This window comes from Lontra canadensis, unplaced genomic scaffold, assembly GCF_010015895.1.
Source record: "Lontra canadensis isolate GAN:19392208 unplaced genomic scaffold, GSC_riverotter_1.0 scaffold2, whole genome shotgun sequence".
In the NCBI taxonomy this organism is placed as follows: Eukaryota; Metazoa; Chordata; class Mammalia; order Carnivora; family Mustelidae; genus Lontra; species Lontra canadensis.
In genome coordinates, this window is record NW_022630996.1 from 63,454,062 (window position 1) to 63,505,723 (window position 51,662).

Below are 51,662 nucleotides of genomic sequence, written 5' to 3' on the forward strand. Positions count from 1 at the left end.
CTGCCTTAAAGTTTAATGAGGGACACAATAAATACTCATGGAAATATATATTTTTTAAAGTCCAATAAGTGATGAAAGAGAAATAAGTGTATTATGTAAGCATAAAGTGGGAAACTTGATCTAGCTTTAGAGATCAAGAGAGGCATCCCCGAGCAAGTGATGCCTGAGCTGGCATCTGAGGAGTGAGAAGGAAGGATATAAAGACATTTGAGGGAGAAGGGAAATGGAGTGAGGTGTTTTGAACCAAAGAATGGTTCTGGAGAATTGAAAAAATTTTCTCATTTTTAGCTAAAAAGTAAATTCAAACAATTGTTTATCCAAATCACAACAAATGAGTTTCCATTTTAAAAATAAAACCAACAATGAATGCTGGAACACTGAAAAGAAATAAAATAAAATGAAAACAAAACAAAACCCAGAACAGCTAACGCTACACATGATAAATGTATTAGAAAAAACCTGCTGAAGAACATATCTCATAAGATTAAAAGTTGCCAAAATTGACCACTCCCACCAACATTAGACTTGATGGAAATATTTAACAAAGTAAAACTGGCCACAGTTCTTGACCAAATTTAATAGATGAATTGGATCAATAAAATTTAGAATTTAATTTGGTCCTGAGGAACTCAATAGCAGAAACGAATTGGAACTCTTAAAAATATGCCAAAAAAGCTGGCTGATGAATCAATTCCTTGCTTTATAATTTGTACAGAAAAATACTCCCAATGAAAATAATTTCAGTAAAATGAAATGAAAAAGATAAAAATTGTTTTTGCTGTGCTAATAGAAAACTGATGAAGGAATTAAGGTGGCTTGAATTCAAGCAAAAAATACTTTCTTAACAAAAATCCATCTGTGATGGTGTGATTCTCTTTTGAAGTTTGTATTCATAAGGTCAGAATGCCTCTAAAGTATTTGGAAAGGCAGAGGTAGGCAGACTGAAAAGGCCCTAAGGCAAAAGAAGGTAAGCCCTGGGAGTTCTTAGAGGCAAGCAGCATGCTTGAGGTGAAGGAAATATCTTTCAGACATAGTACGGTGTAAGTGAGAAGGGCAATTTTATACATTGTACTACTTTCTATGATAGAAGGAAGCACTGGGGGCACTGAGGTGGTTCAATCGGTTAAGTTTCCAACTCCTTTTCAACTCAGGTCATGATCTCAGGGTTCTGAGATTGAGCCCTTTTTGGGCTCCATGCTCAACAAGGAGTCTACTTGAGATTCCTTTCCCTCTGCCTCCCTCCAGCCCTGCTCACTCTCTCTAAAATAAACAAATCTTTAGAAAAAAAGAAAAAGAAGGAAGCACTGGTTGTTCGAGATTTATTGGAAGGACACCAACAACGGATGGGAAATTAGGGACTGACTTACCCATTAGTTGAATAATGACAATAGCTAGTACTTAAAATGGTGCTTATTACGTGCCTTGGCATTGTTTTAGATATATTAATTCATTTAGCCCTTATAATAATCACGACGAACAAATACTATTATTCCCACTTTACAGATGAAGAAACAGAAAGTTAAGTAGCTTGCCAAAGAGATTATAATTTAAGTGGTGGAGCTGAGGTTCCTATCAAGGCAGTCTGGCTCCAGAGAATGAATCAGAAACATGACTGTGATTGTAATAAAAATGTAACAAGATATTTGTTTTCTTCTCAGAAGGTTAGAAGTCAAACTTTCTAACAGTGTTGTAAATATTTTCATTGTCATACACTATAACTTTGAATACAATTGTATATGAGATGTTGTTAACTTATCTAAGGTCAAAAACTAGTACATGGTAGAGTCACAGTTTAAAATCTGGCAAGCTGGCTTCTGTATTCAGACATTTGTCAGGTAAAGGGAAAGCTGGGGAGGCTTTAAAAAAAAAAGGACATATTTTAAAGGATTTTGTGTTCTCTGCTAATGAGGAGCCATTGGAGCCTTTGGGACTTGACTAGCTCAGATTTGTATGTTGAAAGATCACCCTGGGCCAGGGCTCAAAGGGATCTGAGCAAGAAAGTATAAGACGATGGGGAGAAGTGGGTTCATGTTTTGACAAAGCCCACTGACCTTTTAGATACGGGAACTAAGGAAGAGACAGGTATCATAATCCTCTTTCTGTTCTGGGCAACTGGGAATATAGTATATACTGCCTAAGATAAGGAATGGAGGATCATTTGAAGAAATGTGTTGAATTCCATTGAGAAATGGGCAAAGGTAGAGCAGCCCCAAAGCATCTCATTAGGCAAATGGTATCAGTATGCAAAAGAAATAGCTTGGTACATCCTGGATATATATATTCAATACATTTCATATGGCCAAAAATTAAATATTAAAAAAATATTTACTATCACTAGAGAAAAACAGACTAGTATTTTTAGTGATAGAGAGCACATTTATGGATATCATGAAAGATAACAATGGTGTTTAAAATGCCTTTTAAATGTACACCATCTAAAGGAAGACAAAAGAATCAAGGAATTTAGAGCAACTAACAGGAATGCAAAATGGCTCAGATGAACGCAAGTTGGCACGACCATTTTGGAAGAGTTTGGTAGTTTTTAATTTTTCTTTTTTTATTAGAGGGATGGACAGAGGGAGAGGGAGAGAATCTTAAGCAGGCTCCATGCCCAGTGTGGAGCTCAACCCCACAACCCTGAGATCATGCCCCACAACTCTGAATCAAGAGTCAGATTCTTAACCAACTGAGCCATTCAGATGCCCCTGGAAGAGTTCGGTATCTTCTAGGTTAGATAGAAACCTACTGTGGAAGCCAGTTATACCATCCCTGGGAATTCATCAAAGAAAAAAAAAACCTTACATACACATAAAAATCTGTATCCCAACTTTTATAGGATATACTTTTTTTTCACTATTCATATGAAATATAATTATTGATAACTGCCCCAAACTGGACAACCCATACATCATTTGACAGGTGAGTGAAACAAACTCAGATACATCCATATGAAATACTACTCAACAACAAAAAAGAATAAAGAATTAGTGAACAATATGGATGAATTTCAAATACATTATGCAAACTAAAAGAAGCCAGACTCAATGGTTTATAAACTCTAACATTCCAATTAGATGACATTCTGGGAAAGGTAAAACTATAGGATCAGAAAGCAAATAGTGCTTATTAGAGGGTAAGGATGGGAGTGAGGGGATGTGGGAATCTAAAGGGGAAGCATGAGGGAATTTGGGGAAGTGAAAACTGTATCTCAGGATGCCTGGGTGGCTCAGTTGGTCAAGTATCTGCCTTCAGCTCAGGTCATGATCCCAGGGTCCTGGGATCGAATCCTGTAATGGTCTCCTTGCTCAGCAAGGAGCCTGCTTCTCCCTCTGCCTGCCACTCCCCCTGCTTGTTCTCTCTCTTGGGCAAATATATAACTAAGTAAATCTTTTAAAAAAATGTATCTTTACTGTGATTGACAAATACTCAGTGTCTTTGTCAAATCTCATGAAATTGTACATCAAAGAAGGAAATTTTATTATATGTAAATTTTAAAAGCATATTTAAGAAAAGATAACTTGCTATACAAGTATTGGCAATTCACCAAAAATATATAAAAATTTCATAGAAATTTAAGTCAGTACCCAAATTCCAATAGGGAGTGGTCAAAGGTTAACAGAGAGTCTATGCTCAGAAATGCAGACAACTTTAAAATATGGGGAGGTATACAAAGATACAAATGTAGTGATCCAAAGAGGTACCCTGCACCCCAATGTTTATAGCAGCAATGTCCACAATAGGCAAACTGTGGAAAGAGCCCAGATGTTCATTGACAGATGAATGGATAAAGAATACAAACACACAATGGAATACTACTCAGCCATCAAAAAAAGAAATACTGCCATTTGTAATGATGTGATTGGAACTAAAGAGTGTTACACTAAGCAAAATAAGTCAGAGAAAGACAATTGTCATATGATTTCACTCACATGTAGAATTTAAGAAATAAAACAGAGGAGCATAGGGTAAGGGAGGGAAAAATAAAAGAAGATGAAATCAGAGAGGGAGACAAACCATAAGAGACTTAACCACAGGAAATAAACAGGGTTGCTGGAAGGGAGAAGGGTCAGGAGTTGGGGTAGTTATATGATGGACATTAAGGAGCGATTATGATGTAATAAACACTGGGTATCGTATGCAACTGATGAATCACTGAACTCTACTTCTGAAACTAATTAATATACTGTATGTTAATTAATTGAATTTAAATAAAATTTAAAAAAATAAAAGATATGGGGAAATATAAAATTTTGCTTACAAAATCCAAGCCCTTATTGTTAGTTTAAATATATGAAATAAAACTCAACTAATTACATTAATAAAAATGAATGTTGGCACAAAACTGAGAGAACATATGAGAATAATTTTGGTTGCAACTGAAAATCGATTTAATCTTTTGGTACAACAGTCTAGAAAATATGTGCTCCCTTTGAATTGATGATCCCACACTGAGGACAGAAAGGATGAGCCTGCTGCCCCCACTTTCTCATCTGCAGTGCTTTGCTGGCAGTGGACTACATGTACAGGGTGAAAAATAATAGCTTTCTAACATTACTGTAAAAATGGAGCAAAATTGTACATTTAAAAATAATACACATCCATGGGCGCCTGGGTAGCTCAGCTGGTTAAGCATCTGCCTTCAGCTCAGGTTGTGATCCCGGAGTTCTGGGATCGAGCCCCATATTTGGGGGTACAGGGAGCCTGCTTCTCTCCCTGCCTCTCACCCTGCTCATGCTCGCTCTCTCTCACTCTGTCTCAAATAAATAAAATCTTAAAAAAAAAAGAATACATATCTAAAGCTATTGTTTTTAAAAGAAGTCTCCCTCAGAGCATACTAAATGCTTTAGTTATTATAGAATCATGTAATTATGTCATCAACTCAATTATATGAGCAAATAACACAAGTACAATCCCACACCAGTAATTAGCAAATCATTTGTTGACTTTTGAATGTGCCATGTGATGTTTTAATAACACTCCTTCCCAGTTACATTTTATAGGTGCTGATGATATTTTTTGTCTGTATTTTTTGAATATATACCAGTAGGGCAGTGAAAGGCAAAGACTCTAAAATAAGTCATCTGCAGACAAAAATGGATAAGCAATTTTCACTTAAGTTGAATGTACGCTATTTTTCCTTTCTAGATTGTCTGCTTGCAACTAATACTGGAATAGTTTTGTACACATAACCCTAGGAGGAAGAAAAGCCAGTTTGGGTTTTTAATTTATTTCAACCATTTCACTCACAAGTAACTAACTGTATATAGTTAAAAGTGGGATTTTAGGGGCACCTGGGTGGTTCAGTTGGTTAAATTGCCTTGGGCTCAGGTCATGATCTTCAGGGCCCTGGATCAAGCTGCATGGCAGATTCCCTAGTGCCCCTCCCCCTGCTCTTGCGTTCTTGCTCACACTCTCTCTCATAAATAAATAAAATCTTAAAAATAGAGAATCCTCTTTTTTTTTTAAATTGAATTTTAATTAACTTTATCTGAACTTTGGCTTACTTGATATTTGCTACTTTAAAATAGATGTGCACACACCACATATTATGTTGCAACAGTATAAAAAGTAGGGCTTTACTAAGTGTTATAAAGTTAATAAGTTTCCCATCTTTCTTGATCATAATCAATCATTGAAATGAATGGTAAAATATATCATTTACACTTAAAATTCCAAGACAGATTCAATAAATGCTATGATGAGGGCATGACAAAGTGGTTTTCAAACTTATTTCCCAGGTATGAATGAACTTTGAGATAGTTCTTAGGTAAAGATAAAGATAATCCAATTTGCTTTTTAATGTGGAGTTTAAATCACAAGTCAGAAACTTTGTAAACTCCCTATAAACAAACAAACAAAAAAAAGATAAGAAAACTACCTGCATTCCAAAGACCAAAGGTAATATAAATTGCTATATTAAAATTAAGAAACTTTTCATTTCTACCTTATGCTGAATAAAGAAAGTAAGTATACTAAACAGCAGCTTTTAATGCCTTAAGAAAACAACAAAAAGTATGGACTTCTGGAACATCAGTAAATAATATATATGTCCAACAGTATAGTAGTGGTATAAAAACAGACATATATGTTAGTGGAATAGAATAGAGAGCCCAGAAATAAACCCACCCATATTTGGCCAACCAATTTACAACAGAGAAGCCAATCATATACAATGGGAAAAGGATAGTCTCTTCAATAAATGGTGCGGAGGAAACGACCATTGTCTTACACTATGCACAGAAATTTAACACAGGGGTGCCTGGGTGGCTCAGTCAATTAAGTGTCTGACTCTTTTTTTTTTTAATAAAGATTTTATTTATTTGACAGAGATCACAAGTAGGCAGAGAGGCAGACAGAGGCAGGGGGAAAGCAGGCTCCCCGCTGAGCAGAGTGCCTGATACGGGGCTTGATCCCAGGACCCCAGGATCACGACCTGAACCGAAGGCAGAGGCTTTAACCCACTGAGCCACCCAGGCACCCTAAGTGTCTGACTCTTGATCTCAGCTCAGGTCTTGATCTCAGGGTTGTGAGTTCAAGCTCTGCATTGGGCTCTACACTGGGCATGGCACTCTACACTCTACACTTAAAAAAAAATTAACAAAGTGGATTAAAAACTTGAACATAAGACCTGAACTGATAAAACTCTAAATAAAAAACATAGGGGGCAAGCTCCTTGCCATTGGCTTTGGGTGACTTTTTGGATTTGACACCAAAACCAAAGGCAGCAAAAACCAAAAATAAACATGGGACTGTATCAAACTAAAAACTGCACAGCAAAGGAAACCATAAACAAAATGTACAGGCAACCCATGGAACAGGAGAAAATATCTGCAAGTTATATATCTGAAAAGGGGTTAATATCCCAAGTATATAAAGGACTCCTACAATTCAATTCAATAGCAAAAAAAAAAAAAAAAAAAAAAGATTTAAAAATGGGCGGAGAATCTGAATAGACATTTTTCCAAAAACATACAAATGGCTAACAGGCACATGAAAAAGTGCTCAACATCATTAATCATCAGGGAAATGCAAATCAAAACCACAATAGATCTCACCCCACACCTGTTAGAATGGCTAGTGTCAAAAAGAAAAGAAATTAGAAGTGTAGGCAAATGTATGGAGAAAAGGGAACCCTTGTGCACTATTGGTAGAAATGTAAACTGGTGCAACCACTATGGAAAACAGAATGGATGTTCCTCAAAAAATTACAAATAAGGACTACCATATGATGCAGCAATAACTTCTGGGTATTTACCCGAAAGAAATGAAAACATTAACTTAAAAAAAAAAAGACACATATCCCCATATTCACTGCAGCATTATTTACAATATCCAAGACACAGCAACAACCTAAGTGGCCATGAATGGATGAATGGACAAAAAAAAGTACCATATTTTTACAATGGAATAGTATTCAGCCATGAAAAAGAAATCTTGCCATTTGCTACAACATGGATGAACCTTGAGGGCATTATGCTAAGTGAAGTAAATCAGACAGAGAAACAAAAATTCAATATGCTCTCCCTTACATGTGGAATCTAAAAAACAACAATAAAAACAAGCTCATAGATAGGGAGAATAGATTGGTGGTCATGAGAGGCAGGGGGTGGGGGTGGGTGAAATGGGTGAAGGCAGTCTAAAAGGTACAGACTTCCAGTTATAAATAAGTCAAGGGAATATAATGTACAGCATGGTGACTATAGTTAATAATACTATTGTATATTTGAAATTTGCTAAAAGATCTTAAAAGTTCTCTTCACAGGAAGAAGATTTTTGTAACTATGGTGATGGATGTTAACTAGACTTAGTGTGGTAATCATTTTGCAACATATGGAAATATCAAATCATTATTTTTGTACACCAGAAACTAATGTTATATATCAATTATATCTCAGTTTACAAAAAAAGACAAAACACAGACTTCTGTAACACCAGCAAACTACATGTATTTTCAATAAGTTGCAAAGTTCGTAACTAGGCAGATGATATCTTGCAAATTGAATCCACAGAATGGGATATGAAAAGGCTACACATGTAGAATTACAGAAGAGGGACTCTCACTGCTTTTCATAAATTCTGAGAAGTTAATTGCATTCATTATTCAACTTTATTTATTTATTTATTTATTTTGGTGCAAATGGTGATTTTATTAAAGCACAGAAACAGGGCAGAAAGAGCTGCTGCCCATTATTCAACTTTAAATTTCAAATTGTAATTTGGTAGTAATGCGAGGGTTTGGGAGGTCCATATACTAAAACAATTTGATAACAGTTGCAGGCTATGGAAAAGGGCTGGAGAACATGGTGGGCCAACCACCCTGATAACCAAAAGGTCTGTGACTCCTCACCAAGTTCAAGTGGCCTACTCTGTAGACAGGGTCCTCTGCAGATGAAAGGAGAGCCTTTCACATGAATCTATGGATAATACGTTTGGAGGTTTTCTGTTAATTTAGTACTCTAAGAATATTTTAAACATCACCTGCTAACAGGATGCAATAGTGTTCATCAAAAGATATGAATGAATTCAAGTGGCATTTTTAGAATGTATTTTTTTCAATCATGGTAAAACACATTTTTTCAATTTTATTATATTTTAGGTATTTGTATTAGTAAATCAAGCAAGGTCATTTTTAAGTTTTCCATTTCTTTTTTCTAAAAGCTCTGTACCAACACTGAATCTTGGAACACTACATCAAAAACTAATGACATGGGGCACCTGGGTGGCTCAGTGGGTTAAAGCCTCTGCCTTCAGCTCAGGTCAGGATCCCAGGGTCCTGGGATCAAGGCCCCACCCCCACCCCCATTGGGCTTTCTGCTCAGCAGGGAGCCCGCTTTCCCCTCTGCCTGCCTCTCTGCCTACTTGTGATCTCTGTCAAATAAATAACTAAAATCTTAAAAAAAAAAAAAAAAACTAATGACATACTGTATGGTGACTAACATAACATCATAAAAATTAATAATAAAAATAAATAAAACCCTATATTTGGTTTTCAATTACAAAGACTTCCTGTTTGTTTGTTTTTCTGATAAATGCCACGTTTTTGGTTATATTAGGCTAGGGCTAAACAGTCTTGGAACTTCAGTTTGTCCTGTTTAGATGACGGGAGAAGGCAAGTCACAGTGATCTCAGGAGCTTTCTCAAAGCATAGCCACCACCTCTCCTGTCCCTAGACTCACTTACCGGTTTTCTTCCTGGTAACTGCAAAGGCAGACACGCCTCCAAATCTCCAAAGCCTCGGTATCTGGGCGGTCCCAATCGTCCCCTCCCGGAGAGATGAGCAGGCTCGGTTTTCCGGGGTCCCAGGCAGCTTGCCTGCAGTCACTGACCAGTGGGGTGGGGGCCCAGCAGGAGCTGAAGAATGGCCCCCGTGGGAAATGAGACAGAAAAGTTCGGGCTCTATGAGGCGGTTTGGTCGAACAGTGACAAAATGTGTCCTCCACGTCACTAGATGCCATTTCCACCATGCCTCTACAGCCTGCTGTTAGCCCCGCAGGCAAAAAACCCAAGTTCTCTGCCCCATAGGTGGCCACCGACACCCGTCCTGCCTGGGAAGCTGAATGGAGGCCCCCAACCTACCCGCAGGTGTCCTAGTGTGACCCGGGCCAGCTCACAAACGCGCAGGGGCGTGGCCAGTCCGAGGCGCTCGGCCACTGTCGCCCGACACAGGATCGGGGGTCAGTGCGGGGTGGAAGGCCACCGCTATCTCCTGAGTTGCTGAATGCTCCCCTGCGCGCGTCCCCGCCCTGCCCACCACCCGAGTTACTGCCCCTGCGAAAGGCTCCAGGTGAAGCGAAGCGCTGTTACTTGGGCCACCCGACAAGCCAAAGCCAGGTTTTCTTTTCCCATCTCCCCTCAATATCTACAGCTCTTTACGACGTCCTCTTCATACCGCAGCGATACCCACCTCTGGCGTGTGTGCGCGCTATCCCACGTTGCTTTAGCCTCTGTTGAGTGGCCTTTATTCCACACTCTGGGAAGCAATTTGTTGATACTGCAGGACATAAAAACGTCTTGTGGTTAACATCTATGTCTTTCAAATACGTAACAAATTACAGAGGGTTGCTCAACTTAACTAATATTTATAAAAACAGAGTTGGGATCTGTTTTTGCCTATTAGATTGGCAATATTTACTTTTAAATGAATCTCTCGGTGCTTGTGAGGAGGAGGGGGAAAAATACTTTTTCCTATACATTTTTAGAATGCTATTTATCAGCCTTTAAAATGTTCACATGATAATGGTCATATAAATGATAACACAGACTTCAACAGAATATTTTGCAGGCATAAATGGTAAACTTTTCAAATATTTCATTTCAAATCACGGTATGTTAACTACAATGTATATATTCTGTGACGCTGGAAATGTTCAATAAGGTAGTCACTAGACACATTTAGCTATTAAGCATCTGAAGTATGGCTAGTGTGACTGAGAGGCTAAACTGTAATTTTATTTAATCTAAATTGAAATGGCCACATATAGCTACTGTTATCATATTAGACAATGATACTGCATAGTAAGACCTCAATTTTGTAAAAAAAAAAAAAAGTAATATGTATGATACTTGTCACTGGTTATCCCTAAAAAGTGGTTATAAGGGACATCAAGTTGCTTCTCCAGCATCTGTTCTTTGGGTTTGGGTTGCTCTCTCAGATGTGTGTATATAAATACATAAATGCATATATGTATTTCTCCTGTGATATCTGGGGTGAGCAAATGCCACCCCTGGCTGTAGGGGTGAGCCATGTAGTACCATCTAAAATAGTATTACTCTGACATCTAGCCACAGTCACTCATTCAACATTGGACATTTGACCTAACTCAGGCCAACAGAATAGGAGATGTCATCTCTGACTCTTGTTTCTCCTCTATTACCAGTCCCAACTGAATGCAGCATTCACAGTCAATCTGTAGGTACCCAGACATGGAGACCAGAGCAGCCCTTGTTTAGTAAGTTTTTCATCTTATACTCTTTTTACACAAGAGTGTGAATGTACCTAATGCTACTAACTATACATTTGAAATAATTAAAGTGATAAATTTTACATATATTTTACCACAATAAAAAAAAAAAAGTACGCTTTTACCAAACACCTGGGGAACAACACTACTATGAACTGTCATAGACCATCAAGATCACACAATTCCATGTATGCCATGCTTACTAAAGAAAGCCCAAGGGCTAAAGCCACCTGAAAAAGTCATCCCCACAAAAGCCAAAAGCACAATCTGGGCTGCTACAAAATGTTGGGGTTAAAACTCTAGAGCCAGGGGCGCCTGGGTGGCTCAGTGGGTTAAAGCCTCTGCCTTTGGGTCAGGTCATGGTCTCAGGGTCCTAGGATCAAGGCCTGCATCGGGCTCTCTGCTCAGCAGGGAGCCTGCTCCCCCTCTTCTCTCTGCCTGCCTCTCTGCCTATTTGTGATCTCTGTCAAATAAATAAATAAAATCTTAAAAAAAAAAAAAAACTCTACAGCCATAAACCATGAACCCTTACCATCCTAGAGACTTAATTTCTCCAGTTGTATTTATTTTTCAAAGTATTCAGCCAAGGCACCACCAGATGTTGTCATTTGAGGAGCAAAGAATAACACCGCTTCTTCTCCTTCCAAGTTCCTTATAATTAAATAAAATCAAGCAGATGGGGGTCAAAATATCACATGTATTACTGATAAAACAGTTTACAGAAAGTGGCTTTGGTCTGTAGCTAAGTGGACTTGCAATAGTTCCCTCTTGAATTCAAGGCAATTACTTTGTCATCAAACAGACGGACAACCTTGGCTCCCCAAACACACAGTCAACCCTCTTATTCTATGGAAGACAGCTCACTAGAACACAAATCTGGCAGGCAGAAAGACCTAGAGGGAACCCAGAAGGAGATGAGCTTATCAGTTATTCAAGTCTTCCCTGAAGAGAAGATACTGTTGAGATAGGGCTCAAGGCCTAGGGCATTGCGTGGATAGTTTCTACTATATAGAAATATGAAGCCAGGAGAAAGTAGTTACTTCACCACACGTTTTGAAAAGAAAAAGAAAACTTGGACAAACCAGCAACCATCAAATCTAATGAGTAAGAGATCAAAAAGAAAATTTTACAGAACCTTTAGGGAACAGATTATCCCTGTAACATGTAAAAGACATCAACAAACACATAATTAGGGTAAGTTACCCAGTTCAATTTATGAGGTTAACCTTGACCACAAAACTGGATAAGAACATTACAGAAAAGGAAATTATCAACAAAATTACTAATAACACAGGTATTAAAATTATCAATAAATGTTACATTTAATTCAAAAGTGAGTTAAAAAGCAATATATCATGACCAAGTTTGACTTATCCTCAAATGCCAGATGTTCAATAAAGAAAATCTATTAATGTAATATACCACATTAGCAGATGTTGAAAAAATAAGACAAAGATAGCTGCTATCATTCCTTCTATTCCACATTATACTTACTGAAGTGCTTAACAAATGCAGTAGGACAATAAACGAGTTAGAGAATTGGATAAGAAGAAGCAAATACTGCCAATATTTGTAATGTTCTCTTTATAGAAAATCTAGCAGAATGTATGAAACTTAGAATTCATATGAAAGCCCAGTCATATTGCTGGAGACAAGATCAACATGCAAAAATAAATAGTGTTCCTATATGTGAAATTTTTAAAAAAAGATTTTATTTATTTATTTGACAGAGAGATCACAGGTAGGCAGAGAGGCAGGCAGAGAGAGAGGGGGAGGCAGGATCCCCACTGACCAGAGAGCCTGACGTGGGGCTCGATCCCAGGACCCTGAGATCATGACCCGAGCCTAAGGCAGAGGCTCAACCCATTGGGCCACCCTGGAGCCCCAATATATATGTGAATATTTTAAAAACTAAAAAAAGACATAGAAATCAGATATCAGGGATACCTGGGTGGCTCAGTCATTAAGCATCTGCATTCAGCTCAGGTCACGATCCCAGGGTCCTGGGATCAAGCTCTGCATCAGGCTACCTGCTCAGTGGGAAGCCTACTTCCTCTCCCTCTCCCCTTGGTTGTGTACCCATTCCCACTATCTCTCTGTCAAATAAATAAAATCTTTTAAAAAAATCAGATATCATTCCCAATAGCAACAGAGATATACCACGTTATTAAACAGGAAGAATCAATATCATCAATGTGTCACTTCTTTCCCAAATTAGTTCACAAGTTTAATTCAATTCTTATTGAAATACAAGCAAGACATTTTGTGGAACTTGATGCACAGATCCTGAAACTGATCTGGCTATGTAAAGGGTTGGGAATAACCATCATAATTTTGAAGAAAAAGGATAAGGGGAAAGGACATTCTCTACCAGATACCAAGATTATAATCATTAAAACATGTGGTATTGATCCAAACTTAGACAAATAGATAAAAGGAATAGAAATGAAATTCCAGAAACAGCTCTACACATATATATGATTGAGGCAGCATTAGAAATCAGTGAAGAGGGGCCCCTGGGTGGCTCAGTGGGTTAAGCCTCTGCCTTTAGGTCAGGTCATGATCTCAGGATCCTGGGATTGAGTCCCGCATCAGGTTCTCTGCTCAGTGGGGAGCCTGCTTCCCTCTCTCTCTCTCTGCCTGCCTCTTTGCCTACTTGTGATCTCTCTCTCTATCTCTGTCAAATAAATAAATAAATAAAATCTTTTTAAAAATTTAAAAAAGAAATCAGTGAAGACAGAATTTACTATTGAATAAATATATTGCAGAAACAACTGACTAGACTTATGAGAAATATTATATTAGATCCCTACCTCATACCATAAACAAAATAATTTTCCATATGGATTAAAGAACTGTGAAAGGCAAAGCACAAATTTTTAAACATTTCTGCTGTATATATTCCATTTGCCACTAATACCAGTTAGTCTTTGCTGCATAGCAAACACTTCATTAAGCTCCCAATTCTGTGAGAAAGCCAGAATTTGGGGTTGGCTCAGCTAGGCAGTTCTGATAATCGTGGCTGGGTTTCTCCATGCATTTGTGATCAGCTGCCAGTCAGCTAGGTCACTCGGTGTGTTGGCTGGCTGAAAGTTGGAATAATTAGCCAACTGTTTCTCATCACCCAATAAGCTAACCAGACATCACAGTGCATGTATGGTAGGGCTCTCAAAAACTGTGCAAACCTCTGCTTGTGTCATGTTTGCTAATGCCCCATTGGCCAAAGTTTGAGTCACATGGCCAAAGTGAGATTCAAGAGGTGAGGAAATAGACTCTACTTCTTGGGACACATGCAAACACTGGAAAAACTTGTGGCTATTTTTATAATCACCACCCTCTGATTCTGCTTTGTGCCCCAGAGGGCTAAACTGTATAGACTGCATCAAGAGTCCCTCATGCTCTCTGAACCTCAGAAGCCTAAAGGAGGCTGCATCAGAAGATAAGAAGAATGGAGGAGAGTGCGAGTGGGGGTTTATTCCCCCGCTCTCTTTGCAGCAGCTTTGCTGCTGACTGTATTCATTCATCCAGAGTCCAAGCTCTAGTCAGTGGGCCTTTGTCTACAGTGCCTTGTCTAGATTCTCTCTCCCTTACCAGGCTTGGGAGTAACAGTGGAGCTCACTGTACTGGCCCTGGGATACAACACTATCTTCTGTGATTCCCTTACATTTTACCTTTGTGAATAAACTCTCTGGTAAACTTTCCTCAAATTACTCAATTTGAGTGTAGCATATTCTCTTGTGGGACCCTGACTGATAGAGAAGTAAATATTTGAAGAACTTCTTAAGGCACAGAAGGCAAAAATTGTCAAAACATATTGTGGAAATAGAAAATTATACACCCAAATACTTTGACTCAGCCATAGTTAAAATGAAAGCCATAAGCCATACATTTTGAGGAACTTTTGAGTGGAGATGATTTGGACACAGTAATTTTAATAATCTTTAACATTAAGTTAAAGCAAAAGCTAAAAATATGTTGATTAAACCCCAGCCTGGCTGGGTGTGGTTACGGTTCTGTTAAAGTTAGTTCTAATTACGGATAGAAGATAAATTTATTAATATGTCTCTTACTATGGACATTTATGTTATTTCCAATCTGTTACTATTATAATGTTTTTTTGTGTCCACTTAATTCATTGTCTATCCTAATGTCTTCTCACTGTTTTACTTTTCACATTTTTTTTACGATTATTTATTTATTTGACAGACAGAGATCACAAGTAGGCAGAGAGGCAGGTGGGGGAGGGGGAAGCAGGCTCCCCGCTGAGCAGAGAGCCCCATGTGGGGCTGGATCCTAGGATGCTGGGATCACGACCCGAGCCCAAGGCAAAAGCTTTAACCCACTGAGCCACCCAGGTGCCCCTACTTTTCACATTTAAATCTATAGTCCACTTGGGATGCCTGGGTGGCTCAGTCATTAAGAGTCTGCCTTTGGCTCATGTCATGATCCCAGGGTCCTGTGATCAAGCCCCACATCAGGCTTTCTGCTCATGTAAGAGCCTGCTTCTTCCTCTTCCCCTGACCCCCACACTCCCAACCCCCTCATGCTCTCCCTCTCTTGCTCTGTATCAAATAAATAAATAAAATCTTTAAAAAATAAATCTATAATCCACTTAAAATTAATTTTTGTGGATGGCAAGATACTGGTCAAATATCTTTTTCTTCTTGTATGGATTCCTAGTTGACCCAGAATGAAAAGCCATCATTTCCACAGTGATCTTAGTGCCATCTTTTTCTTAAATCAAGGTGCAAATAGAACATGGGTTCCTCCTTTTAATTTCTTTTAGTTTTCTGTGATCTTATGCTTTAGAGTCATCTTTCAAAAACAGCACTTGGGTTTTCGTTTTTGTTTTTAAATCTGACTTTTAATTGGTTATTTAATCCATTCACATTTATTTTTATTATATTTGGACTTGTTTATACTTTCTTTTAAAACTTTTCTAATTTCTTTTTCCCTTCTTTTTTGCTTTTTAAAAAATCTCCCAGAACATTGTTATTGTTCCTCTTCGTCTTTTGTGTATTTCCCCTTAAAGTTTTTCTCTTTTTAAGTCTGGTATCTAGTCCCTCTACTTTTATTGTTGATAATAAATCTTAAAAATTTATCAAATTTTATCAATCATGCCTAACACAGTCTTAAAGCTAAACAACTTCTCATCTACCTCAGATAAAAAAAAAAGATTTTAGAACATTTTAGTACAGGTTTTGTTTTTATTTTATTTTGAAATAATTTTCGATTTACAGAGAAGTTGAAATATTTACCTTGGCATAATACTTCTAACTAAACTACAGACTTTATTTGAAATTTACATTTTTTACATTAATGTCTTTTTTCTGTACAAGAGTCTAACCCCAGATCCCATATAAAATTTAGTTGTCATGTCTCCTTAGTCTCCTGCAATCTGTGACAGTTTCTGAGTCTTTGTCTTTTATGTCCTCAACATTTTTGAAGACAACTGATCAGTTATTTTGCAGAATGTCCCTCAATTTGGATTTGTCTGATGTCTTTTCCTAATTGGATTAGGTTATACATTTTTGGAAAGAAAACCACAAAGTGATTAGTCCTTCTCAGTCTTCCATATCTTGAAGTACATAATGTAGTGATGATATTGATTTTAATCACTTGGCAAAGGTGGTGTTCACTGGGCCTCTACACTGCAGTTATCATTATCCTCTTAATACTCAGGGAGATTCTTGACTCTGACATTATTTCTGATATTCCAGTTCTTTTTAAATGCCATATATGAAACACTATTATTGTTTTATAGAGACCATTATTTCTTTGCATTTACATATGTGGCTACCATTTTACTTGCCCACTATTCCCACCTTGAATTTCAGATCATCCTCTGGTATCTTTTTCCTCTTAAATTATATCTTTTAGAAGTTCCTTTTGAGCAAGGTTCTTGGTGGTAGAAGTTCTCAGTTTTGATTACCTGTAAATGTTTTTCTGGTCCTTTTATTTTTGAATGATAAATTGTTTCGATACCCAATGCAAGGTTAATAGGGACTTTCTGTCAACATTTTCAGTAAGTTACTCCACTGTCCTCTAGTTTTTACTGAAGTTGCTAAGACATCTGTTCTCATCTTGTCCTTCCTCTATAGGGGTTCCTCCCCTTCTCTCTGACTGCTCTCATGATATGTTCATTGCTTCTATTGTTCTGTAGTTTTAGAATGATACTTTTTATTTATTCTGCTTGGATATGTTGTATATCATGGATCTCTTGATTCATATTTTTCATTAGTTCTGGAGCATTCATAGCCAGTATTTCTTTAAATATTGCCTTTGCTCCATTATGTCCACTTTCTCCTTCTGGAATGCTAATTAAATATATGTTACTCCTTCTCATTATATTTTTCATGCACTCTTTTATATTTTCCATCTCCTTCTCTATCTTTACCACATTTTAGATATATATTATTGACTTTTTAATTTTTCCTTCCCCTCTCCCCACCCCCCCCCTTTTTTTTTTCCTATGAAATAGTTTTAATATCTGCTCTGGGTTTCAGAAGTGACTTTACTCTTGTCTTAGTGAAAGCATCCTATCTTATTGTCTAAGACTCCTGGCCCTGGTGTTCCTGGGGGATGGAGCAGGGGAAAGGGGGAGAGAAAAATAAGGGTAGGAAGGGTGGTCAGGGTTCCTCTATTCTTTGGCAAACCCCTGTTTCCAGGAGGGGCAAAAGACCAGAGGAAAGAAGCCCTTGCTCTGATGGTGGCTCTCACGTCCCCAACCATCATGCAGGAGCCAGTGCTGGAAGCTGGCTCAAAGTGAACAAAAGGAGCCCTGGGAATCCAAACAAAATCCTGAAGCCAAGGCCTTTTTTTTTTTTTTTTTTTTTTTTCCGTAGGAAAAGTTGTCTTTGTTGTTCAGGGAGCAACACTGCAGACAGTTTTATTCCTTATAGAAAAGCAATCTAAAAAAAAAAAAAAGAAAGAAAGAAAGAAAGAAAGAAAGAAAGAAAGAAAGGAAGGAAGGAAGGAAGGAAGAAAAAGAAAAAAAAAAAAAAAGAAAAGCAATCTGTCTCTCTCACCCTCGCTGCTATTTGACCTGTGGGATGGTGGTCCCACATGCCTGGGCTCTAAGTACCTGTCAGCCTTTTACTTTCCCTCCCCCTGATTCTTCTGCCTACTTGGACACTCTCTTTGGCAGGTCACTTCCCATCTGCTGGAACCTTCTGGACTACACATCCACATGTATTTGACAGCAACTTTAAATTTAGCCATCTCATACCTGAAAAGCTTTAGCATGCAGGCCTGCTCTGGGTTCAGCACATCACCCTCCTTGCACATCTCATGGTTGGACAGTAGGGTCACCACATCTCTCTTGAGTATCTGTGGAGTGGGGAACTGCTCCAGAAGTCACAGTGAAAGTTACTTTGTTTCCAGCTTGAGTGAAGTCCATTTCTGTGTATTTTGTAAAGCATTCATTCACTTCCTCCCTGGTGTGGTTGGTGAAAAGGAGACCGACCTTCACTCCTCAACTTCTTGCTGACCTGATGCATGTTGTCTTTGTACTCATCAGATGGGCTTCAAGCCCAGGCCACCATCATCACCTTGTTTTTGCCAAAGAACATCTGGCTGTGCTTCCAGGTATTGCGATGTCTTTCAGCTTGCTGTTCTTCATGTTAGCCACAGAGAAGACAAAAAGGTACTTGTATATGTCCGCACATTTCCAAAGCCCTTCTATCAGGTTCTGTTTCAGTTCTAAGCCTTTCTTGGAAGTTTTGGTTAAGGAAACTTTCTTGTTTTGGTTGGATTTGGATATATCTTTCAGACATATATTTTTTAAGATTTTATTTATTTATTTATTTGACAGACAGAGTTCACAAGTAGACAGAGAGGCAGGCAGAGAGAGAGAGAGAGAGAGAGAGAGAGAGAGGAGGAAGCAGGCTCCCCGCTGAGCAGAGAGCCCAACGAGGGGCTTGATCCCAGGACCCTGGGATCATGACCTGAGCGAAAGGCAGAGGTTTTAACCCACTGATCCACCCAGGTGCCCCTAGACATATTTTATAGTGTACTAACTATCCAGTTGTTCCAGCACCATTATTGAAAAGACTACCTTTTTTTCAATGCTCCGAAGTCTGTATTTTTCAAAAACCAAGTATCCATATGTCATGATCAAATGTCTGTTTCTGGGTTTTCTATATATTTTACTGATCTATTTGAATCTTCTTGTACCAGTGCCATATCACCCTATTTACTATAGCCTCCTAAGAAGTCTTCATATTCAACAAATAAATCCTCTACCTGGTTTTCATTTCTTAAGCATATCATGACTCTTCTTGGCCCTTTGTCCAAAGACTTTTAAGAATCAGTTTGTCAAGTTCCACAAAAATAAGGTTAGAATTGAATTTATAATAAGATTGAATTTATAGATCAATTTGCAAAGAAAACCACTCCATTTATTTAGGTCTTCTCCAATATCTCTCACTGCATTTTGTACTTATATGAAGTAGTATTTTTCTGTACAAGTCTTACACAGTTTTTGTTAGATTTATTCCTAGGGATTTGACATTTCTTGATTGTAAATGATACCTCTTTAAACTTTCATTTTCTAAGATTTTTTTTTAATGTAAGGAAGGAAACTGGCTTTTGTATATTGACTTTATATTCAACATTACTTAATGTTCCTATTGATTTTAATAATGTGTCTATACAGGATCTTGAATTTCCTACATACATAATCATATTATCTGTGAGTCATGACATTTTAATTTAATTTTTAATAATCTTTAAACCCTTTTCCTGGCATTATGCCACTAAGATCTCCAGTATAATACTGATGGAAGTGATGGTACAAGGCAACATTTTCTTGCTTTGAATATCAAAGGAAAGCTTTCATTGATTTACCACTAGGTATGATACTTACAGATTAAGGAAATTTATAAATTGAGGAAATCTCCATCTATTCATACTTTGCTAAAAGTTCTCTCTAAAATCATGAAAAATGTTGCAATTTATCAAGTGCATCTAATGAAATGATTGTATGGTTTTTCTCCATCTCAATGTGGCAAACCACATTAACTTTTTAATGTTAAAATCCAACCTTCAATTTCTGGGACAAATGCAACTTAGTCACAAGATAGTCTCTTTATATATTGCTGGGTTTTATAATATTTATAATATTTATATTTTATAATATTTTATAATAAAATATTAAATTTTATAATATTTAGAAAATTTAGAATATTTAGAAATGTTTCTAGAACATATAGAAATATATAATATTTATATAATATTTAGAATAGTAATGTTTAGAATTTTTGCCTTGAGTAAAGTTTGCCTTTAATTTTTCATATTATCCTTAATATGTTTTATCAAGGTTAGTGCTAATGTCATAAAACAAGCTGGAAAATGTTCCCTCTTTCTATTCTCTTTGAGAGTCTGTGAAATAGTGAAACCATACCAGTTTAATCGAAAGGATTTAACATAGGGAATTGTGTAGACAAGTATTAGAGAACCAAAAAGGCAAAGGGGGAACTTTGGTAACACAGAGATAGTAAATACCACCCCTAGGATGAAGAAAGGAAGGAAGGAGGTTGGGTTATTAAAAACTACAGACTTGGGAGATGGACTAACAAAGCTGGGATCCAGAGTTCAGAGGAGAGGAGCTACACAGCTGTGCAGATACTTCAGGCGTCACAGGAAAGAATTACACTCAGGGTTTAGTTCTCTTGGAAAAGTTGTTTTGCTTCTAGTTAGTCTTACAGAAACTATCTCTTTCTTAAGATATTTCACTTCTACCTATGAGAAAATTATCTTAATGTACTGAATTTGTTGGGACAAGACACTTCAGCACCATATGTAAACCTACAACATCCATAATGCAAATAGTACGCTCTGCGTGTCAGGGAGCCACTGGCTGTTTTCCAAAAATTTGCTGAGTTCTTTCATCCCTTTATGTCTCCTTTCTTACTTTCTATAATTTCAATGTGATTTCAAGAGTATCATATGATAAATGCATGCAATCAATAAACTACCTTTAACTAGCAATCATATATAAAATTAGCTTTTTAGTTACAGATTGTTTTAATATCTATTATTCACTATAGAATAAAAATTGTAAAATTCATTTGTAATTTTAAATATTTATTGTATGTCTCATTTTAATATCAGTATTTGTTTTGTAGGTTCAAAGGAGAAAATTAAACATGAAAATTAAAATTGAGTTATAATCATGTATTGATGTAAGACATACCAGTAAAAATGATGTCTGATAAGGAGGGTACTTCAGAAGAGCTAGAAGATACCACTAGTCAACTTAGGACAGAATCTACATCATGTGCAATGGAACCTGAATTTATTAAAGAAACATCAAATTCATTAGCGGAAACTTGTGTTGGGAAACCTTCCAACCAGATTTGTGAAACAAATCCTAGAAATGATGAATTAGGCATACATGATGATGCATCAACATTGTCCCTTGGAATTAAGTCTAAGAGAGATGAAGAACAAAGGAAAAATCTTCAATTTTCTGGTACAATCACTACATATAAAAGCTTTCAGTTAAAAAGTGATATTCCACAAAGCCCACCATTATCAATAACTGGGATGGTCGCTGGGTATCAGGCTTTCTCTGGCTTCGTATCTCATGAAACATTAGAGACAACTAGTCCACAGCTCTCTGAAGAATATCAGAAAGGACTTGACTTTGGATCACATAACTTTACAGTTAACCTCAAGGCCAAGGGTTTACAAGAATTCCCTAAGGACATTTTAAAAATAAAATATGTAAAATACCTATATTTGGACAAGAACCAAATCAAAAGTTTTAAAGGGGCAGACTCAGGTGACCTGTGGGGACTTGAAATTCTGTCCTTGCAAGAAAATGGGTTATCATCACTTCCACCTGATATTCAGTTACTTCATAATTTAAGGATATTAAATGTCAGTCACAATCAAATATCACATATACCTAAAGAAATATCACATCTTGGGAATATCAGGCAACTCTTTTTTAATGACAATTACATTGAGAATTTTCCTTCTGGTTTAGAAAGTCTTGGAAACTTGGAAATTTTAAGTTTGGCTAAAAATAAGTTAAGTCATATACCAGATACTCTGGCTAGTTTTAAAAACTTGAAGGTTCTCAATCTGGAATATAATCAGTTAACAATATTTCCTAAAGTTCTGTGCTTCCTTCCAAAGTTAATTTCACTAATCCTTACTGGAAACCTGATAAGCAGTTTGCCAAAAGAAATTAGGGAGCTTAAAAATTTAGAAAACCTTCTGCTGGATCATAATAAACTTACCTTTTTGGCTGTGGAAATTTTTCAATTGTTCAAGATGAAAGAACTCCAACTAGCTGACAATAAACTGGAAGTTATTTCACACAAAATCGAGAATTTTAAGGAACTCAAAATTCTAATACTTGATAAAAATCTATTGAAAGAAATTCCAGAGAAAATTTCCCACTGCGTAATGTTGGAATGTCTTAGCCTTAGTTATAATAAATTAACGGGACTTCCTAAGAACATCTATAAGCTCAAAAATTTAAGAGAACTCTATGTAAACAAAAATAATATAGTGAGAATACCTGAAGATATCTCACATCTTAATAATATTTTCATTCTAGAATTTTCAGGAAATATAATCACAGATGTTCCCATTGAAGTGAAAAATTGCAAAAAAATAACTAAAGTTGAATTGAGTTATAATAAAATAATGTATTTTCCAGTAGGCTTGTGCGCTTTAGATTTTCTTAATTATTTGAATTTTAATGGAAATTATATTTCAGAAATACCTGTAGATATATCTTTTAGTAAACAACTACTTAATTTAGAGTTAAATAAAAATAAACTACTCATATTTTCTGAACACTTATGTTCTCTTATTAATCTTGAATATCTGGATCTTGGTGAAAACCAAATAAGGAAAATTCCACCATCTATCTCCAATATGGTATCACTCCATGTTCTTATCTTATGCTGTAATAAATTTGAAGCTTTCCCTATAGAAGTGTGTACTTTAGAAAATCTGCAAGTACTTGATCTTTCAGTAAACCAAATACAGAATATCCCTTCAGATATCTGTAACCTAAAAAGAATCCAGAAATTTAACATCTCAAGCAATCAATTTATATATTTTCCTATTGAACTGTGCCAACTTCAATCATTGGAAGAGCTGAATATAAGTCAGATGAATGGAAGAAAGGTAAGAGACCGATATTTTGGCCTTTGGAGGGAATTTGGCACTGGAGGGGATTAGAATCTAAATTGTAGTATATGTGTGTTTTAAATTTAGCTGGAATATTTTATTTTTTAAAGAAATAGTTTTTTTTTTAAAGATTTTATTTATTTATTTGACAGACAGAGATCACAAGTAGGCAGAGAGGCAGCAGAGAGAGAGAGAGAGGAGGAAGCAGGCTCCCTGCAGAGCAGAGAGCCCGATATGGGGCTCGATCCCAGGACACTGGGATCATGACCTGAGCCAAAGGCAGAGGCTTTAACCCACTGAGCCACCCAGGTGCCCCAAGAAGTAGGTTTTTTTTTTAACCCCAAACATGGTTTTAAAGTATAAAGTATATTTCTCAACAGCTTTGTAGGAAAGTATTTTATTAAAATGAAATTACAAGGAACTAAAGTTGACAATTTTATAGATTTCTTTTTATTTCAGTTTAATTGTAAAAGGAGTTTTAAAGTTATGAATTATAATGTAAACACATTATTGAAAATTTAGGAAGTTGAGAAATGAAATTTTAAAAAATCATTCCAGAAGCATACCATTGTAATATAACTATTAGTCAATGATCATATGTTGATACACCTTACTTTTACTCTTTTTTTAAGGTATATGGTTTTATAAGCAAGTATAAAAAGATTCTACATTCAATTTTAATTTTAGTTTCTTCTCTTTTCACTTAATATAAGCATTTCCCTATAATATAATATAATCTTCCCAATAATTGTTATAGCTAATACATGATATATGTAACTAATCATCTTTTGTTAAGTATTTAGGGATGTTGTAATTTTTCATCATCATATTTAATGCTGTGATGAACTGCTTCATAAACATAAACTTTTCCACATTTTACTATTTCCTTAGAGAATTTTCCTTAAAGAATTGCTAGATCAACATGAATAAATGTTCTTATAGTTCAGCTTCTCATTTTACTTGAACTGTAAGAATGAATTTTATGGAAATAGTTTTAAAAAATCCAACATTGCTGATTTATATTAAGATCTTAGTAAACTAATGAAAAGAACCTTAGACCTATTACCTGGCTATGTTTAATTTGGCCATTATAGTTGAAATAATGAAATAATGCTAGCTGAAGCTTTCTTTTAGCTCTCTGATTTGTACTGATATACATTCTCTAAACTTCCACAAAGCTGTTATTGTACTCTTTATTTTGGCACTGGATTACCTGTTGTTTAATACTCTTTCCTGATGGTTTACTATATGTATATTTTGTCCCCTGAATTAAAATTTAATCTCCTTGAAGTTAGGGGCTGTTTTCTTTTCTTTTCCTTTACATTTAGTATTTATTTATTTTAGAGAATGAGAGAGAGAGAGAGAGAGCACACGCACAAGAAGAGGGAAGGGTAGAGGGACAGGGAGAGAGAGAATCCTCAAGTAGACTCCATGCTGTGCATGGAGCCTGACTCAGGGTTCTATCTCACATCCTGAATTTATGACCTGAGCCGAAATCAAGAGTTGGATGCTTAACTGACTGAGCCACCCAGCAACCCCTTGGGACTGTTGCTTATGCTTCTTTTATATATAGAATAACACTGAGCACATTATTCAGTATTTATCTTGTTGTTTGGTTATCTCAGAGGGGTCCATTTATTCAAAATTCTTTGGTTCATTCGTAGAGCTTCCTTTATTTCAAAAGCCACTTGTGATGGCCATATTTTCTCTGAATATGTGCATTTGTTCTTCACCATAGCAGGGTATCATAATTCCTGTTATTTTGCAACACTTTTTATACTAGGAGTTTTTTTGAGGCCATAATGCCAAGCTGTGTGAGTCCATTCTAAAGGGGTTTATTGAGCACTTACTTAAAGTGCATCTTGATTGGGAACATGTACACAAAAAAAGTATAAAAAATGACATAATGGGGGCACCTGGGTGGCTCAGTGGGTTAAAGCCTCTGCCTTCGGCTCAGGTCATGATCCTAGGATCCTGGGATCGAGCCCCACATCAGGCTCTCTGCTCAGCAGGGAGCCTGCTTCCCCCTCTCTCTGCTCTCTGCCTGCCTCTCTGCCTACTTGTGATCTCTCTCTGTTGAATAAATGAATAAAATCTTTTTAAAAAATGACATCATGTCATTTAAAAAACCCAAGGAAAATACACACAAGAGACTAATAAAAAGCACTGTTGATGAGAATAGGAATAAAAATATCAAATGTGGGATGAATAGTTGGGAAAGACTTCAGTGTCTCAAAGCAGGTCAGATTCAAGGAAGGAAGAAAGGGATAGTGGTATGGAACACTAAGTGCTGGGAGAGTGAGGAAAGCAGGTTAATAAGCCATGTGGTTAAATTGGTAGCATTGGTCAGACTGGGGAGGTACTTGGATGATACACAATATATTATGGATTTCAGCAAGGAAGGTAGTCACAAAGAATTTGTGACATAGTGAAAATATCCCTTTTTGGGGTGCCTGGGTGGCTCAGTGGGTTAAAGCCTCTGCCTTCGGCTCAGGTCATGATCTCAGGGTCCTGGGATCGAGTCCCGCATTGGGCTCTCTGCTCAGCAGGGAGCCTGCTTCCTTTCTCTCTCTTCCTGCCACTCTGCCTGCTTGTGATCTCTGTCTGTCAAATAAATAAATAAAAATCTTATCTTTTAAAAAAATCCCTTTTTAAGACCCCAAAACTATCCTTCCATTTGATTTTAGACAAAGTTTTAATCATAGAAATATTTATTTAAAATGTAATTGTTTAATCTTTATTACAGTTAACAAGACTTCCAGAAGAACTGTCTAATATGACTCAACTTAAAAGACTTGATATCTCAAATAATGCAATCAGAGAGATTCCAAGAAATATAGGGGAATTGAGAAGTTTGGTTAGTTTAAGTGCACACAACAATCAAATAAGTTATCTGCCACCATCTTTTCTATGTTTAAACGATCTCCAGCAACTAAACTTGAGTGGTAAGTGCCAAGTGTAATCAATAAGCATAATCAACAAATATTCATGTCTAGGTTGCAAATTTTGCTGAAAAGACAGAAAAGCAGCCAACATAATGCATTAAGTGCTCTTTGGAAGGAAATGGCTTTCCTAGGTACAGAAAATGAGAGCAAAGCGTAAGGTCCACTTGCTTTCCTGAAAGAGGTTATAACCCACCTTGGGGAACCTGAACATGTGAGTAATAGAGATAATGACAGGCAGAAAGACAGAGGCAGTATGGTGGGGTGAGAGCACAAGAGAGTGCTCGCCGTAGTTCTGGGAGTGTTGGGAAGACTACAGATCGTGGTTCATGCTGCTGGTGGGTAAGAGTGTTGCTGGGACAACAGTAAAAGAAAAACAGTCAAGAAACCCACAGAAGTAGGTTCGGAGCTAAGAGACAATCGCTAAACAATTAGTATGCTACAAGTCACCAGCTTTTACTGCCAGATTTGAAGTTAGAAGGGCTGAGTTCAAATCTCATTTAGTCTACTTTCTCCATTTATAAAGTGAAGCTAACCAGAATACCCATGCTATAGATTTGGTGTCAAACTGAATGAGACTTTGAAAGCAGGTAACATACTGTGAAAGCATCATTCAAGCAAAAAATGTTTATATCCTCTTGTGAATTAATTTTGTCACTAGTGAATTTAGGAAGGCTGATCAGCAACACAGATAAGCTGTAACTTCTGCTTGTTCATAGACTTGTGGGAATATAATTAAACAAAATTTATGGAAATAGCTTCACAAATGTGAGGTAATACACCAATGAAAGGGATTTAGAGATTGATTCTTTTCTTTCCTCATAGCACAGGCTTTGGAGTAGCACAGATCTTAGAATCCATCATTCAATAGGAAGCTTCTTTTTTTTTTAATGTTAATCTTCTGTTGTTTTCTAATCTGTAAATGAAAATAATAATTTCTATTCTTTAAACTATGAGGATTAAATGGTTAATCACTAAGCACAGAAAGCGATATAGGTTTTAAACAGATGTGAGAACATCTCCCCAAGGAGCCAAAATAACAAATGATAGGAATGTAGACTGACAGGATAAGTGCTTGTGGTTGTCTTTGTGTAGAAGGACAGACAGTTCTCTTGCCTTATAGTTCTCTCTGCACGCGCTGATAATGCTATCAGTCAGGCTTTCATCTTCTCCTACTGTAAGACAGCTAGTTACATTATCATTGTTGTATCTGTTGTTTACAGACGGCATCCATTCTGATAGGTCAATGCTTGGGCCAAACAAGTTGTTAAATATTTTGAAAAGCACCACTGCTCACAAGTACTAAAGTAACAGCCGCTGAAAGGATTCCTACCTATAGGCCCTCTCTCTCTCTTTCTCTCTCACTCTCTGTCCTTTGTTGTTGCCAGTTTTTAAAGACACCTTTTTCTGAAGTATAAATACATGCTGAAAAAAGTACACATTGTAATCAAGAAATTAAGATTAAAAGTAGAATTACCATATAATCCAGCAATTCCATTTCTGGGTATTTATCCAAAGGAAAAGAAAAGAGTAACTCAAAAAGAAATATGCACCCCAATGTTCATTGCAGTATCATTTACCTAAGTGTCCATCAGTGGATGGATGGACGGATGGATAAAGAAAATGTGGTGTAAAAAAAAAAAAAGAAAAGAAAATGTGGTGTATACACACACACACACACGCGTGCACACACACACACGGTGGAGTATTATTTACCCATAAAAAGAAGGAACTTTTGTCATTTGCAACAACATGGATGGACCTTGAGGGCATTTTGTTAAGTGAAATAAGCCAGACAAAGACAAATACTACAGGATACAGGATTTCATTTATATGTGGAATCTAAACAAAAGTAAACTCATAGATACAGAGAACAGACTGGTGGTTACCACAGGGCGGTACAGCATGGTGACTACAGTTAATAATATTTTTTGTATATCTCAAAGTTGCTAAAAGAAGAGACACTAAAAGTTCTCATTGCCAAAAAACCCTGTATGTTGTAATGGATGTTAACTAGACTTACTATGTTGATCATTTTGCAATATATACAAATACTGAATCATTGTTATATACCTGCAGCCAATGTTATATGTCAGTTATCAATTATCTCCCAATTTTAAAAGAAGTTCATACTGTAAGTATACAGCTCAATAAACTTCCACACACTAAACAAACCCATAATTTTAGGACCTAGATCAAGAGACAAGACATTCCCAGAAACCAGAAACCCCATCTTGTACCTTTCCAGTCACTTCTTGCCGTTCTCTTAACCAAGGGTAAACACTATCATGAATTCCAATAGTGTGCCTTAAATGAAATCATAAAATATACACTCTTATATCTGGCTTCTTTCACTTAACATTATGTTTGTGAAATTCATTCATACTACTCTGTGTAGTTGTGAACCACTCTCAATATTGAATATGAATATACTCTGCTTTACTTATTCTGCTGTTGATGAACATTTAGTAGAAAAGCAATTATTTTCTTGTGATCAGATAACAAACTCCTTATGATTTCAATCCTTTTAAATTTGGGGGGACCAACTTTATGGCTTAGCATATAGGGTACCTTGATAAACACACATATACTCTTTCAAAAGTATATTCTGAAAGAGTTAGCTACAGTGCTTTATGAATATCATGTAAGTCCAGGTTGTGGATAGTTTTGCTGGTATCTTCTGTCTTTACTGGTTTGTTGTCTTAAAGTGTTAAAATCCAAAACTATGGTTGTGGAATTGTATATTTTTGGCTTTAATTGTCAACTATTTTCATGTATTTTGAGGAATTGTTATTAGAAAAAATGCATGTATATGATTATCATGACTTTCAATTCTAATGAATTTTTTTTATCACCTGAAATCCCCAAATGCCCCTCTTTATCCCCAGTAATAATCTTTATTTTGAGGATTATTTTATCTAATATTAAGATAACCACTCCAGGCTTCTTACATTTACTGTTCTCATGGTATATCTTTACTATCATTTTACTTTCAACATATGTGTCTTTATATATAAAGTACATCCCTTGTAGACAGCACCTATGTTTTTATGCTCAAAATGCATCTCTTATAGACAGTATATATAGTTTGGCCTTGCTTTTTCATCCTTTATGGCAATCTCTGCCTTTTAATTGGGATATTTAGTCAGTTAACATTTAAGGTAATTATTGGAATAGTAGGAATTATTTATTTGTTTTTAAAGATTTTATTTATTTACTTGAGAAAGAAAGAGACAGCACGAATGGGGGAGGAGGCAAATGGAGAGGGAGAAGCAAACTTCCTCCTAAGCAGAGAGCCCATCATGGAGCTCAATCCCAGGACCCCAAAGATCATGACCTGAGCCAAGGGCAGATGCTTAGCCATCTGGGCCACCCAAGCACACCAGTATAGTTGGATTTAGATCAGTCATTTCACCAGTTGTTTTCTGTTTCTCCCCTACGTTAACTCTTTTTCTGTCTCAATGTTGAATTAGGTTTTTTGTTTGTTTTTTGTTTTTGTTTTTGGTTGCTTTCCAGATCTTCTTGTCTTTGGTTTTCAGCAGTTTGACTATGCTGTGCCTAAGTGTATTTTTTTTTAATTATAATTAAGGTGAAATTCACACAATCTAAAACTAAGAGTTTTAAAGTAAACAATCTGATGGCATTTAGCACATTAACTAAGTAGCACAATATACCATTAATTCTATCTAGTTCCAAACATTCATCAACTCCAAAGGAAACAATTACTCATTAAGCAGTTGCTCTCTCTTCTCCCCTTCCCTCTCCCTCTGGTAACTAACAATGTGTATTGCATCTCTGTAGACATACTTAATACCATGGATATGTCATATGAAGAGAACTGTACAATAAATTACTTCTTTAGACTATTTTTTTTTTCACTTAGCATAAGGTTTTCAAGCTTCATCTATATTGTACCTTGTATCAGTAGTCCATTCCTTTTACGGCTGAGTAATATTACACTGTATAAATCCTCTATACTTTGATGATCCATTCATCCTCTGATGGACATTTGGGTTACTTTCACCTTTTGGCTATTGTGAATAGTGCTCTTATGAGCACGTGCACACATGTGTTTATTTCAGTACATTTTCAGTTCTTTAAGTTATATCCCTAGAGATAGAATTCCTGTGTCATATGGTAATTTTATGTTTAATTTTTTGAGGAACTGTCAAATTGTTATCCACAGAGATAGAACCATTTTACATTCTCACCATGAATGTACAATGATTCCAATTTCTCCATATCCTTTTCAATATTGTTGTTTTACATTGTTTGGGATTACAGTTATGCTAGTGAATGTGAGTGGTATCTCATTGAGGGTTTGATCTGAATTTCCCTAATGACTAAGGATTTGAGCATCTTTTTTAGGTGCTTTTTGACCACTTGTATATTTTTTTGAGAACTGTCTATTGAATTCATTTGCCCATTTAAATTTTAATTTTATTTTTTAAAAGATTTTATTTGCTTATGGGGGTGGGGAGGCAGAGGGAGACAGACAAGCAGACTCTGTGCTGAGCTCTGAGCCTGTCACAAGCCCCAATCTCAGGACCCTGAGATCATGACATAAGCTGAAACCAAGAGTCAGACACCTCACCTGCTGAGCCACCCAGGTGCCTGTCCTTTGCCCATTTTTAAATTGGGCTTTAATTGGGTTCTTTTGTTGTTGAGTTAAAGAGTTCTTGATATATTCTGAATAGTAGACCCTTATTAGATACATGTTTTACAATTATTTACTCCCATTCTATGGGTTGTTTTTTCTTCTTGGATAATGTCATTTGATACATAAAAGTTTTAAAGTTTGATGAAGTCCAATTAGCTATTTTTTCTTTTGTTGCTCCTGTTTTGAGTGTCATATCTACTAATCCATTATCAAAATCTAAAGACATTAAGACTTCTCCCCTATGTTTTAAGAGTTTTTTATAATTTTATCTCATATTTAAGTTGTTGATTCATTTTGAATTAATCTTTATGTTGTGAGGTAGGGATCCACATTCATTCTTTTGTAGGAAAATCTCTAGTTATTCTAACATCATTTTCTGAAAAGATTATTTTTCCCCTTTGCATGGTCTGAGAACCCCTGTCAAAAATTAATTGGCCATAATATATGGAATTATTCCTGGACTCTCAATTCTGTTCCATTGGTCTATATGTTGAACCTATGCCAATCTCATACTGGTTTTTTTTTTAAGTTTTTCTTTAAATTCCAGTTAGTTAACATACAGCATAATATTAGTTTCAGGTATAAAATACAGTGATTCAAAACTTTCATACATCACCCGGTGCTCACCACAAGTGCAATCCTTAATCCCCATCACCTGTTTAACCCACCCCACACCCACCTCCCTTCTGGTAACCATCAGTTTGTTCTCTGTTTGTTTCTTGGTTTGCCTCTCTTTCTCTCTTTTTCCCCCCTTTGCTTATTTGTTTTGTTTCTTAAATTCCACATATGAGTGAAGTCATATGGTGTCTTTCTCTGATTCATTTCACTTAGCATAATACTTTCTAGCTTCATCCAGGTCACTGCAAATGGCAAGATTTCATTATTTTTTATGGCTGAGTAATAATCCTGTGTGTGTGTGTGTGTGTGTGTGTGTGTGTGTGTGTGTATACCACATCTTCTTTATCTATTCATTAGTTGATGGACATTTGGGCTTCTTCCACAATTTGGCTACTGTAAATAACACTGCTGCTATAAACATCGGGGTTGATGTATCCCTCTGAATTACTATTTTTGTATTCTTAGGGCAAATACTAGTAGTGCAACTGCTGTCTCGTAGGGTAGTTCTATTTTTAACTTTTTGAGGAGCCTCCATACTGTTTTCCAGAGTGGCTGTACCTGTTTACATCGCCACCAATAGTGTACAAGGGTTCCCCTTTCTCTACAACCTCATCGACACTTGTTGTTTCCTGGTGTTGTTGATTTCTGACAGGTGCAAAACTGTTGGCCATCTGGATATCTTCTTCGGAAAAATGTCTGTTTGCATCTTCTGCCCATTTTTATTTTTTTTTAAAGATTTTATTTATTTATTTGACAGAGACACAGTGAGAGAGGGAACACAAGCAGGGGTAGTATGAGAGGGAGAAGAAGGCTTCCTGCTGAGCAGGGAGCCCGATATGGGGCTGGATCCCAGGACCTTGAGATCATGACCTGATCGGAGGGCAGACACTTAACAACTGAGCCACCAAGGCGCCCCCTTCTGCCCATTTTTAAATTGGATTATTTATTTTGGGGTGTTGTGTTTTACAAATTCTTTATATGTTTTGGATACTAACTCTTTATCAGATATGTCATTTGCAAATATCTTTTCTCATTCTGTACGTTGTCTTTTTGTTTTGTTGATCGTTTCCTTTGCTGTGCAGAAACTTTTTATTTTTATGTAGTCCCAATAGTTTATTTTTGCTTCTGTTTCCCTGGCTTTAGAAGACATAGCTAGAAAAAATTTGCTACAGCTGATGTCAAAGAAGATACTGCCTGTGTTCTCTTCTAGGATTTTTTATGGTTTCAGGTCTCACATTTACATATTTAATCCTTTTTGAATTTACTTTTGTGTCTGGTGTACAAAAGTGGCCCAGTTTCATTCTTTTGCATGTGGCTGTGCAGTTTTTCCAGCACCATTTGTTGAAGGAACTGTTCTTTTCCCATTGGGTATTTTTTCCTGCTTTGGTGAAAAATTAATTGGCCATATAATTGTGGGTTCATTTCTGGGTTTTCTATTCTGTTCTATTGATCTATATGTTTATTTTTTGTGCCAGTACCTCACCGTGTAGACTACTACAGCTTTGTAATATAACTTGAAGTCTGGAATTGTGATGCCTCCAGATTTTTCTTTTTCAAGGTCGCTTTGGCTATTTGGGGTGTTTTTGCTTCCATACAAATTTCAGGATTGTTCTAGCTCTATGAAAAATTGCTGTTGGTATTTTAATAGGGATTGCATTAAATCTGTAGATTGCTTTGGGTAGTGTAGACATTATAACAATACTTGCTCCTCCAAACCATGAGCACAGAACGTCTTGTGTCATTTTCAATTTCTTCCATCAGTGTTTTATAGTTTTCAGTGTAAAGGTATTTCAGCTCTTTGGTTAGGTTTATTCTTAAGCATCCTATTGTTTTGGGTGCAACTGTAAGTGGGACTGATTTCTTAATTTTCCTTTCTGATGCTTCATTATTTGTGTATAGAAATGCAACAGATTACGGTATGTTGATTTTGTCATAGTGTTTTGGTCACTGTAATTCTGTAGTAATTTTTGAAACAAGAAAATGCTCCAACTCTATTTTTCTTTTGCAGAATTGTTTTGTAATTTGGGCCCCTTGCAATTCTGTAAGAATTTAAGAATCTGGTTTTCCATTTCTGCAAAAAAAAATTAGAATTATAATAAATATTGCACTGAATCCCTAAATTCCTTGCTCAGATGCCAATCCATAAACACAGGAGGACTTTCCATTTATTTAGGTCTTAAGTCTTGAAACTCCTTGATTAAGTTTATTCCTACATAATTTTGATGGTATTATAAATGAAAACTGTTTCCCTAATTTCCTTTTTTTGGATTGTTCATTGCTGGTATATAGAAATAAGTGATTTTTGTGTGTTCATCTTGTATCCTACAACTTTGCTAGATTTGCTTATATGCTTTACTACTTTTTGTGGACTCTTTGGGATTTTCTATATAGTATTATGTCATCTGTAAATAGAAATAGTTTTACATGTTCCTTTCCACTCTGGATATCTTTTATTTCTTTTTCTTGACTAACTGGGCTGGCTAGAACTACCAGCCCAATTTTGAATATCAGTGATGACAGCAGGCATCTTTGTCTATGGCTATATTAGGGACAATTGTAAGGGGAAAGCTTTTAGTGTTTCACCTTCTAGTAGGAATGTTAACTGTGGGTTAATCATAAATACTCTTTCTTAGGGTGCTTGGCTGACTTAGAGAAACATGCAACTCTTGATCTCGGTGTTGTAAGTTCAAGCCTCACGCTGGGTACAAACGTTACTGAGAAAAAGAAAACTTAAAAATACATACATACATACATACATATCCTTTCACATACTGAGGGAATTTCCTTCTATTCTGAATTTGTTGTTTTTTTTTTTTGAGTGTTGAATTTTGTTCAATGGATTTTATGCACCAACTAAGATTATCATATTTTCCCCCTTTTTTCTCTTAATGTCATGTATTACACTCCCTGACTCTTGGTTTGGGGCTCAGGTCATGATCTCAGGGTCATGAGATGGAGCCCGGTGTCAGGCTCTGTGCTCAGCTCTGAGTCTGCTTGTCATTCTGTTGATCACACAGACCAATCTTGGTATAATGTGGGAAGAAACTATACAAGGTGATGAGTAATAAGAGGCATCATTGGGGGCTGACAGCCCAAATTTGTTAAAGCGGGCCCAGATGATTTCATTGGTGAATTCTATGAAGTATTTAAAGAAGGAATAATGCCAATTTCTAAAATCCTCTTTCATAAAAGTGATGATAAAACACTTTCCAACTGATTCTAGAAGGTCAGCATTACCTTGATAGTATAAGAAAGGAAGCTTACAGACCAATATCCTATGTGGGATTTATCCCAGAAATGCAAGTTTGGGTTAACATTAAAAAACCAATGTGAGAAACAAACTGAGGGTTTTGGAGGGGAGGGGTGTGGGAGGTTGGGTGAGCTTGGTGGTGGGTATTATGGAGGCACGTATTGCATGGAGCACTGGGTGTGGTGCATAAACAATGAATTCTGGAACACTGGAAAGAGAAAAAAAAAGAGAGAAAATCTAAAAAAAAATCCAACGTAATTCACCACATCAGTAGAGTAAAGAAAAGCCATATGAACATCATACTAGATATGTAAAAGCCTATGACAAAATACAATATCACTTATGATTTTACAAAACAAATGAGCAAAATCTCTTAGAAAACAAGAAATAGAAGGAACTTTCCCAACCTAAGAAACAGCATTTGCAAAAAGCTACAGCTAGTATCATACTCAATGGTAAAGGACTTAACTATTTTCCATTGTGATCAGGAATAAAACAAGGCTGCCCTTTCTCACTACTCCTCTTCAACATTATACTGTAAGTCCTAACTAGTGCGACAACAACAACCAGCACCACAACAAAAGAAATTATAGGTAAACATATTGGAGAGGAAGAAGGGAAAAAATGGTCTCTGATTATAGAGACAAATGGTCTAGGTAGAAAATCACAAAGGATCTACAAAAAAAAAGCCTCTTGAATTAGTAAGTGAATTTAAGCAAGATTGCCATATAAAAAGTTAATTTACAAATGTCAGCTGTATTTCTAGTAACTGTATACTACCAATGAATGATTGAAAAGTGAATTATTTTAAAAGTACCACTTAAAATAACACCAAAAAAACATAAAACAGGTAAAAATCTGACTAAGTATATGTAAGGTCTATATGCTGAAAACTATAAACAAGACTTAAATGCAGAGAAATATAGTATTCATAAATTGGAAGATTTGATATTGTTGATATGTCACTTTTCCCCAACTTATTTTTAAATTCAACTCAATTCCAATATACATCCCAGCAAAGTTTTTTATTTCAGAAAGCAATGAGCTAATTCTAAAATTTATATAAAAGGTAAAAGAAATAGAATAGCTAAAATTATTTGGAAAAAAAAAAAAAAAAAAAGAACAGGGGCGCCTGGGTGGCTCAGTGGGTTAAGGCCTCTGCCTTCGGCTCGGGTCGTGATCCCGGGTCCTGGGATCGAGCCCCGCATCAGAGTCTCTGCTCGGCAGGGAGCCTGCTTCCCTTCCTCTCTCTCTGGCTGCCTCTCTGCCTACCTGTGATCTCTGTCGGTCAAATAAACAAATAAAATCTTAAAAAAAAGAAAAAAAGAAAAAAAAAAGAACAAAGTTGAAGGACTCATATGACCTGATTTTTAAGCTTTATCAAAGGCTATGGTAGTCAAGACTGTACAACTGGCAAAATGACAGACATAGATCAATGGAACTGAATAGAGAGTGTAGAAATAGACCCATGCATTTATGGTCAATAGATTTTTGACAAATATGTGAATGTAATCCAATGTAATTTTCAACAAATGGTGTTAGAGCAACCAGATGGCCACAAGCCAAAAATAAATGAAATAAAATAAAATAAAATAAACTGCAACATTAAAAACAAAACAACTTTAATCCACACCACATACCATATAAAAACCCAGCTGAAAATGAATCACAGACCCTAAATGTAAAAGCTAAAATGGTAAAACTGCTAGATAAGAACATAGAAGAAAATATTTTTAACTTTGGCAAAGATTTCTTAGACACAGCACAAAAATCATAATCCACAAAAAAATTGGACTTCATCAAAATTAGAAACCTCTGGGCACCTGGGTGGCTCAGTTGGTTAAGCCACTGCCTTCAGCTCAGGTCATGATCCTAGAGTCTCCGGATTGAGTCCCACATCACATCCGGGCTCCCTGCTCAGCAGGGAGCCTGCTTCTCCTTCTCTCACTCCCCTCTTATGCTCTCTCTCGCTCTCTCTCACTCTCTCTCTGCCAAGTAAATAAATAATATCTTTTTAAAAAAATATTTTATTCATTTATCTGGCAGAAAGAGATCACAAGTAGGCAGAGAGGCAGGGAGAGAGAAAGAGAGAAACAGGCTCCCTGCAGAGCAGAAAGCACGATGCAGGGCTGGATCCCAGGACCCTGAGACCGTGACCTGAGCTGAAGGCAGAGGCTTAGCCCGCTGAGCCACCCAGGTGTCCCCTAAATAAAATCTTAAAAAAAAAAAAAAAGAAACCTCTACCTTTCAAAAGGTGTTGTTGAAGAATGAAAAGAAAAGCCAGACACCAGAAGAAAATATTTATTGAATACATATAAAATAATTCTCAAAAGTCAATATTAAACAGTTGACTCAATAAAAATTGGCATAAATTTTGAACAGATACTTTACAAAGAATGTATATGAATGGCAAAAAAGCAAAAGGAAATATACTCAAATCATTATTCATGAGAGAAATGCAAATTAAATCTACAATGAGATTTTTTGTGTGTGTACAAAAAGGAGCTTTTATTAAAGCACTGGGACAGGACCTGTGGGCAGAAAGAACTGCTATAATGAAATCTTTCTCTTAGAATAACTAAAATTAAAATCTGACAATACCAAGAGCTGTAACTGCAACTCTGATACACTGGTGGTAGGAATGCAAAATGATACACACTATGGAAAACAGTTTCATAATTTCTCATAAAGTTATATATATATTTACCATACAATGCACCAATCACACTCTAGCTACACTTTCAAGTGAAATGTAAATTTATTATCCAAAGAGAAAACTGAGTACAAATATCTAGAGTGGTTTTATTCATAATCACCAAAAAGTGGAATCATTCAAAATGTCTTTTAGTTAGTGAATGGATGATGTATGTACACCCATTTAATGAATATTTCTCATTAATAAAAAGGAACAAACTATTTGGCACATCATTATACACCAATAAATAGCAAATGTATTATGCTAGCAGAAAGAAGCCAGACCCTAAACACCTAAACACTAAATGTCATGACATATATATATACATATATATGTATATATATACATAACATATATATATTTATAGTTATGAGCTTATAATGCACATTATAAAACCCATATACATATATACATATATATATATATACACATACACCCAGAAGAAATGAGCAAAAGTAGTATCCTGATCTTGATTTCTGAACGCCATTCTTCATTGAAAGGAACCAGGTTCCTTTAGGGCTATAAATAATATAACTATAAATGTATAAATAATAGGCAAACTTATGGGCCAGTTCCTCTCTAAATGTTCCTCTAAATTACTAAGTCTTACCTTGTTAGTCACCACAGTTTTACTTTTTATGTTCAGTTTATATTGGATTAAGGTGTCTTGAAAACATTACAATTTAGGGAAGTAGAGTCTGGTCCTTGAGGCTGGACCAGACTTAGTAACTCAGTTACAAAAAATATACAGTATGGACAAGAAAAAAAATCAAAACATTATGTCAGAGAAACCTGGCAAGACACTGTTTTAGCCAAGTGATCAAATGTAACATCGCTGGTAATGTCATATGGGTATCACGAACCCCTGCTGTGATGTGATGAGAGCTCTTCACCTCTGTGGTATTCTTTCCAGAAACCCATAACCCCAGTCTAATCATGAGAAAACAGATAAACTCAAATTAAGGAATCTTCTACAAAAGTACCTACTCAGTACTGTTCAAATGTTAAGATCATGAAAAACAAGGAAGGACTGAGCAATTGTGTCTCAGACCAGAGGAGACGAAGAAGACAGAACCGTATGCAATGTGTTATCCTGGAATGGGTTCTAGAACAGAAAAGGACACTAATAGAAAAAACTAATAAAATCCAAAATTGTCTGAAGTTTATTTAATAGTTAATGTGCCAATATATCTTAGTTTCTACAAATGTAATACAATAAAGTGAGATGATAACATTAGAAGAAACTAAAACTGGATGAGGAATATACAGGAATTGTCTACAATTTCTGCAACTTGTTGTAAATATGAAATTATTCTAAAGAAAAGGTTTTATTTAAAAAAATGTCATCATACCTACTCTGTGAAGTCCTTTCCTATATATAAGAGGATAGCTTCCAATCTCATTTTGCCATCCTCTGAGAGAAAAGAACCACAGCTCTGTTTCTATACTTCCTTCTTTTCACTCCTAGCAAGGAAACAAAGATAAAAGTTTCTATTTTGGTGTATCTGTCTGCAGCAACACACAGTAAATGCCCGATAAGTAGTTGTTACTTATCTTCAGATTTTTCTTTATGCAGAAAGGTATACTTCAATTATAACTTCTTTTCTACTAGGAAATAATCTGACAGTTCTGCTTAATGGTATCCACAACCTTTTTTCACTGAAGGAGATAAATTTTGATGATAACCCCTTGCTGAGACCTCCAATGGAAATCTGTAAAGGAAAACAACTGTATACTATTGCACACTATCTACAGAGGGCAGATCAAAGAGACGGTAGGTGATGAGTGAGTGACCTACTAGCATGTAAGTCATTTTCTAGTATCGTCTATAAATTAAGAGGTAGTATGCTTTCATTAGAGGTTTTCAATCTGGCAGAGGCATTAAAGCATTTATCATCTTCCTTTTCTGAAGGTTAGTTGTTTATTTTTATAATTCAGATTATGTAATCTGGGTCTACACAAACTAAACCATTGAAAACAGGCAAACCCAAGTGGAGGGCCAGGCTGCTATCCACTTATTGGCCTCAATACCCTTCCACAGTTTTCTCATCATGGTTGTGCTGACTTAAATATCCCACACAAAAACTTCTTCCTGGGTTCTGATCTGCAGCACCACATGTAGTTGTTCTAAAACTCTCATCTGGCCTTGAAGAAGGTACTTAGATCTTTTCCAGAGAAGCCAGTCAGCTTTTGGCCCACTATGATCACCTGTCTGCAGTCGTGGGTAGTCTTCATTCTTTGCCTTTAAACATTCCTATGGTTGTCCCTGATTATTTCAGAGAGCAGGTCCATTTTCTTTAAGATCCTTCCACTGCACCAGATGGAGACTGGTCTCTCCAAGACTCTGGCATAGAAATTTCTTTCTTTGAGGCTAAATTCCCAAAAACTAAGCATTTTCCTGGGTCTCTGATTATGCTTCTCACTGTCAATCCTTAGATTGGACCCAGAGTTTGGTCCTCCAATTCAAAGAGTACTTAAGAAGTATTAAATCATTTTAGTAAGTATGGATCCAGATTTGGGGGAAGTAAACAAAACCATCCTTCCACATCATTCTATTATGTTCCCTGTCTGTAATCAGGAGTTTAAATCAGCATAATCTCATAGTCTGGTGAGATGGTCACTAACAATGTACAGTCAGTCCTCTTTAAGCTATGGCATGGTTACTAGTTAGAAGTTTCTTTAAGAATTGGGCCTCATTGATGAAAAGAAACTAAGAGATAAAATTAAAAGCCATAGTAGCTGTTTTTTCTAATTACTTCTATAAAATAAAGTTTTTAGAAGTTTCCAAGAATCCATAAAGTATTCTTATTAGGTAATAGGAAGAGAATTTAGAGAAAGTATCAATAGATCAAAGTTGGCAAAAATAAAAGAACCCTAGCCATTTATATCCTTTCTTTATATCCAAGAGGCCTTCATATTCCAGGCACTCAAAGAGAGTGGAGAGGAAGTCATCATGGGAGATATAGTTATTCTCCAGTTAACAAAGAACATGGGGTTTCTTCCTTAAAATTTTGCTTAGGACATTGGGCTTTCATCTATATCATTAGCATACATCTAGTCTGAGGGACTGAGATGATTACAGAGGGGTGGGAGATTGCTAGTTCTTGAAAATTCCCCAAATACCTTAACAGTAACAAAAAATAGATCTAGGGACGCTTGAGTGGCTCAGTGGGTTAGACTGCTGCCTTCAGCTCAGGTCATGATCCTAGGTCCTGGGATCGAGTCCTGCATCAGGCTCCTTGCTTGACAGGGAGCCTGCTTCTCTCTCTGCCTCTGCTTGCCACTCTGCCTGCTTGTGTGTGTGCTCTCTCTCTCTCTGATAAATAAATAAAATCTTAAAAAAAAATAGATCTAGTTCAAATTATCTAGAAGCTTTTCTTAAAAAAAAACTAAAAAAAACTTAAAAAAACCTCTCTACTTATATCTAAGCATTCATTAAATAAAGTGATTTGAATATAAAATATACATACATACACTATATTTATAGTCGATGTAAACTTGGTTTTTTTAAAGATGGTACATAAAGAAGCTATAATTAAAGCTAGAATCAAAGGATTCTATCAAATCCTCAAGGAAATAAAGAAAGATTTTGAAAATCACTTTGAAGTTGCTTATAATATACTTTTAAATGGCCATTACATGTTGATTATTCAGATTTTGGAAGAAAATAGAACAAATGGTTCAAATTTCAGTTTGTATATTAGGTCTGCATCTTACTTTTCAATTTTACTTGAAATAGATATTTGATAGGAGCACAGAATTAAGGGACCAAGATATAATAATAATGCAAAATAGAGTATGTTTTTTAAAAAGAAATGACTTGAAATTTTTTTATGTTCAAATGTAGAGAAAATCTTAGAGAAGATCTTCAACATAGTTGCCAATAACATCACTGAAACAAATTTTAAGTTTTTGTGTCAAAAATTAAACTTGGTCATCTCAGAAACAGATATTTCTGCAAAGAGGTATGTATGAAGAACAACAGGCAGTATAAGCTTATTCTCATGTTCTGTTTTATATCATTTTGAAAATATAGGGTTTGAAACATCATATTAACACAAATTCTAATTTGCTGTAAAAGACTCTGATGTTAGTTTATTATATAGTTGAGAACCATGTGGGTAATGTAGTTAAGAGTAAGGGCTCCCATGGCAAACTGCCTAGTTTTAAACTACAAGTAGTTTTGTGACCTTGGATAAGTCCCTTAACTTCTAGGTACTTCACTTTCTCCACTGGTAAAATGGATATAGTTACCTGAGAGAGCTGTCATAAGATCAAGTTATAAAACATGTAGTACTGTAGCAGTAATACACTGCCTTAGAATAAATAACCCACAATTATTGTTTTGAGATCCTGAGTATATCTCTCTTAGAATTGAAAGTTAATTGAACTGATTTTCTACAAGGAAACAAGTGTTGGCATGAAGCTAACATCCACTATTTGCCAAGTTCTATGTTAATTTTTATATGAACTATCTTCAGCAATAATTTAATCCTCACTTCAAATTGGTGGTAAATTGATTTGAAATCAATTTCTGGTACCAATCACTGGTAAATTGATTTGGAAACCTAGGTATATAATTTTAAAGTAACTTAAATATTTTTAATTGGTAATTAAAATAATATTATCTTTAAAATTTTCAGCACTGTTTCATTAAGTGAGAGAGTCCGCCAAGCACTTGATAGGTGGAAAACGGATAGTAACAACTTGTCACTAACTACTGATGCTTTAAGAGACCAACTAACTCGGGCACTAACTATGATAGGAGCATATGAAATTATGGACAAAATAACAGCTTTAAAACTTTTTACACGTGCAATTAAATTTTGAACAGTGTACCCATAATAAAAACTGAGAACTTCTGATGTACTTATAGAACTGAAACTGGATATAAATGAATTACATGTTATGCGTCTTTTCATGCATTCCTAAGAGATAATGACAATTTTATGGCTATGACTTTAATGTTACCATAGTAAAATATCACAGACACTGTTTTATGTACTTGTTCTGTTACCTTGGAATTATGATAATTTTTAAAAAGTAATGATTCCATTTAAAAGTTCTTTGTTATACAATGTCTTTATACAACCCAAGATTTATAGGTAATAAGGTCATTTGTATCTTGGAGTTATAAAGCACAGCAATTTTGTTTTAGATGCCAGCTTAAAAACTGAAATGAATGTACTGTCCCTACTGTATCTCCATCAGGAACAGGATAGCTCTGTTAAGCATAAAGCATAGCCACGGTCAGTAATCCTCTACAGATCTCCCTCCACTTTTAATGGGGTTACATCCTGATAAACCCACTGTAAGTTGAAAATAACAAAAGTGAAAAAAGTAGTTAATATGTATCACATCTTCTTTATCCATTCATCTGTTTGTGGACACTTGGGCTGCTTCCATAATTTGGCTGTTATTGATAGTGCTGCTACAAACATAGGGGTGCATGTATCCTTTTGAATTAATGTTTTTTTTATTTGGGGGGTAAATACCCTGTAATGTGACTACTGGATCATAGGGAAGTTCCATTTTTAACTTTTTGAGGAAGCTCCGTACTGTTTTCCTCAGTGACTGCAACAGTTTACATTCCCATCAACAGTGCATAAGGGTTCCTAGAGACCAAGCAAAACTGTTTTGTCAAAACTCTTTCCACTGCAAAGATTAGAATCTTTATATAGGTAAGCTAAAAAAACAGAAACAAAAACAAAACAAAAACCTGCTCCTGTAACTAAAGCCAGAGAAGACCCAGGTGAAACTAGTTTTGTGTTAAGTGTGAGAAAGAAAGTGCATTGTGTTTCGGCTCTGGGGGCAAAAACTGTTTAAAATCATTTTATTAAAATTCTAGTGTACTAAGAGAAGAGAAGAGAATAGTTAAAACTGTAGTTTTTAGAGTGTGCAAATATAATGCATCTTAAAAAAAAAGCTTAGGAGGCTTACTGTTGAATAATCTACAACAGATACAATTCAAAACCTTATGTAATTTTCATAATTACTATTGTGTGACTTTTCTGATTTAGCTAAGCAACTTTCACAAACATCTGACGCAATAAAATCAATTAAAGGTTTCATTTCTGTAACAGAAAAAGTAAACCAGTAACTTATTTGTGCTAAGAAAATTTTTATCTTGTGAAAAGGTTGTCAAAACAAAAATGCATTTCTTTGGCTTTCTATCGAGCTAACACATTTTTAAAAAGATTTTATTTATTTATTTGACAGAGAGAAATCACAAGTAGGCAGAGAGTCAGGCAGAGAGATAAGGGGAAGCAGGCTCCCTGCTGAGCAGAGTGGGGCTCCATCCCAGGACCCTGAGATCATGACCTGAGCCAAAGGCAGAGGCTTAACCCACTAAGCCACCCAGATGCCCCCAGCTAACAAATTTTACTGATAAAAAGTTAATATCCATTCTTAAAGAGGAAGTTAGTATAAATATTTTTTTCCTAAAGAATGAGGGCTTTCTGCTTCTTTGTCACACCTACATTCAGAAACTGAGCAGTATCAGGATGCTTTGCTTTTCACCTGTCTCAGATTCTATTTTCATTTTCTCAGGCTCTTTTCTGTGACATAAGATGCCTGTTGGTAGCTCACAAATAAGAAGTTGATTTATTTCTTTGTATCTGGTATTCTAGAAAAGGAGCCCAATTAGCTTGGTTTGTATTGATATATCTTAGTAGATTATAACCAGAACAGGTAAGTATCTTCTTTTATACCTAATCTTATTTTCACAATACTGATGATAAAGAAAGACAAATTTAAACACCAGCAAAAGGCAGTTGTTCATCCTAAAGCCTAGAACATAGCACAATCCACCCATTCACGCCCGGATAGGTTAGGTTGTATGTTGTTACAGCTACTGCTATTCTTTACAACAAACCCTTTCCTTTATTTTCCTTCTTGGCATCCCATCAGACTACATTTCCAAGCTTCCCTTGTGATTATATGAGGCTCCTGTGATTGACTTCTCTGAATGAAATCTAGGCAGAAATTATGTAAGTTGCTTTTAGACCTAGCTCCTAAACAGACATTACATTCCCTGTCTGGCCGGAGGTCCTGGGCAATGAAGACCCATAAAACTAGGAAGTCCCACTGCCTGAGTCTCAACTCAGAAGACAGCTCCTCAACTAGGCATAGCTGTTTTGCACTGCTGAATAAGTGAGAAATAAATTCTTAGTGAGGGTCTGAGGTTTTGGGGTGTTTTGTTATAATAGTTACCCTACCCTAACGATAGGGTTAGGGCAGATGGCATAGGGAATAGGGCAGATGAAGGACTGTCCTAGTGCCAAAGTTGTGGAAGAGAAACAGAGATTTGTAAGGGTTCTATGATGTAATAAATACCCTTATCTTAGGATTCCTCCTTATTGGTAGAATTAAAGGAAGAATTAGAAAAACTAAAAGAGAAAGCTGAATTTTCTATACAAGTCACCAAAAGAAAAGTGTTTGGTATATGGAAGATACTTAATCTAATAGCAGCTATTAATAGAGTGCCATTAAACATTTAAACATTTTAAGTCCTGTTAATCTTTAGGAATGTTATTATGCCCTATGAAACATTGCTGAATTTTCCAGTTTACCTTGGATTATTATCACGTGTGCTATACCTCTATTTTATTATATTTTAATTTGAAAACATGGTGAAACAACAGAAAAATAAGTTTTTAAGCAGTAAACAACATAATAGCAATTAAATCGGGGGGGGGGACTGAGATAACACTACTTTATTTATTTTTTTTGCTTATTTATTCTTTTCATTTTTTCCCAATAAGTATGTTACAAAAAGAGTAAAAAAGTCACATAATCCTAATCTCTTAACACAGCCAATTTAATGTTTGCAAGTTATCTTTTACCTTGTATTTATAACCATATGCATATAGTTTGTTTCATATAATAGCAGTGCAGCAAATATACTGGGATTTGGAACCAAACAATTTGCATCTCTGCTCTGCACCTAATTAGCTACTTGGTCTTGCAAAAGTCATTTAGTCTGTGCCTTGATTTTTCCCTTCTGATAAAAAAAAAATTCCCAGGGTGTTGTATTTTAATGAGGACTTAATGTATATAATGTATTAAATGCAAAAAAATCAAAACAGGGTCTAGCACATGTGTTTTTATAATTAGCAACTATTAATATATATTAGAATTTTATCTTATCATACTTCCCCATTTTCCTATGTGGTCTTCATAATTATTTTGGTAGCTATTCCATCTGTTCTTTAATATTCCATTATGAAATATAGTAATAAAGTACAGTTGACCCTTGAACAATGTGAGGTTGGGGTGCTCACCCTCAGTGCAGTTGAAATCTGTATATAATTTTTTAATTCCCAAAAACATAACTACTAATAGCCTACTGATAAGCAGAAGTCTTACCAATAACAGTGGATTAATGCATATTTTATATGTTATATGTATTATATATTGCATCCTTACAATAAAGTCACCTAGGAGAAAAGAAAATGTTATTAAGAAAATCATAAAGAAGAGAAAATACATTTTCAGTACTGTACTGTATTTACAAAAAAAAATCCACATGTAAGTGGACCCATGCAATTCAAAACCATGTTATTCAATGGTCAACTGTGGTCTAAAAATGTTGGGCAGTTGGCATTTAAGTTGCTTCCAATACTTGACTTTATTGACACTACTGCATTAAATATCTTTTTTCAAAAATTTTATTGCACTAAAATACACATAGCAAAATTTATTGTCTCAACCATTTGTAAGTATATAGTGCAATGGTATTAAATATATTGAACAATGTTGTGTGATCATCTCTATCATCTCCATGACTTTCATCTTATAACACTGACACTCTATGCTCATTAAATAGTAATTCCCCATTCCCCCTTTCCCTTAACCCTTGACATCAAACATTCTTCTATCTCTATGATTCTGATTACACTAAGTACTTCATATAAGTGGAATCACACAGTATTTATGTTTTCATGACTGGCTTATTCATTTACAGTTAAAATAATCACTGATGGGAGATTAAAATTCTATCATTTTGTTTTTTGTTTTCTATATGCTATAGAGCATTTTTGACCCTTATTTCCTGCCTTACAGTCTTTTGTGTTTAGCTGATTTTTTTTGCAGTGAATTGTTAACATTCCCTTCTTATTTACTTTCATGTTCCATATCTATTTTTTCTTTACGGTTACTATGGGGATTACATTTAACACACTAAAGTTGTAACACTCTAATTTGCATTTATACCAGCTTAACTTCAATAGCATGCAAAACTTCTGCTCCTTGAGAGCTCTGTCCCTGCTCCTTTTGGTTGTTACGTCACAAAATTATGTATTTCCACAATGTGTGCCCCAAAACATAAACTAATAATACTTTTAAAGCATTAATCTCTTAAATATGTATAGAAAACAGAATGTAGAGTTACAAACCAGTTACAATAATGCTAGCTTTTAGACTAATTGTTTTTTTTAATGTATTAATCATCTTAATTCATGTAGAAAACAAAAAGTAGAGTTACAAACCAAATTTATAATAATACTAACTTATGTATTGAGGCCACCATTACCCTGATACCAAAACCAGATAAAGACCATTACCCTGATACCAAAACCAGATAAAGACACGACAAAAAAAAAAACAAAAACAAAAAAAACAAAAACCCAGAACTATAGGCCAATATCTCTGATGAACATAGATGCAAAAATCCCTAGCAAACCAAATCTGATAATACATTTGCCACAATCAAGTGGGATTTATTCCTGGGATGTGAGGGTGATTCAATATTTGTAAATCAATCAATGTGATACATCACATCAACAAGAGAAAGAATAAAAATTATATGAGCATTTCAGTAGATGCAGAAAAAGCCTCTGACAAGGTACAACATCCATTCAACATAAAACCTCTTAAGAAAGTAGGATTAGAGAAAACATCATACTCAATGGTAAAAAACTAAGAGCTTTCCCCCTAAGGTCAGAAATAAGACAAGGATGTCCACTCTCACAACTTTTATTCAACAGAATACTAGGAAGTCCTAGCCACAGCAGAAAAGAAAAGAAAAGGCATCCAGATTGCTAAGGAAGAAGTAAAACTTTCTGATATTGTTAAAATGTCCATACTACCCAAAGCAATCTACAAATCTATCAAAATACCAACAGCATTTTTCAAAGAACTAGAACAAACAATCCTTATATTTATAGAGAACCACAAAAGACCCTGAATAAGCCAAAACAATCTTAAAAAGAAAAACAAAACTGGAGGTGTCAAAAATCCCAGATTTCAAGATACACTACAAAGCTGTAGTAATCAAAATAGTATTGTAGTGGTACAAAAATAGACACATAGATTATCTGAACAGAATAGAAAGCCCAGAAATAAACCCAAAATAATATGGTCAATTAAATTTGACAAAGGAGGCAATATCTAATGGGGAAAAGACAGTCTCTTCAACAAATGGCATTGGGAAATTGGACAGCTAAATGCAAAAGAATTAAACTGGCCACTTTCTTACATCATACACAGAAATAAACTCAAAATGGCTTAAAGACCTAAATGTGAGACTTGAAACCATAAAAATCCAAGAGCACAGGCAAGTAATTTCTCTGACATTGGCCACAGCAACATTTTTCTAGATCTGTCTCTTAAGGCAAGGGAAACAAAAGCAAAAATAAACTAATGGGGCCACATCAAAATAAAAGTTTTTGCACAGTGAAGGTTAAAAAAGACAACCTACTGAATGGGAGTAAACATTTGCAAATGATGTATTCAATAAAAGTTGAGTATTCAAAATCTATAAAGAACTTATATAACTCAACAGCAAAGCAAAGAAACAATCCAATTAAAAAATGGGCAGAAGACATGAATACATGTTTCTCCAAAGAGGAAATACAGATGGCCAACAGACACAAGAAATGGTGCTCAACATCACTGATCATCAAAACCGCACTAATCAAAAATCAATCAGCAAATCAAAACCACACTATCACTGTATACTTATCAGAATGGCTAAAATCAAAAACAGAAGAAACAAGTGTTATAAAGGATATAGAGAAAAAGGAACCTTCTTTTGGTGGGAATACAAACTTGCAGTCACTGAGGAAAACAGGATTCCTCAAAAAATTGAAAACAGAATTACTATATGATCCAGTAATTCAATCCAATAATTGCACTACTGAGTATTTACCCAAAAAATATAAAAACACTAATTTGAAAGGATATATGCATCCATATGTTCATGGCAGCATTATTTACAATAGCCAAATTATGGAAGCAGCACAAGTGTCCATCAATAGACGAACAGATGAAGAAGTACTATATATGTATACGTATATCTCTACCTACCTACCTACCTACCTATCTGTCATGGACTATTACTCAGTAATAGAAAAGAATGACATCTTGCCATTTGAAACAACAAGGATGGATCTAGAGGGTATAATGGTAAGTGAAATAAGTCTGTCAGAGAAAGCCAAATACCATATGATTTTACTCATATGTAGAATTTAAGAAAGAAAACAAATGATGAGAAAAAAGGAACAAACCAAAAACAGACTCTTAACTATAGAAAACAAACTGATGGTTACCAGAGGGGAGGTGGATAGGGGGGATGGGTGAAATAGCTGAAGGGGATTAATAGTATATTTATCTTGACGAGCACAGAATAATACATAGAATTGTTGAATCACTATGTTGTACTCATCTAATATAATATTCTATGTTAACAATACTGGAATAAAAATAAAATAAAGTGCCCATGTATTTACCATTCGCCATCTCAATGCCCTGACAGGCAGCTGTGCACATGTTCCTGGAGCACCCTGTACAAAACCTGCAGGAACCAGGGGTCAGTAAAAGGACTCTGTCCTCCAAATATCAGATAGGTGAGCTCTTCTTGCTGATTGCTGCTTTTTTCTTTTTTAAGAGAGAGAGCAGGAGGGGGGCAGAGGGAGAGGAAGAGACATAATCTTAAGCAGGCTCCTGGAGCCTGACATGTGGCTCCAAGCTGAAACCAAGACTCACATGCTGAACCAGGTGAGCCACGCAGGCACCCCCCCTCAACCCACTGCTGCTTCTAAACAGAGAAGTGCAGACAAAAGGTGGGTGGCCATTGCTGCACTCCCACCAATTGTTGTAAGCCCCTCCCCCTCTAGCCCACGGTGACTTCCCTGGGATTTAAAGCTCTGGTATACTTCTTTCATCCCTTCATTTTCCTCTCCTTCCTCTTTTGGGAGCCAGACATCAAAAACTAGGACAATTCAAAAACAACTGCATAGTATAGGAAAATTAGAAAGTGAACAAATATGCCCAGGGAAAGGCTAAGAAAAGACATTAAGTTTAAACCTCATGCTGATCTTCCACACAGAGAGTGTACGACAATCAAAACAAAAAGCAGCAGACCAAATTATTAGATCTAAATATCCTCTACGAGGCCAGTATTATCTTGATAACGAAAACACAAACAAAGACATCCCAAGAAAGGGGCAGATCAATACCCCTTATGAATACAGATGCAAAGATCCTCATCAAAATACAAGTAAACCAAATCCAATAATTTACAAACAGAATTATATACCATGACCAGGTGGGATTTATTCCAGGAACACAAGGTTGGTTCAACAAATAAAAATCAACCAATGTGATATGACATATTAAAAAGGACAAAAACAACATGATCTTCTCAGCAGATACAGAAAAGGATTTGAAAAAAAAATGCAGTACTCCTGCAAGATAAAAACACTCAGCAAACTAAGACTAGAGGGAACTAACTCAATCTAATAAAGGTTATCTACAAAAAAACTCACAGCTAGCATCATACTTCGTGGTGAAACACTGAATCCTTTCCTCTTAGTTTCAGGAACAAGATAAGGATGTCTGTTCTTACCACTTCTATCCAATACTGTGCTGGAGTTTTAAGCCATGGCAATTAGGCAAGAACAAGAATAAAAGAAATCATATTGGAAAGGAAAAAATAAAACTATATTTATAGATGACATAATCTTATACCTAGAAAATCTTGATGAACTATTAAAAACCTATTAGAACTAGTAAATGAGAGTTCAGCAAGCTAGGAGGCTAGATCAATTTACAAAATTTAACTGCATTTCTATGCAGTATCAATGAGCAATCTGAAAATGCAATAAAGAAAATTATCCCATGCATAATACCATGTATAACATCAAAAAAATAAAACACTTATAAATACATTTAACAAAAGAAGTGGAAGGCTTGAAAACAGAATACTCTACATCACTGAAAGAAATTAAAGAAGACCTAAATAAACGGAAAGGTATCTATGTTCATGGATTGTACGACTTAATGTTAAGAGGGCAATACTCCCCAAACTGATCCACAGATTCAATGCAATCTCTTTCTGTAGAAATTGATAAGCTGATCCTAAAATTCATATAAAAATGAAAGACTCAGAAAAGTCAAACAATCCCGAAAATTAATAACAAAGTTGGAAAACTCGTACTTCCCAATTTCAAACGTAGAGGATTCAAGAAAAAATTCATATGTTGAAGTCTTTAAGCTCAATGTGACTATATTTGGAGAGACGGCCTGTAAGGAGCTGACAAAGGTTAAATGAGGTTATAACGGAGGGGCCTTGATCCAACAGGGCTGGTGCCCTTATAAGAAAAGGAAGAGCCATGAGTTCTCTCCACCATGTGAGGATACCATGAGAAGGCAATCTATAAGCCAGAAAGAGAGCTCTTGCCAGGAACTCAATCAGCTATCACGTTGATCTGGGAATTCTAGCCAGCACTGTGAGAATATTAAATTCTGTTTAAGCCAAAAAAAAAAAAAACCCCTCATATTTTGAAGTATGTGCTTTAGAAAATAACTACTGCTTCTGTAATATTTGTGTGTTTCTTAAGATGATATCAGAACTGATGTGATGCATTCTGGTAATATAGTCTTGGGGAGGTGAGTTGAAATTTGGTATGATATTCCTATGGGTAAGGAAGGGGCTCTTCTTGAAACTAGGGAATAAACTGAAAACTTATTTTCAAATCACATAAAGAAGAAATCAGAAGTCCATGATCTGTATCTGAAACCCTCAGAATATTTTTGCCATCAGAATTTTTTCACATCTTAAAAATGAAAGACATGCAGATTCTGTATGGTTTTTTTTTTATATTTTTTTATTTATTTGACAGAGAGAGAGATCACAAGTAGAGAAAGAGAGAGAGAGAGAGAGAGAGAGGAGGAGGCAGGCTCCCTGCCTAGCAGAGAGCCTGATGTGGGACCTGATCCCAGAACCCTGAGATCAGGACCTGAGCTGAAGGCAGAGGCTTAACCCATGAGCCACCCAGGCAGCCCCCAGATTCTGTATGTTTTTAACACTCAGCAGAACCTAGGGTCTGACCCCATTATTAAACAATACTTCCGTGGTGAAACATATGAGTACCCACACTAC

General features: G+C 35.8%; 1 protein-coding gene and 1 pseudogene across 1 annotated transcript; one reads left to right on the forward strand and one right to left on the reverse strand.

Moving 5' to 3' along the window:
• The first annotated feature begins 9,750 nt into the window (after positions 1-9,750).
• LRRD1 (leucine rich repeats and death domain containing 1) lies at positions 9,751-42,123 on the forward strand. Its single transcript, XM_032875361.1, has 6 exons — positions 9,751-9,784; positions 21,089-23,111; positions 25,861-26,059; positions 38,892-39,053; positions 41,127-41,244; positions 41,923-42,123. The coding sequence occupies exons 2-6, from the start codon at positions 21,165-21,167 to the stop codon at positions 42,107-42,109; spliced, it is 2,613 nt and encodes an 870-aa protein (XP_032731252.1). The 5' UTR covers positions 9,751-9,784; positions 21,089-21,164; the 3' UTR covers positions 42,110-42,123.
• Positions 18,049-19,074, reverse strand: LOC116878794 (annotated as a pseudogene).
• Positions 42,124-51,662: the final 9,539 nt, after the last annotated feature.

What these genes read in the sequence shown, in the direction of transcription:
- LRRD1 (XM_032875361.1), top strand. Translation starts at nt 21,165, where the DNA reads ATGATGTCTGATAAGGAGGGTACTTCAGAAGAGCTAGAAGATACCACT. An exon ending in CCAGCAACTAAACTTGAGTG is followed by an intron (nt 26,060 to 38,891) that starts GTAAGTGCCAAG and finishes CTTTTCTACTAG; the next exon opens with GAAATAATCTGACAGTTCTG. An exon ending in ACAGATATTTCTGCAAAGAG is followed by an intron (nt 41,245 to 41,922) that starts GTATGTATGAAG and finishes TAAAATTTTCAG; the next exon opens with CACTGTTTCATTAAGTGAGA.